Raw genomic sequence first — 72,089 nt, forward strand, 5'->3', positions numbered from 1 at the left:
GAAAAGGGAAGGGAAGGAAGAAGAAGGGGAGGAGAGAGGAGGAAAAAGGAGGGGAGGGGAGGCGGGGGGGAGGGAATGGGGAAGTCAGTCTATGACTTTACATCCTAGAGCAAAACTGAAAGAAAAGGAGGAAAGGAGAGGCAAAGCTGGTCATATTCTAATGTCAGGCTAATACAGAAGCAAAGGAGAATGTAGCCGATATGTAGAAATGTTGGTTTATGGAACAAGAAAGTAAACAAAAATGTGTGAAGAAACTATAGGATGGCAGTATGGATGAATAGACAAGGTGTTAGGCAGTTGTTAGACAGAGACAGGATGTCAAATGCAAGGTAACATAGACAGGACCAAATGAGTTTTCTAAAGAGATCATAAATTACTTTGCAAAACCATTTTTGTGGGGAGAGGGGTTGACAGATAACAGAAGGAAAGTCCTCAGCACAAAGTACCCCATCATCTGACTCTCATAAGTACAGCAGCCACATCTGCTAATTGGGTGGATGAGCTCCAGTTGCAAAAGGTTCTATATAAAATGACTATGACATTCAGAGTCAGCCTATAGATAGAGGTGGAGTCAGGATCCTTTTCTATGCAAGGAGTCAAAAGAAGTCCCTCAGAGATCCCAGCAAGCCTCCTTCCATCCCGATGTCAGCGAGGAAGTATGGACCAGAGCCCTGCCCTACAGGACAGAATGCACCCTCGGCTACCTGGACCTTCTGGAGCATGTCTTGGTGATTCTTTAGAAACCAACCCCAGAACTCAAGCATCAGCTGGCTGCTTTCTCCAAACAAGTCGCCGGTGCAGTCACAGAACTCATCCAGGCAGCAGAAGCCATGAAAGGAACAGAGTGGGTAGATCCAGAAGACCCAACAGTCATTGCAGAAACAGAATTACTGGGGGCCGCAGCATCTATTGAGGCTGCTGCTAAGAAGCTAGAGCAACTGAAGCCAAGAGCAAAGCCAAAACAAGCAGATGAGACCTTGGATTTTGAAGAAAAGATCTTAGAAGCTGCTAAATCCATTGCTGCTGCCACAAGTGCCCTGGTCAAGTCAGCCTCAGCAGCCCAGAGGGAGCTGGTGGCCCAAGGCAAGGTGGGCTCCATCCCAGCCAATGCTGCAGACGATGGCCAGTGGTCCCAGGGGCTGATTTCTGCCGCCCTGATGGTGGCAGCTGCAACCAGCAGCCTCTGTGAGGCCGCCAATGCCTCAGTACAGGGACACGCCAGCGAAGATAAACTCATCTCATCCGCCCAGCAGGTGGCCGCATCCACGGTTCAGCTACTGGTGGCCTGCAAGGTGAAAGCCGACCAGGATTCAGAGGCCATGGGGCGACTACAGGCGGCAGATAATGCTGTGAAGAGAGCCTCAGACAATCTCCTCCGTGCAGCCCAGAAGGCAGCATTTGGCAAAGCTGATGATGATGATGTCATAGTGAAAACAAAATTTATGGGAGGCATTGCTCAGATCATCGAAGCCCAGGAGGAAATGTTAAAGAAAGAACGACAACTGGAAGAAGCAAGGAAAAAGCTGGCGCAGATCCGCCAGCAGCAGTATAAATTCCTACCCACTGAGCTGAGGGAAGATGAAGGCTAAGACCAGGCTGGGATGGCCAGCCCCAGGAATGGCCCCACAAGCACTGGACAGATGGTATTCCTGAGAGCTGGGCACTTAACCTGGGAGCAGCTGCCTGCCTCCCTCTGGGGGTGGAGCCCAGAGCCTCTGATTCTCCTTCTAGCTCCTGTCCTGTGGGCACGGGCTGCATAATCATGAAGTCACACGGTACACGCCTCCCCTCAAACCTCACTATATCTCAAGAGAGAGGCGCGCACATTTTTTGTGGACTGTTATCCAAAACAAGAAGTCAGTATTATGACTCTCTCAGAAACCTTTTCTTTTGTTCATCGTCCTTTAGGCCAGCTCTGGGGCCTCTGTGAAATAATCTTTGGGGGTTAAAAAACATACAGTGGCCCTGAGGACCACAGGTACCACGGACACCCAAAGACATCCTTCTCCCTCGCAAGAGAAGATGGACGTTAAGAGTTGGACATGGTGAATCAAAGCCAGGAAACACAAACCTAGGTGAACTCTGGGAGGGGCCCTGAGGTCCTCCCTTCCATGTCTCGAGCACTGGCTCACCCAAGGGGTAAAGAATCTTATCTGTTTGCACGCCTTCTTGCTTCCTTGTGTAAGCTCCTTGTACAATCACTACCCATCTTGTATTGTGTGGCACAGAAAAATCAAGTAGTTCTTTTTATTTGTTCCTCCATCCTCCAAAAGGGCAGAGTTGCGGGAAGCTGGCAGGGCTCGGCGGGCAAGAGCTGGAATAAAACACATGGGCTCCTTAAAAAAAATAAATAAAATGACTATGAATTTTGTGTTAAGATTTTCCTTATGGAGACAATACTTCACTATATATCAAGAATTCTCTTCCAAAAGGAGATACAGAATTGTGAGAGCCTGAAAATCCAAGCTGTGAGACCCTGAAAGGATTGATTGGGAATTTGGAATGCCTTCTCCCTACAAACTCGCAAGACACTGAGAATTTTCTGGAAAGGTTAGTCAGTCCTGGCTTAACAGGAATTCAGATTTCTATCCTGGGTGTGGGGGCAATTTCACCCTAAACTGTGTGGGAGCCTGAGAGTAGACTTAGCAAGTTGGAAGCTATTTACCGTTTAGCTCCCCTTCCCAGAATAAGGAGGTTATCTACCACCTTTATACCAAATATTGTCACATGTTGATGTTTGTACTTTACTTTCTGCTTCACTTTACAAGACTAATAAAAACCTTTGTGAATGGAATCTTGGGGTCTGAAGCTGATGGAAGGCTACAGGTCCCCTAGAACCCCAAACCTCAATTCTGTGAAAATCAAGGAAGAGTGTAACACACACACACACACACACACACACACACACACACACACACACACATCCCGAGCTCCTAGAAACAATAGGGCTTGTAAAATTTCACTGTCTTAGAATTTACTCTTAGCTTCTATAACTCCATTTTGGTGACTCTATGCTAGAGGACTGCATACCCACTGACAATACTAGTTCCTTGAAGTTTGACATTTAAAAATGTATGTAGCCTTTGTTCCTCTCTGTATCTAGGTAGCAACCACAGTAACAATTGTAAAAATGATCATAGTAATCGATTATAGAAATAATCATAGTAGTAGTTACAGAAATGCCATGGCAACTGTCAGGTTGGTTTACTTATGATTGAGTACTGGATTGTTTTAGCCCACTTATGCTTGCTTAGTTGATATTAGGGGAACATGGTTACAATTGTTCAAATAACGTTAATATTAGATCAGCCTGACCACAAAATTCTGCTTCTGTAAACAGCTTGCTTAACCTGTTTATGACTTGTTCTACCTCCTGCCTTGACCCCTGCATCTGTGCTACCCTGACTGCCTGCTGTAGAATGCATACCTTCTACCTGTAAAAACCCAGCTAGCTTGTGAAGGAAAGTCCCTTAGGCACTTCTCTTCAATTAATCAGTAAAAGCCAAAAATGGAGGTATGGCTCCAGTGATGGAGTACCAAGCCTTGAGCCAAAAAGCTAAGCAAGAGTGAAGCCCCAGTTCAAGCCATAGTAGTGGTCCACGTGCATGCGTGTGCATGCATGCTCACACATACATTTATACAAAGACACAGACAGAGAAATAAAATAAAAACATACATGGAGAAATTTGGAGAAAGGTAGGGGATGCTGCAATTGCACTTAAAAATTTCAGTACACCTCCAAAGCTGGATAAGTGAGCAAAAGCCAAGGAAGAGTTGAGTTTCTGGGATGTAAACATGCCATAATAGAGTATAGGAGAAGATTCCCCCTTCCAATGATTGACAGCAAAAATGTCTAAATCTAGATGACTGCAGAGGAAATGTGGACTGCTCATATTAGACTTGGCAAGCTATACTCTAGAAAGGAATGCTGAAAGCGTATTTTAGTTTCTTTTGACATAGCAGAATACCTGAGACTGAGTAATTTATTAAAAATTTAAAAAAATGATCTCAAATTTATGATCTGAACTTGGGGTATACAGGAAATAAATTATGCCTTAGTTCTCATGTTTAATGGTATTGGGGAGCCTCTCATTACTTAAGGCAGCTAAAGGGCAAAGTGGGTCAATAGACAAAAGATTTCCAAAAATAGTAAGAACAGAGCCAGGAAGGTAAATATTACAATTTATATGGGTTCTCCCAAGTAGAAACCACTTTCAAATGTGCTTCCCAGATCCTAAAGTTCTTTTAGCATAAATAGGAAGGCCAGCTAAACTCAAATGGTGACAAAGACACCATTAATGGCAATTCTGGATTAGGTTAACACTGTAAGTGCTCAATGATGAACGAGTCATATGCCAGGCTGTGACAAAGGGTTCACTCTTTTAAGCAAGAGTTGTCTGGTTCTGGCTTAGTATTGATGTCTGAAGCTTACATCCAGGGAAGCTAGATATAGAAGGTTAATCTTTATCTTACTGTAATTTCATCAAAATAGATTTTTGCTGTTTTCCCTCACGTTCATGTATCTGATACTCTTTAAAAGAATACACAAGAAATCCTTTCAACTTTGGTTAGTCAGGAGAAATCTCAGCAAGAAGAATCTCGGCCCTAAGACCTGGAACTATGGTAAGAGAATGAGGGGAGTGCTAGGGGAATCCAAGTTCTGGGAGCTGCCTGCATGCCTCCCTGCCTGCCTGCCTATCTGGAAGAAATGGGTTCTAAAATGCCATGCTGAACTTTTGACGGCCCTCAGTTTTACCTCATGCATGGGTTCTACCAAATCTAAGGGAGGGATTATGGCATAAGATAAATATGGGTGGGAACTTGTTTTAGTCTTGTTCTCTGTCTTGTACTGTACATTCCATTCCTTTACTCCCCACTTTATTTTGTCATCCTTCCACCTCCCACCTTCAGTGATGGTGACAGCTATCATGATGCCATTAACAAAGCCTTACTGGATTCTACTTGTCCTTTGGTATTCTCCAACCTTGAACTTGGCTCTGAAAGTGCTAGGACGGAGGCACTTAAACACTGGTTTCTGTGACCTTGGCTTTTACCCACCCTCACTCTGAGCTCTGTCTCTTTCCTCCTAAATTTTCAGGATAATCAGGAAATTTTTGTTCATTTTTGGACTGGTGATTGCTTTTTTCCCCTTCATTGTTCTTTGGTGAGTCTCCAAAAGCCTTTACTCATGGGTGTTCTTAGCTTCATCCAATGTGATCTTAAAGTGGATCCAGGAGTGGAATAAGGGAGGGACCATAGTAAAACAAAGGGAGAATGGAGCCCATCTTGCCACATTTATCTACAGGAATAGTATCATCAGTTTCCAGTATCCTGGAAAAATGATTATTCTTATAGTATCATTATTATTATTTGTGCCAGTCCTAGGGCTTGAACCCAGAGACTGGGCACTGTCCCTGAGTATCTTTGGCTCAAAGCTACCACTTGAGCCACAGTGTCACTTCTAGCCTTTTTCTGAGTAGTTTACTGGAGATAAGAGGCTCACAGACTTTCCTGAAGGGCTGCTTTGATCTCAGATCTCATCTTTCTGAGCAGCTAGGATTACAGACATGAGCCAACATTGCCTGCTTTACAAAAATTATTTTAAGCTAGGATCATTAACACCAAGAAGGGAAGTCCATCGTATTACTCATCTTCAAGGCTGTTCCATATGGAAATTATGATTTTTAAACTAAACTTCTGGGAAATATAACAAAACCAGCAGGGGAGTCTAGGGGAATATATTTCTCACTGAGTGTTCCAAAAAGAAAGATTTTTCTTACAGTGATGTCCTTGTCACAGGCCCTTCATAGCTCCCTCCTAATTCCATGGTATGAGTCATTAATTAGAAAAACAACTTTTTTCCAACTTTGCTGTGATAAAAGCCATAATAAATAATTTTACTCTTTTAGATAGGCAGTTCCAGTGGCTTGTTCCTGTACTCCTACCTGCCTATAATCCTAGCTACTCAGGAGGCCAAGATCTGAGGATCTAGGTTCAAAGTCAGCCAAGGCAGATGAATTTGTAAAACTCTTACCTTCAAAGAACTGGCAAGAAGCTGGAGTAGAAATACGGCTCAGGTGGTAGAGTGCCAGCTTTTAGCAAAAAGCCAAGTGAGAATGTGAAGCCTGGAGTTCAAGCCCAGTACTGGCACAATAAGTTAAGTACATAAATAAGCAAATAGATAGCTTTGATAAATATGTATACTTTGGTAAAACTGAAGATACCACATTGTCATGTAACTATCACTGCCATCCACTGCCACTAGTCTTGATACACTGAAACTCCTATAGCTATCAAACACTAACTCCCTGTTCTTCCTCCTACAGCCCTGACAACCTTCTTTCTCTATGATTTTGGCTATTTAAAGGACCTCTTATGAATGGAGCCATATGTTTCTGACTTTTGATGGCTGTCTTTTTTCACTCAGTTTAACCCTCAAGGTCTCTGATTGTGTCAAATTTTCCCTTTTTTTCTAAGGTTGAATAATATTCTATTGTATGTATGTGCAGCATTCATCTTACCACCTATCTGTTGATGGACACTTGGGTTCCTTCTATGTTTTAACTTTTGTGACTAATTCTGGTATAATGTAAGTTTACAGATAACTCTTTTTTTTTTTTTGCCAGTCCTGGGGCTTGGACTCAGGGCCTGAGCGCTGTCCCTGGCTTCTTCTTGCTCAAGGCTAGCACTCTGCCACTTGATCCACAGCACCACTTCTGGCCATTTTCTGTATATGTGGTGCTGGGGAATCAAACCTAGGGCCTCATGTATGCGAGGCAAGCACTCTTGCCACTAGGCCATATCCCCAGGCCTACAGATAACTCTTAAGACTGTGCTTTCAACTAAGTCAAAGCCTAACACAATGCGTACTAGGAAATGGGTACTTGCAGAGCATTGATCACAAGGAGGGGAGTAGAAAAACAAATATGAAATGAGTAGAATGCAGACAAGAATGCATTTTATATACCACAGAACTGAGGAAATAAAGGGAAGGGGTAGGTGGAAGAGGGTGAAGATGTTGAAGGGATGACACAGATCAAGATGCATTGAATAAATTGCTTTGTTAAGTGGCAAAAAATCAACATAGAACCTCAAAATTAAGAAAAATTAGGGAAGGGGTAGAGTGGGAGAGGTAGGTGAGAATGATAAAAGGAGTGACACTGATCAAGAGGGCTACATTCATAAACTGGTTTATGGTGAATGACAACTCCTTAGAACAACTACATAAAGAAAACAAAAATATATTAAAAAAAACTGCTTTCAGTTCTTTTGTTTATAACCAGAAACAGCATTAGTGATCATCTTACTTTAAAATTTTTATTTGAAGGGATAGCACCCAGGCTCAGAGTTCAAGCCCTACAAACAACCAAAAATTTAAAAAATCATCCTTAAAACAGGATCTCACTATGTTCCTAAGCTGGCCTCAAACTTGTGATATTTTTGTTTCAGCCTTCCAAGTGCTAGATTTTTTTCCCCTTCCCTCTTTCCTTCCTTCCTTCTTTCCTTCCTTCCTTCCTCCTTCCTTCCTTCCTTCCTTCCTTCCTTCCATTGTCTCTCTTTCTCTCCCTCTTTTCTCTTTCTTTCTTCCTTTTTTCTCAGTACTGGCAATTGAACTCTATTTAATGCTGGCTAAGCAAGTACTCTACCACTTTAGACATGCTCTTGGTTTGGTTTGGCTTTGTGTTTTTTGTTTTTGTTTTCCCTGTCCTGGGGCTTGAACTTGGGGCTTAGGCACTGTCCCTGAGCTACTTTTGCTCAAGGATAGGACTCTCCCACTTGAACCACAGCACCACTTCTGTTGATGTGGTACTGAGGAATTGAACCCAGGGCTTAATGATTGTTAGGCAAGCACTCTACCACTAAGCCACATTCCCAGCCCATGTTCTTGGTTTTTAACTTTGGGGGAGGGGCTAAAATAACTTTTTTCTATACCAGCTGCACCATTTTACAATCGTACCAACAAATCACAAGGAATTTAATTGCTTCTCTTCTCACTAGTTCTTGCTAGGTCCTGTTTTTTTTTTCCTTTAAATAATAACTTTACTAAGGAGTTGAAGGTGGAATCTTATAATTTGGATCTGCATTTCCTTAATGTGCAGTTACACTAAATTTCTTTTCATGTATTTATTGGCTGTTCACATACCCTTTTTGGAGAAGTGTCTCCTCAAGTCTTTTGTCTATATTAGAAATGGGTTGTTTGTATTTTTAAAAATTATCTTTAAGTAGTTGTACAAAGGAGTTGCCATTCAGTAAAGCAGTTTATTAAGGCAATGCATCTTGATCAGTGTCACCCTTTCATCATTCTCCCCCATTCCTGGCTGTTTGGATTTTGGGTAGTGAGCCTCCAAGCTGGACAAATACGACTGTTCACCACTAGGTGACTGCAATGGTGCATCAAGACTGCCATTTCCTGAGGGGGGAAAGCATTGCCCTCACACTGTTCAGGGTCGAGTCCTCTGAGGAGGGTCTCAGGATTGGGGTGTGGAAAGTGTTTCTGCCCTGAGAGAACCAAGGCATTTCTGTACCAGAGAGGGTGGGCTGGCCTGAGTGAAAATTAAGAGAGCTGATGATCTGATGTGAGTCAGGGTTCTGTCTTCAGCCCTAGTTTCTGTCCCCTTACAAGACTTGCAAAAACATGTATGCATACTCAGGCCTGTGCACTACTCTACAGTGTCTCCATATGTCCTAACCTTACCACAAACCCCTTCACTTGCACTAAGCATCCTTCTGTCGCTCACCTCTATCCTTGAGCTGTCAGGATGATGCCAGTGACAAATTTTGCAATCACAGTTCCCCTCCTTACTGTAATACTAAAGCATGGGTGTTCATGAATGAATGGTAGGGGAACTAACTAGGCAGGAACTGTGGGATATATGGGATCTTAAGAAAAAAAATCTGTTGTTTCTTTTTAACTCCAAGACCTAAAAAAGAATGGTGTTGTGTTTGTTCTCTTCCAAAACTCAGTATCACCATTACTGAGACCATCCTAAAGAGATGTCCTGGACACCTACTATATACCCAACCCTTTCCTAATTCTTTCTGGTGCATGAACAGATATGTATGTTATAACGTTTCTGGCAAAGCCTTATTTTATCTAACTTTAATGTTTTACTGTCTCTCACTAGTCATTTCCTATGATGTGCAAGAAAAATAATATCAGCTAGGAAAACCATACTGAAAGATTTCCTGCTCTTGTGACCTATCTGTTCATCCACCTCTTTCCCCTCAGCTCCTTCTGTGGCTCATTTTACTTGACTTCAAGAGAACTAGGAAAGAGAATTTTTTTTCCTTAACATGCATTGATGCTGAGAATTCACAAGAGTGGCTGGAAGAGGATGATATGGGGAAGAGAAACAACAATGGAAGCAGGGGATGGAGAAGCAACTAACAGGAAGCAAGTACCAAGAAATTATCAGATCTTAGGAGAGGTGCAAAGCAGTCAACATCACCGTTTTCCATGCTCTTTTGCACCCAAGCGCTGACTACTAACAGAGTGTAGCCCGGCTGCTTCACTGGTTCCCAGAGCTCTATGTCTCATTTCTCTTGCTCTTGTCCTGTTCTACCTTGTAGCAGCAGGTGGAGGATGGGTCAGAGAAGGAATCCTTCTCCATGCAGCCAGCCTTTCTCTGCCTTCCTCAACTTAGCATTTCTCTATGTTCTTGGTGGTAATGTTAATCTTAAAATACCACAAGCCATAACTTGAGCCCGAGTTTTGAATAATACAAGTGTTAAATATTCTCCAAAACAATAGATTCCTTCTTTAGGAAGCCCACACTAGTGACAAGAGACTGTTTTGAAGGAACAATCCACCTGTGGCCTAAATGGGCCTGCAAAATTAACTGGCAAAACAATTTGGAGTGGAGACAAAAATCTTTGATCACTGGAGCAGAGCCAATGGCTTCTTCATACTTTAGAGTCACTCTGGCATATAATTGTCCTTAAGAAAGAACAGAATGGCTACCATTGCATTCAAGTGGCACAGGCACTTTTAAAATGTTGCTCTTGCTCTTGTTTCTCAGATAAAAGCATGTACATGAACAGGAGGAGTAAGGGAAGTGGGGGAGTGAGGTGCTTATAATAAAATTCAGACACAGATTTTAAATTTCACTATTGACAAGTTTTGTGTGTGTGTGTGTGTGTGTCTGTGTGTGTGTGCCTGTGTCTGTGTTTAGTGCTGGGTATTATTAAATCCAATGCCTTGGGAAGCCAGACAAATGTCCTCGCACTAAGCTAGATTGAATTCTCCTTTTTCTCTTCATTTGTCTGTATCCACTCCCACTTCCCCTCACCTTCATTTCAAAGACAACATGGACCTACATGTACAGAAGGGACAGAGTGACAAGTGGAACTCTGGGAAGGATGTAGAAATATAACAGTTTTGCAGGGTGGTACATGCTGTTTCTAGGAATCACTTTTGTTAATCCATATTCAATAAGTCTGAGATATGCTGACGTAAGCCAGGCTAACCAGATCTCATTATTGTGGGCTTCCTCAGAATATTTACCCAAAATATTAGTGTAATTTGTGAATGTTATACACATAATTGCCCAAATAGAGCTGACTTTGAAAAACAATTTATTTTTTTGCTCAGTACATCTTACAGTGTTTGGAGGAAATACTGCTTTAGGCACATAGAATAAATCTAAAAGAAAGTAACTTGAAAATTTTGACTCAGGATATAAAACATAGAATACAAGTGGTATAACATAAATAAGTAAAGAAATTATAAATAAAACAGATAAGTACTTTAAAAGCCAGATTGTGATTAGCACTGTAGAAAGTACAAGCCATTGAACAACTACTAAAGGATAATAAAAAAAATTAAAGAAACTGTAAGCAAGTAGAACATAAAATATTTAAATATTTCTAAGTGATCTCTATATCTTTAAGCACTATAATCTTAAACTCCGTCAAAAAGGTTTGTTTAACTTTTTCCCCCATTTTCTTTTATTTATTTATTTATTTATTTATTTATTTATTTATTTATTTATTTATTTATTTATTTATGCCAGTCCTGGGGCTTGGACTCTGGGCCTGAGCACTGTCCCTGGCTTCTTTTTGCTCAAGGCTAGGACTCTGCCACTTGAGCCACAGCGCCACTTCTGGCCATTTTCTGTATATGTGGTGCTGGGGAATCGAACCCAGGGCCTCATGTATACAAGGCAAGCACTCTTGCCACTAGGCCATATCCCAGGCCCCCGATTTTCTTTAGATCAATGACATGACAAAGGTTTTATGTGTCCATCTAGGTCTAATATTAGGGTGAGAGTTTTAAAAGATTCATTGGAGATCGGAAGTTTGGTACAAGTGGTAGAGCACCTACCTAGAAATCACAAAGACCTGAATTCAAATCTCAAGCTGCCACTAAACAAATTAACTGAAGATGCCTTGGTAGAGTTACATCTCCAATATGTCTACACAGTAAGTAACATTAGCAGTTGAAAAGCAGTGCTAATTTTCCTCATTGGTACTCTCTTACATAATCATTAATATATAGAAGTTGTGGGGGTTTGGGGGGGATTATTTTTGTTTGTTTTTTTGGCCAGTCCTGGGCCTTGAACTCAGTGCCTTAGCACTGTCCCTGGCTTCTTTTTGCTCAAGGCTAGCACTTCTGCTACTTGAGCCACAGTGCCACTTCTGGCCATTTTCTATATATGTGGTGCTGAGGAATTAAACCCAGGGCTTCATGTATATGAGGGGAGCACTCTTTCACCTAGGCCATATTCCCGGCACATTGATGGTGGTGGGTGGCAGTTAACTGGTCCTGGGGCTTGAACTCAGGGCCTGGGCTCTGTCCCTGAGACTCTCTGAGCTCATGGCAAATGTAAGGTGATGTAAGGCTGGCCAGAAAGAAAACCCACCATATGGTTCAGGCAGAGAAGAGTTTATGGGTGGGGTGGGGGGAGAGCAAACTGCCAGCCCACACAAGATGGAGGCATGGGGAGACAGAGAGGAAAGAAGAAGAAAAAGAGAGCAAGAGAGAGTAAGAGAGAAAAGGAAAGAGAGTGAATGAGAAAAGAGAGCAGGGACTGTGTTGAGACGGATTATATAGGAAAGGTGGGAGATATGGCCAGGTGGATTGGCTGTGACCTCAGAGAAGGAGGAGGTAACTGCCTCCAGGTGTTTCAGTTACCTAGGTAACCCAGGTGCAGACTTAAATAGGTCTGGGTGTCTGTGTGGACCCCTCCCTGGGGTAGACCTTACAACTAGCTTTCTATCACTTGAGCCAAGCACCACTTCCTGCTTTTTCTGTTTATGGGGAACTGAGGAATCAAACCCAGGGCTTCATGCATGCTAGGCAAGCTCTCTATCACTAAGCCACATTCCCAGACCAGACATTGTGTTTTACGTATATATTTTCCCCCATGAGATTCAAACTACTTGGACTGAAAAGTAAATATAGCATGCATACATTTTTAATTTTCTTGAACTGACATTAAGAAAAAGAAGTTGGGCTAGAATTCAAATGGTGTAATTCTTTAGAAAGGCTAACTCACAGTGCACCTAAATATACACCAGGAAACTAGTATTCTAAAGTGGAAGTGGAAATGGATGTAGACAAATGACAAAAAGGGAAGGGAAAATGCAATCCTAAGTCAGTGCACATCCTACAAAATTAAGAAAACTGTGGGAAGGGAATGGTCAGAGGGATGAGGGAGAATGATAAAAAGGGAAACACTAATCAAGATGTGTTGTATTTATAAACTACTTTGTTGAATGGCAAATCCTTTGTACAACTACTTAAAGATATATATATATATATATATATATATATATATATATATATATTTTAAGGTTGGGCTAGAGGCATAGCTCACACAGTAGAGTTCCTGACTAGCAAGTGTGAGACCCTGAGTTCAAACTCCAAACCACCAAAACTAGAAATACCAATTATTGTTAATATACACCAAAGTTGTTAATCTCGTCAGATAAAAAATCCTATCTTTATAGAGAAAAACTTTTGAAAAATTTTGGGGAATAACTAAGAGTGGTCAAAGTCTGTACTGACTTGTTTTTCTGGAAAGTTCTATTCAGACTGGTTTTCTTGGCTTTGTGAGATCCTCCTGTCTTCTATATTATAGCCTGATGGATGCTTGGTCCATAGTTGAAAATTCTGTGGAGAATTATCCACACATATCTCACCAGGAAAGATGATAGAAATACTATATAGTAATTCCAAACTGCCATTCTGGAAGGATTAAAATATCAAGGTCTACTTATTGACATGTTGCTAAATATTTTAGCTGAGTGGATTTAGGTTCTGTCAGGTGAACGAGACAGCTGGAATTAAAACATGGAAATGACAATGTTGTCAAAACATCCAGTTTGTGTAAGAAAGGAACAAGATGAAGCTGTGGTATTAGGCTAGGTCAGATCATGGAAGGCCTCATATGCTAAGGTTTGGTGTTATTCAATGGCCCAATGTTTCCCAAACTGGAATAAGATTCAGATCAGTTCTCTCAGACCTGTCTTAACCTCAACGCCTCAAGCATGTGGGACAAGCACTCTACCATTTGAGGTACAACTCTAGCTGTTTTGTTTTATGTTTTACCTTGGAGATAGGATCTCATTAACTTTGCAGGTACTAGCCTTGTAATTTGAGATCTTTCTGCTTCCATCTCCTGAGTAATTCCATTAAAGACATATACCACAATGGCTAGTTCTAACCTTTGAAGCTAAGATACTTACATTTTAATATTTATATATGTACATTTATGAAACTATGTATAGGGTCCTTAAGCTAACAGACCAAGAACTACAAAATTAAAAAAAATCAACAAATTAGTTATAAATAAGACAACACAATCAATGTAATACTAATCCAAAGCACAATTTTGTTGTTGTTGAAACAATATCATTGTTAATTTGTGTGTGTGTGTGTGTGTGAGAGAGAGAGAGAGAGAGAGAGAGAGAGAGAGAGAGAGAGAGAACGTACACATGCATGCAAGTACCTCAATTCTTGAACTCAGGGCTTGAACTCAGGGGCTGGCATTATTTCAACTCAATGTGAGACCACAGCATACACAGCTTCTTCTCTCTTTTTTTTTTCTTTTGTGTCGGTCATGGGCATGAGCTCTGGGCCTGGCTGCTGTCCCTGAGCTCTTCAACTCTACCACTTTGAGCCACAGCTCCACTTCCAGTTTTCTGGTAGTTAATTGGAGATAAGAGTCTCACGGACATTCTTGCCTAGGCTAGCTTTGAACTATGATCCTCAGATCTCAGCCTCCTGAGTAGCTAAGATTACAGGTATAAGCCACTGGCACCTGGCCCACAGCTTCTTTTCTTACAGCATGTTTCTTTTCTGGTGGTGGAGGGGGGTGAATGTGGTCCTAGGACTTGAACTCAGGGCCTGGGCATTGGCCCTGAGCTTCTTTTGTTCAAGACAAACACACTACCACTTGAGCCACAGCTTCTCTTCCAGCTTTTTTGGTGGAGATAAGAGCCTCACATCTCACAGATTTTGCTTCCCAGGCTGGCTTCCAACAGAGATTCTCAGATCTCAGCCTTGAGGTAGCTAGGATTACAGGCAGCGTTTTTACTCATGCCCTACTGTAATACTGACCTCCAGCCCCCCACCCCCCCCCACCCACGATTGTTTTTTGTTTGTTTGTTTGTTTGTTTTTGCCAGTCCTGGGACCTGAGCACTGTCCCTGCCTTTTTGCTTAAGACTAGCACTCTACCACTTGAACCACAGCACCATTTCTGCCTTTTTCTATATATATGCTGTTGAGGAATCGAATCCAGGGTTTCATGTATAAGTGACAAGTACTCTACCACTAGGTAATATTCTCAGTCCCCTGGTTTTTTTTTTGTTGTTAATTTTTTAAAGATTATTATTTTTTTTGTCATCTGGGCCTCAGTGCCATACCTGAGCTCTTGTGCTCAAGGCTAGAGCTCTACCACTTGAGCCACAGTGCCACTTTAAGTTTTCTGGTGGTTAATTGGAGCTAGGAGTCCTAGACTTTCCTGCCCAGGCTGGCTTTGAAACATGATCCTCAGATCTCAGCCTACAGAGTAGCTAGAATTACAGCCATGTGTCACTGGCACCCAGCACTGTTCATTTTTTAATTTGGCACTCTGTAAGGGACATAGTGCAGAACAAAATGATCTGGTTCAACTAAGGACTGATGCTAGACTTGCCTGCCTTCCACCCTGGCTTAAACTCACAGACATGCACTTGAATTACAGCAATTTAGGTGCTGTGGAAAATAACAAGATTCCTTTGTCTCAGGCAAGGCTTCAGGAGGCCATTTAGCTGGAGGCCATTTAAGGAATAGGTAGGATTTGGAGAAACGAAGAACATTCTAGGTAAAACCAAGAGTTGTGCATAGGGATGCTGAAGCCCTAATGGCTTTAGGCATAAAGTACATGAAGTCACAGACACAGAGGTGTTGTGGGCGTTCTTCAATAAGTCAGTACTTAGGCAAAAGCAAGACAGACTATCAGAAATCTTTGGGGTTGTGTGGTGGTTCTTTTTCTTAATGATAGTATGCCAAAGCTAAGAGTAACTTGTTTTTCACTGATTTAGAAAAGGAAGAGGCATGGAAAATAAGCAGAAGTCAACTGAAATTTAATGTCATTATGACTGTATTGTTTTTTTTTTTTCTTCTTCCAAATTATTACTGGTAGAATTTTCCTCCAAGTTAGAACATTCTGTATCTAAGAAAGGCAAAAAAAATAGTATTCATAAATCCAGTGATCTTTACTTAACATTTTTTTAGTTCTCTCTTAGACTGGCTCTTTAGCCTTAGTTGGAAATTTCATAATTATCTATTTGAAATATTCTGGTGAGCTCAAGTTTTATTTTAAGGATTAAGGATATGGTTTTAGGGATTAAGGATGTAGTTATAATCTCTTACCAGAAACGACTTAAAGATGTATTCTGGGACTTAAGCTCATTATAGAAATTGTGCAATGTATCTCAGATCAGTGTGAGAAAAGCCTCTTTTCTGTCAAAGTAGTTTACTTTCTTTCTGTGAATCTTGTGAGAATTGTTTTTCTGAAAAGTTTCTGCTTTGGCACCTGTTTTTTTTTTGTTGTTGTTTGTTTGTTTGCTTGTTTTTTTATTGGTCATGGGTCTTGAACTCTGGGCATGGGTGCTGTCCCTGAGCTCTTCAGCTCAAGGTTAGCGCTCTACCACTTGAGCCACAGCACCACATAGGAGTCTCTTGGACTTTCTTGCTTGGGCTGGCTTTGAACTGAGATTCTTAGATCTCAGACTTCTGAGTAGCTAGGATTACAGGCATGAGCCACTGGTGCCTAGCATTATTCATTTTTTAATTTAATTTTTCATTGTTATTATAGAGGTAATGTTCAAAAGGGATAGTCACCCCTTCACTGTTCTCTCCGAGATTTTCCTTCCCATCCCCACCCACATGCTCATTTTCAACATAGTGTCTAGTGAGTACCACTGTTTCATTTGTTCATCCATTGCATTGGCCCTTGCTCATTACATTTTAGTTTCATCTATTTCATGCAGCACTTTAGAACTCTTATTATGGCTGGGAATGTAGCTTACTCGTAGAGTGTGTGCCTAGCATGCATGAAACCCTGGGTTCGATTCCTCAGTACCACATAAAGAAAAAACTCCAGAAGTGGGGTTGGGAATATGGCCTAGTGGCAAGAGTGCTTGCCTCATATACATGAAGCCCTGTGTTTGATTCCTCAGCAACACATATATAGAAAAAGGCCAGAAGTGGCACTGTGGCTCAAGTTGGCAGAGTGCTCGCCTTGAGCATAAAGAAGCCAGGGACAGTGCTCAGGCCCTGAGTTCAAGCCCCAGGACTGGCAAAAAAAAAAAAAAAAGAAAGAAAAGAAAAGGCCAGAAGTGGTTCTGTGGCTCAAGTGGTAGAGTGCTAGCTTTGAGCAAAAGAAGCTCAGAGCCAGTGCCCAGGCACAGATTTCAAGCTCCAGGACTGGCAAAAAAAAAATCCTAATAGAAGTTCCGTAAGTATTAATTAAATTATATCCCATTAATTAAGCAACATCATTGTGCAGGTTGTGAATATGAGCAGAGGGACAGAGCCTGCTGGATTAAGGGTGAAAGTGAGCAGCCTGCCTGTTCTGCTCTGCTTGCCAGATTTTTGGCTCTGGAGCACCCTTCTGCAGAGTTTCTTGCCTTGAGTTCCTTTTGAGTAGGTGTCCTTATTCCTATGTGACACATAGGAGGATGTGTTACCCAGAGCCATTTCTAACAATAGCAAAAAATGAAAAAAATCCTTACTGCTTTTACCTATTTTGTTTAGTAACTCTACTTTTAGGGTATTAGGCCCTGAAGCTTTTCAGACAAAAGTTATATGAATTTGTTTATGCTTTCTTTTTCATGCAGAGTATTGCCTGTAAATCTGCTTGCTGTTAGGAAAGAGGGCAGGATGAAGATTATTTTGTTGTTTGCCTTATTTTTTTTCCTGCACAGTTACCCAGTGACTCTGTAAGAAGGCATCATTAGAGCTTCGTAAAGCTCAGTGGTCTAGGCACTGGGTATGATAGGGTTTCTGACCTGAACCAGTTCTTGGTCTCCAGTGGCAACCCAGAGCTCCGTGGTGTAGATGACAGCAGTGCAGTTATTGATATAGAGTCCAGGTGTCTCTGCTGCAGCCATGTGATTGTATCTATATTTGAAGTGTATTAGAGATTGAGGTTGGCCTGCTGCCTTGTCGTGAGCTCACCATACCATTACTGCAGCAGGACTGCCACTGCCTACAAGGAAACCCTACTGAAGTGAAATATATACAGCCTGCTGGCATGTGTTAAAGAGCTGTCTTGTCAAGAGAGAAAAAATCTGTTGGAACTAGCTACCTTTTCAGAGCAGTTTTAAGTGCCCAAGCCTATTCTGTTTAGAAACTTGAATGTTCCAAATGGCCATCGAAAAAACTTTTTCAATGAAACTGCTTTCTCTTTTCAGGTAAACTTCTGCTGATACTTTCTTTCATGTCTTAGCCATGTTTCCATCTCTTCTAATTAAAAGTAATAAGGCTAAGGACAAGAAATAGGGTCTCTGAAAATCTTTGTTGTGGTCTAGCTGGTTAGTTTCACACTTTCCTACTAATGTGAAGTTCATTTTGTAGACTGTTCTACTACTTAGTAGAGTTAAACTTGCCTGGCATTTTCCTTCTTGCTTTCCTTGAAGGGCTTACATATGATTAAATTATTAAAGATTATTTTCTGAGTTAAGATTATGTTCTGAATTAGTTCAAAAATCAATTTAATTCTGGTAGTAGATATCAAATGAAAACTTTCTCTGACAAAGCCTGCATGTGGAGGCAGACAGCAAGACTCATTTATGAATTTATGTACTTTAAAAGGTGGATAGTATGATTGTAAAGGGTATCCTACCAGTTCTTCCATAGCTTCACCTACCAGTGCTGTTATTTCTGGAGGTAGATAATTCAGAACAGAGTTCTTGGCTTCCCTTCAAAGCATTAATTGCCCACTCTTCTGGTGCAGTGTTGGTTGTAGGATGGAATAGCTAGACACTGCTAACAATCTTGACAACTGTACTTAACATGGAGTTCAAGATATGTTTGTCTTCTAAAGCCAATCTTGCCAAGGGGAATTCATGTGTGTTCTGCTTCATGGACATAGATACATTCAGACTTTGAGAGTAAGCTACAGAAAGGATTGCAATAAATGGTTGTAGTTGTAGGAGTTTTAAGAATCCCATACACTTTACAACCTTCTGTGTACTCTTAGTATTGTAGAGAGCTATCAAGTAGTCCTTTAGTTTTCTTTTTCTTTTTAAATAATTACTTCTTTATTGTCAAAGATATATAAAGAGGGGTTACAGTGTCATACGTAAGGCTGTGGGTACACCTTAGTTTTCTTAAATGTTGTGTCTCATAGTAGAAAACATCTCAGTTGCCCAGTAAGAGTTAGAAACATTGAGGTTGATATAGCCTAAGATATCATGTTGACAGAGTTTGGTTGAGTCCAAGAGAACAACATGCACAAGTTCCACTTCTAAATCAATAGTTTTTGGCCAGACTGCATACTTAAGTTGCTTAAAGAATGTTTTGAGATAATTCCCAGGGGGCAGACCCTACCCTGACAAAATAAATTAGTCTCTGAGTAGAATATGGACATTGGTGCTATTTTAAAGCCCCTTTGGTAGTTCTAATATGTAGCTATTGCTGGTCACTTCTGCCTTAGGTCTCTGTTCCCTCAACCATTGTTCTCTTAACAAATATTTCCCCACCCTGTGTTTCATTGTAAATTTAATTCTTTGAAACCTTACCACATTATTTAAATTAATCTCAAACCACCAGTATAAGAGGAACTTTGAATGTGATGCTTGGAATTAAATCTATGAAACAATTGAACGTCCTCAAATTCCTTCTGATTATGGGATAAATAATAGACATGATATACAGAAAAATTCCTCTTTTACTACAGTGATGTTCTTGTTGTACCCATTGGTTTTATGTCTTTGTTCTTGTGAATTGAATTAAGTGATGGTCATCAATATGAGAATAGAACAGCACAATTATAGACCAGTGAGCTGTTACCTACAGTAGTTCTTTTTCCAAGCATGGAAATGCCAAATGGTAGGGCCAAGATTAATGGGTCCCCTAATTCTCTTCAAATGTTTTGTGTTAAACCTATTTTTTCTGTGACAAAAGGGTAAGAAAAGCACTTTAAAGAAGTAAGCTTCTTTTGGCTCATGTTTCACTTCATAGTTGTCTGATTCCATTGCTTTGGGCCTGTGGAAAGGCAGAACATCATGGTGGAGATGGTATAGTAGAAGAGGCTTGCTCAACTGACAGCTGCCAAGAACTGCATAAGAAGGAGCATAAGACAGGAAATGGCGCCTAAGAACATGCCCCTAGGGAACTATTCTATTCAGCTGTATTCCTTAAACTTTCTACCACTTCCTAGTATTTTACTCAGAGCATGAACTCCCTTGAGTGCCAGTGGCTCATGCCTGTAATATAGCTTCTCAGAATCAGAGATCTGAAGACTGTAGTTCATGAAGCCAGGCTGGGCAGTAAAGTATGTAAAACTTTTATCTCCAATTAAGCACCAAGACAAGCAGAAAAAACATTATGAATGCAACAGATTAATCTATTAAGTCAGAGCCCTTTAGATCTACCAGCTATGGACCAAGCCTTTTAAAACATGAGCATTTGTTTGGGGGTGGGGGATTGAGGGTGTCAGGAAGGAAGGAAACATGCTTTACATCTAAACCATACCAAGCTTGGTTTGCTGACCTCCTTGACTCTAGTGGCAGATATTTGGAAGTTCTTAAGGGCAAAGTTTGACATGGTCAGGATCATGTTCACACACAGTGAGGGAGGAAAGTTGGGAATGATTGGGAGAGAAAATGGTTTCTTTAACCCAGTGGAGGTAGTTGATGGAGGAAAACCTGAAATTAGCTGATCCTAGGAGAACTTTGGATGTTTAAAAAACTGAGTTTTTACTTATAAGCAAATTTTAATTTTCCCCTCCCTAATTAAACATTTTTAAATTTTATTTTCAAGGTGATGTACAGAGGGGTTACAGTTACGTATGTTAAGTAGTGAGTACGAGTACATTTCTTGTCATACTTTTTACACCCTTTAAATTGAACTTTTAATACAGTCTTGAGTACTGTCTCTGGTACAAGAGGTTTTCCTTGGAAGTCTGTCTTTCCAGATGTTTGTTGTAAAGGAAGCAATGGGCTGGGACCTCTACACAAAAGCTTTTCTTGGGCTGGAAGATTGTGTAAGAACAAGTTGCTTGTTTTGTGTTTGTCCTAGGATCTTGTGAATTATGAAGATGAGTCCATGCTCCAGAACCACTGTTGGGGGCAGAAGGGGGAAGGGGCATGGGGGGGGACAGCAGGCAGTATTGAAACCCTTCATTCCCCACCCCTACCCCGAAGCCAAATGGTGCTTCTATACTGTCAGTCTGTTGCCATTTCTGCATTCAGGAACAACTTGGATGCCCCCTCAGCCCCAGAGCTTAGGAGCGCTCCCCTGTTGTTATGCTGCTGTCAGGAAGGGATTGGATTGTTCAGCCTGGGGAGTGATTTCTAGGCCCAGATACCTTGTCCAAGGGCCTTAGTGCAAAGGGAAAACCCATGATTACCCTGTCAGCAGATATTCCACTCTGGCAGCCTAAAATGAAATGGGAACTTGGATAAGCAGTAGCCATGTGATGTGATAGGTGCATTAATTATTACAGACACAAAGATATGGATGGCATCAGTGCCCACAGAGGATGGGGAGTCTCTTGTGCAAGTGGCTGTCTTTGCTTGTGTATTAATCCTCCTCAGATGACTGTATGCATGTGTTTCTGACTTTTGTTTGGGCCTTGGCTGAATTAATGTCTCATGATTCCTTTTAGGCTCTCTAGTGCCCCTACTCCTTCTTCATCACCACCATCTTGGTAGGTGGAAAAAAAAATAGCTCAGTATCTTCTAGCCACATAGTCAGTGGGAGGATAAAAGTGATAGTATTTTCTTGTTCAAATTTTTTTTCTCACCTCTGGACCAAGCAGGACTTTTCCCTTGGAACAAGACTGCTTCCATGCCTCTCTTTTTGTTGAGCCATCTGGCTACTGAGGCAGGCCTTTCATATAGTTGTGCTCCTTAAAAGACTTAAAGAACCATGGGTGCCCTTTTCTCATCCCCGGAGAAGCCTTAACAAGTTACTTCTGGAAAAAAATTTAAAGTATCATAAAGTAAAAATCAGATGGCCTCATACAGTACATTTCCCTAGAACAGCATAATCAAGTACTGAAGCAGCTGTTTAAATAGGCTAGGTTACCTTAGCATTACAGATGTTTGGGGCCAGATAATTTTATGTTGTAAGGCTCTTCATTTGTAGGTCCTGAGCATTGTCTCTAGAGCTGCTAGCACACCTCCAGTGGTGACAAACAAAAGTGTTTCCAAGTGCCTCCTGGCAAGTAAGCTATCCCTCACCTGGAAATCGCCAGGTAGACTGCCAGACCCGGCTATTGACTATTGAGCACTTGAACTGTAGCTAGTCTGAATTGAAATTATCCTTAATTCATAAAACACATGTTAGATTTCAAAGACTAAATGTAAACCAAATACTTCATTTCTTAAATATCTCAATAATCCGCCAGGCAGCAATGGCTCATGCCTATAATCCTAGCTACTTAGGAGGCTGAGATCTGAGGATCAAGGTTCAAAGCCAGCCTGAGCAGGAAACTCTGTGAAACTCTTATCTCCAATTAACCACCAGAAAAATAAACCAGAAGTGGGGCTGTGGCTCAAATGGTAGAGTGCTAGCCTTGAGCTGAAAAGAGCTGAGGGACAGTGCCCAGTTCAAGCCCCATGACCCAGAAAACAAAATACAAAAAACAAAAAACAACCCATCTCAATAATCTTATAATGATTATGAGGTTAAAATGGTACTTTTTGCTCAGAGTTAAGGGTGCCAACTTTTACTTTTTTTTTTTTTTTTTGGCCAGTCGTGGGGCTTGAACTCAGGGCCTGAGCACTGTCTTGGCTTCTTTTTGCTCAAGGCTAGCACTCTACCACTTGAGCCCCAGTGCCATCTTCTGGCTTTTTCTACATATGTGGTACTGAGGAATCAACCCTAGCACTTCATGTATACAAGGCGAGCACTTTACCACCAGCCATATTCCCAGCACCCAATTTTTATTTTAATAAATACTTTCTGCGCTGAAAATGCATGCACACGTATGCACAATGGCACAATGGCCCGGGAGCTTGAACTCAGGGAATGGGTGCTGCCCCTGAGATTCTTTTACTCAAAGAAAGCTAGCACTTCCGGTTTTTTTTTTTTCTAAATAATTTATTGGGAATAAGACTCCCATGCACTTTGTTGCCTAGACTGGCTTCAAACTGCAGTCCTCAGATCTCAGCCTCCTGTGTAGCTAGGGCTATTGGCATGGGCTACCAGTGCTTAATGAGAAATATAACTTTTGCAGGACTGGAGTTGTAGCTCAGTGGTAGAGGTTTTGCCTAGCTCATGAAAGACCCAGTGTAACAAACACACAAAAAACAACAAAAAAACCAACTTTTAATGTAAAAGTGTTTTAGTGTTAAACTGAAATCCTAACTTTTATTTTAAAATGTAGATCCTAGAAAATTTTAAATTATTTGTATAGCTTTCATTATTTCTTTGCTTTGGTTAGTTGATTGATCTGGTGCTGGGGTCTAACCCAGAGCTTTGTGTATCCTAGATGGGTAGACAGATACACTATCATCAAGCTTCATCCCTAGCCCCTTACATTACATTTCAATGGGCTGACACTGAATTAGAGTTGATATCAGTATGTAATGCATCCATTGCTCCTGTATTAGGCCATTTAGAGCCCTTTGAGCCAATGTTGGTTGTTTCTGAGTTCTCACCGTATAGACCACTCTTCTTGCCTCAGTTTCTTGAGTGCTGAGATTATAGGTGCAGACCCCATGCCTGGCTAACAATTGGGTATAGATAATTCTTTTTTTTTTGGTAATATTTTCCTTTTTCAATACAGGAAAATTAGAGACATGGTATGCATATGATGTTAGCTATTCCCATTTTTTTTTCCTACTGATGGTACAGAATCAGTTTGGTGTTCTTACAGTGTATATTTATTTACATTTCCTTCTTTCCCATATTGGATTTTGTCTCTCTTTACTGAAGTATATAATTATATCTTAATATTGAAGTTATGCTTTTTGATTGTTGATATTATATGTTTGTTTCCTGCTGTACTATGGACAGTGTCTGTACATCATAGACCTTCAGTGAATGGATTAAGAAATATTATCTCACTAAAAGCATAAGGTTTGAAATATATGAGATACCTAATTAATTCTTTAACTTTATCCTCTTCTTTAACACTAATTTCATTATGCAATACATTTTCCTTTTCTATTTGTAACCATTTGTCTTTGATAAGTTTTTGCCTTTTGGAGGAAATGGAAGCTAGCTCCTTTCCCTAATTGTGCTATTCAGTATTTTTCTACTTATTTCATCACTTATGTCATTTTTTTGTTCTGTTTTGTTTTTTTGGCCAGTCCTGGGGCTTGGACTCAGGGTCTGAGCACTGTCCCTGGCTTCTTTTTGCTCAAGGCTAGCACTCTGCCACTTGAGCCACAGCGCCACTTCTGGCCATTTTCTGTATATGTGGTGCTGGGGAATTGAACCCAGGGCCTCATGTATATGAGGCAGGCACTCTTGCCACTAAGCCATATCCCCAGCCCCTGACATTTTTTTTTTGTAAACTTAATTTTAATTATACATTCATGCTGTGGTGACAACAACTTTCACATTATTTGTAGGACTAATTTTCTCAATTTAAAGGGCACAGTCAAGAAGACACATTAACATTTACATCAACAAACAAATGTAGAAATAGGACCCATCTGAAATCTTAAACAGAAAACATTTGAATATGGATGACTCAGAACATATTTTTGTCCTGACAAGTACTTTCACTTTTCAATAACTGTCTCACTATGATGGCACTTTTAGGGTCTCAGTGAATTCTTAATATCTATTCAATCTGTAACAAATGAAATCAAGCATTCACATAACTGCAAAACTGAACATCTCAGGTTTTTACAAACATTTTAGATTTTAAAAGTAAATTCTATTATAAGTCCTACCTTAGTATTTCAGTTAGTCCTGTGAAAATCACAGCCTTTTCTTCCTTCTCATTGACCATTCAGTAATTCAGCTATTTTATATGAGATACATGGGAATTTAACCAACTATTATTAAATTGAGCAAAAGCCAGCCAATCATAGTGCTAAAATATTACCAAAGTGACTGGTTTCTGCAATGGGAGTTTTTAGTTTTAAAAAAAAGAGCGCATATATAAATAAAATGGAGCGATGTAAAATTGCTTTGCCTTTAAAAGTTTACTCTTGTAGATTTGTGCACTTATTTTTAAGCATCTGGTCTGCAAGGATCCTTTATTCTGAATATGAATATTTGGAATGTTTATATTCATCAAAATATAATTCTGGGAAGAAACCAACACATTTGCATTTTCTGTATTGTTTTATAAATTTAGGTCCTTGGTCTTAAGACATCTTATTTTTTCATTCCTAAGGCAGCACATTACTTCCTAGCTTATTTCATGACCTTCAAAGCTAATTATTAATTAGCCAAAAAAGCAACTGATCCCTGTTTATACTCCCACAGTTATGTTTCAAGGTTGGTTGGAATCCATTAGATCTTGGTTTCTCAAAATGTACTTATCTAGGTCAAGAAAAAAAGGGGCAGAAGGCAACTTCAGCCAAATCATGTAGCAGTGTTAAACAAATTCAGCCTTTGAGCCAACATTAAATCATTTGTGTCTCCAAACTTTCCCTTTGTAACTTTTCTTATAGTTATGTCACTTTGCATTTTGGCCAAAGAGAGCTATTTTCTTTTAGCAGACAAAGATCATCTTCTGAAGAAACACTATTTTATATCTGTGGAGTTGTCTCCATTTCAGTAGAGCACTAACAAATCATTATGTATTTATTTTGCCTATGTTGGCCTCTTAAAGGCAACTACATTGTTCTGAGTATGTTTTTATTCACCATATATAATTATAGTCAACTAATTGTTTTTAAACTGGTTTATGCCCACGATTCAAGAAGCCTAACAACAATCAATTAACTGACAAAAATGAAGCCATAGTTCTTAAGTGTAATGTTTTAAAACCAACTTTATATTATTACTTGTTCTTGAGCATATGTAAGTAAAATACCTTGACTAGGAAAAAAAACAGTTGGTAACACATCAAGAATAGATCCATGAATGTCAAAGTAACTAAATACTGTTAAGCCATCAAAATTAGTTTAGATTGTTACTCAAAAAGTTAGCTATTTCCAACAATTTTATTTTCCCTTTAAAGACTATATTATTTTTTTTTCATTTTTAAGGGTCATATTTTCTCTTAGGATTATCATAAACCATTCTTATAGCTCTCAAGTGAATCCTAACCTAGCCCAATGCTCATATTCACAAGAAAGGGATACACATTAGGTTGTTTTAGGAATGTGCGCTTCTCCCACCCCAAACTGACAATGCACTACAAATTATACCACACATTTTGTTATATGAATTTGTAACAAAGTGCTCATGCTTTCCCATTAAACAAAGTACAGTAATATGCTGTAGTCTTAAAATACTTCATGAACCCTGAAGTGATTCTCTATGGAAGGAGCTTTCTTTGCAAAGTGAATCTGGCTAGTCACCTGCACACCAAAATCTCTAAGTATCTGAACAAATTTCTTATGCTCTTTTCCAATCCAAGATCTCATTGGATCACTTACTTGGTAAGATCTTACATGGGTGTGAACAGTAATTCCAGTTTGTGCAAGTTCTTTTAAGACTTCTGGATATGTAACCCAAGTATTGCTTCCTCCAGAATGACCACCATCCAACCAATACATTGTTTTTATGCTTTTGATGAAAGCATCTATGTTCTTGTCTTTCTTGGCTTCTTTTAATTAAAAAAGTAACTGATTCAAAACAACACAACCTTTATTGAATCCAATCAGAGTGAAAGATGCACCTCTTAGTGATGGTGTAGAACCACTATCACTTATGGTTGATTCATCAAATCTTTTACAGGTCTTCTCTTTTTCTACCTGGCAACCATTACTAGAAGAATTTGATCTATAGTCAGATGCTTTGGAGTCCTTATTCCAAACATTCGCATTCTTCAGCAAACCATTCTGACTTGTTAAAAGCATTAACTAACAACATATAAAGGTGCTTAAAAGCTCCAAAGTCAGTATTATGTTCTGGGGCACCAAACATGTTGCTTTTCACAAAGTTGTCATAGCAGCTGAATTTGTGCAAATGCATCTGGGAGCACTTTATCACCCAAATATAACTATTGGGGAACCGATGAGCTAAAATGGTGGCAACGTTTTCTAGACTCCAACTTTCCCACTGATAATTCTCAGGATGACGAGTCATAATTTCATTGTAATTCTGCACATCCCCGGGGAAATAGAGGACTTGATGCCGGGGCTCCTGGGCGGCCAGGTCCACGGGGAGGCCCCGGGGCTCCAGTCTCTGCCCCGCCGCCGGCGGAAGCAGCAGCAGGTCGTTGCCGCGCTGCGGGTCAGATCCGAACACCAAAGACAGCCGCAGGCACCGCGGGCGGAGTTCCACATCCGTCAGGGCGCACCCCGCCCCGCCGCTGCCCCCGGGTTCATGGGTTGGGCTTGCCGGCAGAACAAGGTGTTTCCGGTCCCAAACCGGTGCAGCAGGAGCACCAGCGGCGGGGACCGCAGGAGACGGAAGCCACACAAGGGTGTCCGCAGCCAGAGCGGCTCGGAGAGGATAGGGGCGGAGGGCTAAAGGCCCGCGGAAATGGCCAGGGCGGTAGCGGCGCCTGGGTACTGCCGCACCACGGACCAACGTCTTCGCGCCACTTACATCATTTTTTAAGGGTTAGTTTCAGATGGATTTTTTTTACAATATGAAATGTGGGTCTCAGTTCATTCATAAGCTGGTATTGATTTTCTCACAGTGCTCACTGACTCACATATCTAAACACTGCCATGTTATGTATGTGCGCACGTAGTACCTCAACTAGCTTGGATATATTAAATTTTTTTCAGTTGGTTCATTTCCAGTGTTTATAACTCACCTTGTAGAGTGTTGATTTTGGTAGTATATAAGTATTTTTACCTTTAAGCAGGCTCTTTTTTTTCCTCCTGATGTGCTGGGTCTTAAAAGCCCTTTTAGGGAGGCTAGAAGGAAAGAGAAGTTAAAGTTAGGAAGCACATAGTTACAAATACAAGACATATGTGCAGTTACTGGCAGGTTGATAGATGCTTTAATGTTATGTTTAAACATGAGTCTTTAATACATCTCTAGCGTCTGCTCATCTTTGGTTTACAAACAATTTAGGATGGGCATTTTTGCAATTAAGTAAAATGCTTTTACATTCTACTGTGTTAAGTGCAGAACTGTGGTAGATTTTGCAAATTTCCATTTGCTTATAATGAGGCGAGTTAGGAAAATCAGTTAAAATTTATTTTATTCCAGTACTTCCTCTGGTGAAGAGAAGGAAGCTCTTTATGAAGGTATATGTTGGATAATTAGAATTTATTTGCTTTTTTTTTTTTTTTTTGGTCAGTTGTGGGGCCTGGGTGGCCTGGGCGTAGCTACCCCTGAGCTCTTCAGCTCAAAGCTAGCACTCTACCACTTGAGACACAGTGCCACTTTTGGTTTTTTTTTTGGTGATAAATTGGAGATAGAAGTTTCATGGACTTTCCTGCCAATGCTGGCTTTGAACTGCAATCCTCAGATCTCAGCCTCCAGAGCAGCAAGGACAACAGGCATGAGCCACAGTGCCCAGCTTTCCTTCTTTTTTGAAAAGCATATGCATAGTAATTTAGAGCAACTTAAGCATGGACTCAAATATGTACTTCCATCTAATACCTATTTGACTCCATTTCTTCCAGCTGTAAAAGAGGAGTAATATACAGGGTTGGTACAAGGGTCACCAAGTTAATGTCTATAAAGCAGTTAAGACAGTGTCGGATACAGTAACTGCTATGTTGGTTTGTTTTGAAGTAATAGCTGCAAAACCAGGTGTGATGGTCGACTCAGGAAGCTGAGACAGAAAGTTCAAGGACAGCCTAGGGTAAGTAGATTCTTTGTTGTTTTTTTTCCCTTCAGTCATGTGGCTTGAACTTTGAGCCTGAGTGCTGTCCCTGAGCTCTTTGGCTCAAGGCTAGTGCTCTTTCATTTGAGCCACAGTGCCACTTCTGGTTTTCTCATAGTTAATTGGAGATAAGAGTCTCACAGACTTTCGTGCCCAGGCTGGCTTTGAACTGCAATCCTCAGATATAAGCTATGTGAGTAGCTAGGATTACAGGCATGAGCCATCAGCACCCAGCTGTTTGTTTGTTTTTTAAAGAAACTGGCACAAATTTTCTTCTCATATTCAAATAAACAGTTTGCTATTATACATACATGCTAGTCATGAGCTTTGACTATGAAATTGCCCTTGCTTCCTCTCTTTCTGTCCAGTGTCCCAGGGAAAGTTGGATAGAGGCAGCCTCAGGTCAACAAAGTAGAACTGAAACACCAAAGCTAAATAGCAGTTCATTTTGCAATAATACTAGAATACATATTCTAATATTTTATAATAAAGCTATTGGGGAAAACTTGGTAAGTTTCTAGTAGGTGTTGTTTTTTCCATTCCCCTTGTAGTATTGGTGTTTCAACCCAATTGACTCACACATGTTAGGCAAGTGCTCTAAGTTACACCCCTGCCCCAGTTCATGCTCTAGGAACCATAGTCCTAATCTTATTCTTGTTATGGGGCTAAGGAATATTACAGAGTTTGAAGGAGGGGATTCCCTGTCCCTCAAAGAGTTCACTGTTCAGAGACAGTCTCAAGCAAAAAGATGGATTTATTGGGGAAGCATAAAGCGAACTAACCAGCCAGGGACGCAGCACAGACTTGGGAGATGCCACCGTGACCCCGAGCAGTCCTCTAATTGGTGTTTGTAAAGGTAAAAGCGTAGCGCAGATGTAGGGGCTTGATGCAGGGTTACAGCAAACTACAAGTGAAGCTCGCATGGCATAGATGTAGGAGCTTGATGCAGGGTGTAGAGCAAATAACAAGCAAGCCATTTGCAGAAGCAGAATTTGGGGTCAGGTTGACCTAATAAGATGGAGTCAGGTCTATTCCCCCCAACATTCCCTACCATGTTTCCCTAATCATGATGGAGTCAGCTCTACAATTCTTTTACTAGTGGAGGAGTGTATCCATGTAATCCAGAAAGAGAAAAATGAACTAATTATTTATTATACTCAATAAGAAAAAAACAAACTAGAATGTCTTAACAGAAGTGAATGGTTAAGATCGTGATTAGTGATTCAGTATTAAAATGCTAACTACACATACATAGTATGCAGAGGAACATAAAATTATTTCCATTGACTCTGTACTGTGCAAGGAGTCAGGGATGCAGATGAGTAGGACAGCTTTCCCTCCAAGTGTTCTTGCTGGAAGTATCCTGTTGCAGAGATATAGGGGTGAGAAGACCCAATGGGAAGGGGAACGAGGTGACCCTAGAGATGGGCCAGTTAGATGAAAGAGGAAGTAGTTGAGATGGGCTGTACGGTTTATCAGGGCAGCTCAGGGTAGTATTGTTAGTATGTATGAAGTGTTTTCACAGTATTTTTCATTATCCCTTTAATTCTTTTCAATACTGTGTGCCAGGTACATGCACCAAGTAGTTGTGAATGAACTGAAGCTTCAGTAGCTGAAGGCTGATGGCAGAATGAGCATTCAGACCCTGTCTATCTTTTGAAATCTGCACACTTCACTTTTGTCTCCAGCTAAGGGAGAATTCTACCTACAGACATAGTACTATGTAGTTTAATCCAAAGAGATAATGGGTTTTTGAAGTATAAGAATTCTTTTGAATTTTTGTCTATTTATTTTGTTATCTAATATTTGCATTTGAGAGTTTGTACTAGCAGCGAAATATATGGTGGGTTGTTGTTATTTTGTGCCAGTTCTGGGGCTTGAACTCAAGGCTCTGGCCACTGTCCCTGAGCTTTTGTGCTCAAGACTAGCATTTTGCCACTTAAGCCACAACTCCACTTCTGGCCTTTTTGGTGGTTAATTGGAGGTAGAAATCTAATTGGAGATAGGAACTTTCCTGCCTGTGTTGGCTTTGAACTGCAATCCTGACTCCTGACTAGCTAGGATTACAGGTATGAGCCACCAGCACTTAACTATCTGGTGATTATTGAGAAATCTGTGTTTGAAGGACCTGGGAGCAGAAATGGAACAGGACTGTTCGCTTTAAAGAAAGGATCTTGTATCAGATGCTCACTTCTTCATCAAGGATTGCATTTTCCTGAAGCAGGCAAGACTGATGATTTGGGACACTATGGGAAATAATTACAGAAACATGGTATGACTTGCAAATGGGATGTTCTTGCCTATTATGGGTGTTACATTCCAGAGCACCAAAAAATCTGCGAAGTAGCAATAAATGGACTGCAATATAGCAAGGGACAACTATCTAACACTGCTGCTTTGCAGCTTTTCACCTATCGTGGGGATCTCTGGAACATAGCTCCCATGGTAGGTGAGAGATCACTATTTACCTACTTAAAAATAAAGCCACAATACAATGAAGCTGCTGTAAGTGAACTGTGATATATATAGTAAGGAAAAACTGTGTTAAGTCCATTAGTAAACTTTTTGCGAACGTTTACTGGGCATTTTGGAGATGACAAAAATGAAATTAGTGGCCAAGCACCAGTGGCTCATGCCTATAATATTAGCTACCCAGAAGGCTGAGAAGAGGATCGCAGTTTGAAGCCAGTCCAGGCAAGAAAGTCTGTGAGACTCTTTATTTTCAAATAACCACCAAAAAGCCAGAAAGTGGAGTTGTGGTAGAGCACAGCTTTGAGGGAAAAAAAAGAGAGAAAAGCTGAGGACAGTTTCTCGGAGTATCACATGCTGGTGCACGCATGCACATTCGCTTTGGCACCCACCCCTCCCCCCACCACAGAAATTAGTGTGCTATCTCTGTCTTGTTCTTATTCCCATTATTGGGAACAGTCTTGCACATAGAAGGTGCTCTGTACATTGTTTTGAGAATGAAACTTGTAAAGACTCCTCCCATTACCAATATGTCACTTTTATGTAAGCATACTAATTAATGGGTGGCATACCAGGTTTTCCTTTTCTGATGCCCTAATGGCACAGAATGTTGATAAAAAACTATCTAACTTTTGAGCTTTGTTCACTAGGAAGGAAAAAAAAACTAGTACAACTAAATCACTTTTGAAAAAAAATAAAATTCCAAGTATCATACTACCCGATTTTGAGATTTAATTTATAGCTTGGGAACTAAGTCAGCAGTGCCAGTATACTCATGGAGAGATCAATGGAGTAGACTCTAGACACAGACTCACACAGGTTTGGCCAACTTTTTCACATATACACAAAAGCAATTTGATGGAAAATTGAGGCATTTTATTATTATTTTTTTTTTTTGCAGTACTAGAGTTTGAACTCAAAGCCTTGAGCTTGTGAGGCAAACCCTGTTCCACTGGAACTGTGCCTCCATGCCAATGTCTTCTTAATAAATTAGGTTAGGACAATTGGATAAGCATAAGCAATGAAACAAAACTTTTACCTAAACTTCACTCCTAATTTTTCTGGGTTACAGAAAAATTAACTGGAAATTTATGATAGATGTAAATGTAAACTGTCAAACTATAAAACTTTTGGAAGAAAACATGTAAGGAAAACCTTCTTGATGTAGGTATAGAGAAGCACTCTTAGACAGGATGCTTATCACATAATCCATAAAACGAACAAAATAAATAAATTAGACTTCATCAGAATTACAATCTTTTCCAGGCATGGTGACAATCCCAGCTATGCAGGAAGGAAAGATGGATTGATCATGGTTCAAGATCAACTCAGACAAAAATATCAATAAGCCTTGTCTCAAATAGAAGACTGGGTGTAGTAGCACATGCCTGTAATCCCAACTGTGAATGAGGCATAAATAAGAGAATCAAAAAGTTGAGGCTGGTGCTTGGAGAAAAACCTTGTCTAAAAATATCTATTAAAGAAAAAGGGGTGGGTTCATGGTCAAGTGTTAAAGCATCTGTCTAGAAAGCTCAAGCAAATTCAAACCCCTGTAACACACACACACACACACACACACACACAGAGAGAGAGAGAGAGAGTAAAAATAAAATAAATCGCTATAAACTTTTACTCTATCAGTGGCTCTATTAAGAGAGCAAAAACTTGGAAGAAAATATTTGCAAATCTCTTAGCTTATAAATGACTTGAATCCAGTAGACATAAAGGACTATGTGAATTCAATGCTGAAAATCCTGTTAGGAAATATATAAAAGACTCAAAAGTTGCACGTAGTGGGTTACTCTTGCATCCTAGCTACTTGGAAGGTAGAGAGGCTAGAGTTGAGGCAAACCTGAACAAAAAATTGTGGAGACCCCTTTCAACCAGCGGGGCTTGGGTGGAGCATGCCTGTCATCCCAACTATGTGAGAGGCCTTGGGTAGGAAGGTATGGTCTGATCCTGAAGTCAGCCTGGGGTAGGAAGGTATGGTCTGATCCTGAAGCCAGCCCAGGGAAGAAACGTGAGATTTTAACCATAAAATAACTAAAGCAAAAATATATAGAGAAGAAGATTTGCCAAAAAGAGTGTGTGAAAGAAAGGAACCACAGAAGTCAAATAGCATTCCATTAGAGCAGCACAAATACACCAGTCCTGTTAAAAAGAAATTAAAAGAAAACTGATGTCACAACCAAGTGCTGACAAGGATATAGAAAAACTACGTTCATTCCTAGTAGTATATAAAATGATACTATGGGAAAGTAATTTTATTACAACTAATGTTTGAATCATAAAAAATATTAAACTACTTTCTAAACTTCTGTGCTGTCAAAAGTTAAAACTCTTCCAATATACGTTTGTAGTGGATGTATTTTCTGATTCAGATAATGGCTCTAACAGTGCTTTTTGAATCTCATTGATGTACAGAGCAGATTTCTACATTTTAAAATCCACTAGGGGACTGGGGATATGGCCTAGTGGCAAGAGTGCTTGCCTCCCATACATGAAGCCCTGGGTTCGATTCCCCAGCACCACATATAAAGAAAATGGCCAGAAGTGGTGCTGTGAGTCAAGTGTCAGAGTGCTAGCCTTGAGCACAAAGAAGCCAGGGACAGTGCTCAGGCCCTGAGACCAAACCCCATGACTGGCAAAAAAAAAAAGAAAAAAGATAAATAAAATAAAATCCACTGGGCTGGGTTAGTAGCCTAGTGTAAAGTGATTGTATACTAAATGCAAAGGTCTGGTTCAATCCCTAGTTGTGAATGAAGAAAGGGGAAGGAAAGAGAGAGGGAGAGATGGAGAGATGGAGAGACAGAGAGAGAGAGAAAGAGAGAGAGAGAGAGAGAGAGAGAGAGAGAGAGAGAGAGAACGAACCAATAAAGCAGGAGAGAAAGCAGTAGAATCCACCATGCCTTCTGAGAGATGAGTATGGCCAGTTCAGACCACAGGCTCCTGGATCAACTTAAATATTTGAGCAGTAGCTTTCTTTGTGAAGATATTCTCAAAATGAAGTTGTGGACTTTTATTCAAATCAACATTGGTGCATGAAGATTTGCAAGATTTAGTGAAAGGGGAAAATATTTTAAACCTTAATTAAGTGAAATATTTCCTCATTAGTAGACCTATATTACAAAAAGCAAACTATTGCTATAACCTGAATTTTATGAAATGTTTCATAGTGATCTATTTTACTTTATCATCAATATACCTGTATAATATCCTTGATTTTTTGGTGTCTTGGTCCACAAAAGAATAGTTTATAAAAATAGAGACTCAGCTGAGCACAAGTGGCTCAGGCCTGTAATTCTAGCTATTAAAGTGGCTGAGATGTGAAGATTGTGGTTCAAAGCCAGCCTGGTTTCCAGTTAACCACCAAAAAGCCAGAAGTGTGCTATGGCTCAAGTTCTTGCCTTGAGCAAAAGGAGCTCAGCAACAGCACCCCTGCCCAGAGTTCAAGCCACAGGACTGGCAAAAGCAAACAAACAAACATTAGGTTATGCAACACCAAGAGAGAACCTAATGGCCTCCTGACCATTGTTGGGATTTCTCAGTTTGGGTGAGGTAATGTGTGGTTGTGCTGTTGTCACTTGGACTTGCTCTTCTGTATATGTAATATTTGTTAAGTGCTCATGTCTCTTTCCCTTTCTCTGGAGAAGCTGGATTGCCAGGGATGCCTTGGAAACAGCAGCCCGAGCTGAGGGTATTTCCCTGGATGTGTCTATACATTCTCAGCTCAGAATTCTGGATGATGAACATCCCAAGGGGAAGTACTTTGAAGCCAATCTGGACCACTTCCAAGTAAGAAGCTATAAAGGTTAATGAGTCATCAGCCAAGCACCAAAAGCATTTTTGAAAATTTGAACTAAGATGAGGCAGTTGGGGAGATGTACTTTTAATCAAGAGAACTGTTTACTGAAGTGTATTTTAAATATTGTCTTCTTGGTGTATGTTGAAGCTTTGTGACTTGTTTTCTCTTTACAGACACCAACACCTGGTGGACAACGCTGGCCTCTTTTCCTGTATGACATTTTCATGGCTTTCTCCTCTGTCCTGGGTGGCTCACAAGAACAGGGAGCTCTTAATGGAAGATGTATGTCCTTTGTCCAAATATGAGTCTTCTGATGTGAACTGCAGAAGGTAGGCATCTCTGGTCCATCATGGTTTCCACATACTGGATGCTAGGCCTAAGATAGGAGGGGTGTGACTTCTGCAGCTGTCCTTGGGTGGGGCGGTCTCCTAGGGGTGGCTTCCCATTTGCTCTTCTGCTTTATTTCCTATTTCACTCTAATCCAATTTTTTTTTTTTTCTTTTGGCCAGTCCTGGGGCTTGGATTCAGGGCCTGAGCACTGTCCCTGGCTTCTTCCCGCTCAAGGCTACCACTCTACCACTTGAGCCACAGCGCCACTTCTGGCCATTTTCTGTACATGTGGTGCTGGGGAATCGAACCCAGGGCCTCATGTATATGAGGCAGGCACTCTTGCCACTAGGCCATATCGCCAGCCCCTCACTCTAATCCTATTTTAAGCATGGGTTTTCTCTCTCTCTCTCTCTCTCTCTCTCTCTCTCTCTCTCTCTCTCTCTCTCTCTCTCTCTCTCTCTCTCTCTTTCAGCCCTGCTTCTCTTCCTGAGTCTGAAGGGAGATTATGTGGCTGCCTTTAAAATCTAGTTTGCTACTTTGCTTTTTACCACAGGATCCTTCAGAAAGGCTGGTGGCCCTGACAAAGGAAGTTATCCCTAGACTTTATTCAGGGGTAGGCCTTTTGGGAGTGGAAGGAAGGGCTCTTGTTCTCATCATTTTCTGTACCTTGGAATGCTCCCTATCTGGAATAAATAGGCACATACACAGGAAGGGACTTTTTCTCTAGAAGGTAAATACTATGTTTATAATTTTAAAGGAGAGACTTGTATGTGCTATTTCAGAGCCTGCAGACAAAGAAAGTATGGGAGGGAAGCTAGGATGTGTCTTTTTCTCTGAGAAGATGTGTAACAGGAAGATATATGCCTCTCAGCTACATCCTGCTCTTCTCCTTTATCTTCTGCTTTCTCAGTTCCTTGCTCTTTATTGGATGTCCCAACACAGTCACCAGCATTCTACAGAAAACCATTTTTGGAGTTGCATTCACTGTTACTGTTTGCACTGTTTTGGCAAAAACTGTAACTGTGGTTCTGGCCTTCAAAGTCACTTCTCCAGGGGGAAGGATGAGGTGGCTGCTGGTATCAGGGGATCCTAACTTCATCATTCCCATCTGCATCCTGATCCAGGTGATGCTCTGTGGACTCTGGCTGGAAGCCTCTCCTCCCTTCATTGACACAGATGCACACTGAATATGGCCACCTCATCATCCTGTAATCCAATAATGTGGTCCAACTTAATGGGTAGCGGCTTATCAGGACCCAGGCCACATACCCCATAGAGACTCAGCTATGGGTACTCCATTATTTGTTCAACATTGTGCCTCTGACTGAAGTCCACAGTCAGCAATTGGGAAAGTAGGTGAAGTCCTTTTGCAGATAGGTATAGTGGAGAGCTGTACTTGGCCTCTATGACTAGGACCTATATGTCAGCAAACTTCCTCCCCTCAAATGGGAACTTTCCTGTTGCCATCACATACAAAATGATGCATAAGTTCCAAATGTCCATCTTGTAGGCATAATACATTTGGTGTAGGAACATTTCTGGGGGTCAGAATATCAAGGCTCCACAAGCTCCCTTTATCAACTGCCCCCAGGTCATCCTGACACTCTCCCTGAAATCATTGACCTTGGCATCCAACAGGATGTTTTGGGGCTTGAGGTCTTGGTGTGCAATTCTGTTCTTGTGAAGGCAGGGCATGGCACTCATGATCTGAACAGCCTCCTGGTTTCATGCTCGATTATGCAGCTGCAGCAGGCTTTGTGGCTCCACCCCATGAGGTATCCCCTCATGGCCAGCTCCCTGATGAGATATAGACAGTTTTTATCCTCCATGATCTTGAAAAATCGGATGATGTGTGGCTGATGTATGCTCTTCACAATGTCCACATCGTTTTCTATGGCATGGCTCTTCAGGTCTTTCTCCAGGAGAACTTTCATGGCCAGCCTTGTGTCTGTGAGGCGGTGATGGGAAACCTTCACATATCCAAAGCTACCATGGCCGATGGTCTCCTTCAGTTGATATGATCCGAGGATGGTGATCTCCTTCTCCCCTTCCAAGGAAGAAATAAAGGAAACTTTATTGTATTTTGACATCTTTCCAATGGGATAGCAAGTATGCAATCTTAAAATTATCTCGAATGTTCTAAATGAAGATGACACATAGGAAATCTTAACCCAAATGAGCTAAACTAAAAAACAAATAATTAAATGCAAACACCAGAATCATGAAAAGAAATACGCAAACACAAACCACACCAATACAGCTCCTCCCACACCACCACCCCACACACAAAGAAAGCCTTAGAGTCATTCGAAGTTAGTCCAGCGGACACCAAGAAAAGCTCCCAGTGCTGTAACTGACAAAAGTGGAGAGTAGCTTCTTATATACTCTACTGGGGATGCTTCACAAAGCCTGAGGACATCAGGGAGCAAATGGACCAATCACAAGTGGGACCAGTGACCTTAGTGAGGAATGGACCAATTGGGCTCAGCAGGCACCCTCTGATAGGTATGCTCTTGAGCCTGGAGGACTGCTTCCCAGAAAGACTGGTACATGGAAGATGCTACTGCTCCCATGGCATCCATGTGGGAACCATAAGAGGAGGACATTGGGCAGTGGCCGCTGACATTTGTGGGGTGGGGGTACGGAGGGCAGGGTACCTTAAGTTTGCTTCTTGGGGAACATCAGCCAGTGTACTTTATTCTTGTACAGAAATTACAACACTGTTCTTGTCCCATAGCATCATCTATGTCTAATTGCAAAGGATCCCGAGAAATGGAGACTTTGCAATGATATGACTCAAATATTCTGTTTCTACTTGAAAAGGGAGAGCAGACCTCCAAGATTAAGTCATAGTTTTGTCCACATCTGCCATTCTAGTTTGTGTTCCTGTTTTTACCATTTTCTCTGGTTCTTTGTCTTGTTTTGCTTTTGATTAGTTTAATCATTTTTTCTTTTTTATAAATTTAATTTATTGTGAAGGTGCTGTTTAGAGGGGTCAGTTACATATGTAAGGTAGTAAGTACATTTCTTGTCATACTTTTGACCACCTCCCTCATTCTTCTGCCATCTTCTCTCCTCTAAAATTTTCCCCTGCTTGAATGTACTGTTAATTTGCGATGTTTTCTTGTACCACTGTTGCATTGGTTTTTCCTTTATCTTTTGTCTCACCATTTTGATGTTTCCCCTTCCCTTCTCTAATTCAGACAAACATATATACAATAACCAGGGCACTGAAATAAAATGTGGTGACAACATGGACCTGATGCTTATTCTACTTGAGAGGCCTTTTTTGTTGTTGCTATTGAACTCTGGGTCTGGATACTGTCCCCTGAGCTCTTCAGCTCAAGACTAGCTCTCTATCACTTGAGCCACATTGCCACTTCTGTTTTTTTTGGTGGTGTGAGCCACCAGTGTCCACTTTAAGAGGACTTTTAAGTAAAATAAATAATGGGGGGGGGGGGGCAGTGGTGGCTCATACCTGCAATTCTAGCTACTCAGGAGGCTGAGATCTGAGAATCTCATTCAAAGCCTGCATGGGCAGGAAAGTCCATGAGACGTTTCTCAGCAATTAATAACCAGAAAACAGCAAGTGGCCCTGTGGCCTCAAGTACGCTGGAGGTACTCTTAACCACAAATGCTGAGGGACAGTGCCCAGGCCCTCTGTTCCAGCCCTAGGTCTGACAACAACACAGTATTAAACATGAGCTGGGCATAATGCCGCCATTGTCACAAACACAGAAGGCAGAAAAAAGCTGAAGCAGGAGGTTTGGGTGCTTGAGGCCAGCGTGGGCTGTATAATGATTTCCAGTTCAACCTACTATTGCAAGACTTAATTCCAAGAACCCTAACAGAAAGTTCACTCACAAAACAATCTCAGAGAGCCGTACTTCCATAACCCTATTTCATTTTGTCAATTGTTGTGACCTATTACTTTATTCTTCCTCCTTTCAAAAGTCTCCATAATTACTTTCTGTCATTTATCATTGTTGGTTTACCCCTGAGGGTTATTTACACATCCCAACTTATACTTTTCCCTTGTAACACTGGTTCTTCTAATTCTCTCCCTCCCTTCTTTCCTTTATTTAAACCTCCATCTTCTTTACCATCTCCTCCCTTTCACTTCTTTTCCTTTATTACATTTTTCCTCCCTTTGTCTCTTCTCTTACTTTTCTTCTGATATAGAAGAGGATGATGTAAGCCAAGATAAACTTGATTCATGATCTTCGTGCCTCAGTGTTCTGAATGGCAGGACTACAGGAGTACATGGCCATGACTGGCATGGCCATTATCTTTTATCATAGAGTGCTCTCCTATTCCCTAGACTTTTCACACACATTACACTGTTTCATGTCCTAGATGTCTCTTAGACTATTTTCTGAATTTCCTTTCTTTTCTGTCCCATTCAGGAGCCCATAGTCTTGGGGAATTGCCAGCCAGTGCCAGGCATACCCAAAACTGTCCAAGACCAGGAATCTTGGGCACAGACCCTTTCAAGCACTGGATTTGACAGAGCATAAATGAGGTGTAGATTGACCTTTCAATTCAGGACTGCAAGTAATTAGCTAAGGAGGTCCCTTTAACAGAAAGCACTCTAAACAGAAGTCCCCAGTTCAAAACTACACCAATTCTGACAATCACCTGCCTCATTTTTGAGACATGGGCAGATCTATTCATTGTCTAATGAATAGAAAGAGACAGAAATGATAAAGTATCACTTCTGATATTAATAAATGGCTGTTACTCTCACTGTGACATCTCTATATATCTCTATCTCTCTTTAACTTTTTTTTATTATTAATCATTAAAATATTTTAATTTCATAATGAATTTATACTCTAATATATTTGGCTTAATTAAACATATTGCTAAATTTTTATTTATTTATTTATTTATTTTTAATTTTTTTAATTTTTTATTTTTTCAAATTTTTATTGTCATACTGATGTACAGAGAGGTTACAGTTTCATACTTTAGGCATTGGATACATTTCTTGTACTGTTTGTTACCTTGTCCCTCATACCCTCTTCCCTCCTCCCTCTTTCCTTCCTCCCCCCACGGAGGTGTTCAGTTTCACTTACACCAAACAGTTTTGCAAGCATTGTTTTTGTAATTGTTTGTCTTTTTTTACCCTGTGTCTTCTCTTTAACTTTTTTTTTTTTTTTTTTTTTTTTTTGGCCAGTCCTGGGCCTTGGGACTCAGGGCCTGAGCACTGTCCCTGGCTTCCTTTTGCTCAAGGCTAGCACTCTGCCACTTGAGCCACAGCGCCACTTCTGGCCATTTTCTGTATATGTGGTGCTGGGGAATCGAACCCAGGGTCTCATGTATACGAGGCAAGCTCTCTTGCCACTAGGCCATATCCCAAGCCCCCCTTCTCTTTAACTTTTGATCCTGGTGAAACAACTGATGTGTGAGTAGTCTAGAGAGAAGGCTCCATGACAACGAGCTGAAGCATCCAGCTGGAGGACATGAGATGGGAAGGAGTCATGCCTGGAGATGACCATGGCCCAAGGGAAATTTTCACAGTTGTCTCCTGAGCTCCTCACTTACAACCCTCCTGCAAAGCTTCTCCTGGATGCCTGACTCCTAGAAACTGAATGAGAATAGATGCTTGAAGTTCAACAATATTTGCTACACAGGCAAGCCACTGAAATGGTGAGAAATATGAAACAGGTCATGTGAATCACCCTCTCTACATCAAAGATTCATGGCCTACAGTACACTTGTAGTCTATAGATTATTAAATTCACTGTTTAGTTCCCAAATATGTGTGCCCTTGTTACTTAACTTACTTGCACCTGTTATACTTAGGTGTATACAATATGTATTTTATGAAATTGTCAGTTTTGATGACACAGCTTACATTCAAGAATATTCATCTGAAAATAGGCTTCAATAGTCCTTGGGGGCAAAGACTATAGCTATTACATTATATGAGGAATACTTGATTTTTGAAAAATCAAGTGAATGTCCCAGAATTTTCAGAGAGGCTGATGAAATCCCCACAGTCAGGGATAAGATGCCTTATGCTGACTTGTGCAGTTCTCAAAGAATAATCTGAACCCTGTAGTTCTTGTCATAAAGCTGGGCAATTCTGCTACCTAGTGGACTTTGAATCAACTTCAATTCAATGCCTTCTGTATTTCAGTGAATCCAATTTAGAATGACAAGGGAAGGCTGGAGGTGAGGGCTCTCCCCTGTAATCCCAGCTACTCAGGAGTCTCAGAACTGAATATTGTTGTTCACAGCCAACCCTACCTCCAATGAACTATGAGAAAACTGGAAATTGACCTAAGGCTCAAAGTGGTAGAGAGCTAGCCCCATGACAACAAAAGAAAATGGCCATGATAATATAATTGATTAACACACAGAGAAATACAGTTCAGGTCACAGTAATAGTCCAATTGACATTCAAGTTGTCAAATATCACAGAGGACTGAGGAACATCTTATGAGTTTAAACTCAGGCTGTTAGTACTAAAAACAACATGAGATGAAACCTCCATCTTCTTTTTCTCTTTGCAGCTCAGGGCTGTTAGCACTGTTAAGGGTCTCCTGGACATGATGACTTGAACTCAGAGAACCTGAGTGACCTTCTCTCCTGGACTCAAGCAGGAAATTGCCTTTAATTACCCAAAAGATAAAAGGAACATAATTCCAAGTTATGCACACATCCTCTATTTAACCACTTGAGACTGGAAGGAAGATGCAGAGTTAACCATCAATGGTCTGAGGAGCAGACAATCTGTACCACTTCCTCCAATCCTCCATCCATCAGTATTTTTCTTAGAGCCATATGTGTGCCCACCTTCAGTGATTTGTGAAACACACATGTTGCCTTGGAAGAGTGCATTGTGGAGTGCTACTGTAATTCCACTGACTTCTATGCTGCTCTGATCCTACTATTAACATTTGACATGTTTCTATGTTTTCTGTAAGTATAAGTAAATGGAGAGAGAAATGATGGCAAGTTTTACCAACTGTTTCCAAACACTGGTGGCTCACACCTCTAATCCTAGCTCCTCAGAAAAGGCTGAGATCTGAGGATTGAGGTTTGAAGCTGGCTCAGGCAATCCATGAAATTCTTATCTCCAAAAAAGCCATAGGCCCCGAGATCAAATCCAAGGACTTGTACACACACGGAAAGTTGTACCATTTGTAACCTTGCGTTCACATATTCAGAGATATTGGCATTATATAATTCTAATTCAACTTCATGTTCAGAGCACAAATGTGAAAGTGCAGCTTTTATCTGTTAGGGAAACTAAGACAGAGATATAACAGAGGCTTCTGTAGCTAAAGTCTCTTTCTTTTTCTCTTCCTACTTTACTCTTCTTTCCTCTGGGAAGAAAGTTTTCTTTTTTTTAATTTATAATGTGAATGTCCAGTACATATGGACTGTACTGTCAGCATGATGTTGCAGGCGTTCTCATGTATTCCTCCCAATGTTTTAACATAAAACCTAAGCTTATGCTAAGGGGAGGGGAAATGTGGAAACATGAAATGTGCCAAATTTTCAAAAAGAACACAAAAGAACAACATGAAAAGGAAGTCACAGTTCTGTGTGTTCTGTAGCAGTGCGAAGATCACGTTTTATGCTTTTTCAGATTTAAAAAGAGAAGCAGAGGTATAAGGAGCGGTAGATTATCGGACAAAACCCCATTAACACCTCTGAATGACCCCCCCACCTTCCCTTGCTGACCTGAAACAAGCCTCCAAGCCACATACAAATCCACATATTCCTTTTTTTCCTCCCCCCCCCCCCCCGACCCCAGTACTAGGGTTTGAACTTATGGCTTCACAGATGCTTATCTGGTTTGCTAACTTGAGTCATGACTCCATTCTAGCTTTTTGCTGGTTAGTTTGGAGATGGAGTTTCTTAGACTAATCTTCCCAGGCTGGCTTTAAGACACTGTCAGTTGGGGGCTGGGAATATTGGCAAGAGTGCTTGCCTTACATACATGAAGCCCTGGGTTCGATTCCCCAGCACCACATATATAGAAAACGGCCAGAAGTGGCGCTGTGGCTCAAGTGACAGAGTGCTATCCATGAGCAAAAAGAAGCCAGGGAAAGTGCTCAGTCCCTGAGTCCAAGCCCCAGGAATGGCCAAAAAAAAAAAAAAAAAAAAAAAAAAAAAAAAAAAAAAGACACTGTCAATTGGATCTGAACCTCATGACTAGCTATGATTACAGGGATAAGCCACAGCACCAGGATCTCCCATTACTTTGACAATATCCATTATGAGGAGCACTAGAGATCAAATGATCTGCATCAATGGCAGAGAGAGAAGGTGGGTCATCCTTACACTGGGATACCTTTCTGTCACCTCTAAAATAAAGTATTTCATTCCATGACCTTTGGGACTCTGGTTTGGTGAATAAAGCTAATGCAGTACTTAACATGCAGAAACATGGCTTGTGTTTTCATTGCTACCAGACTTGTTCTGAAAACTAAGAGAATGGTTTGTCAACCTTTAAAAAAATGTTAAAAAGAAATGTAACCCTGGAGATTTGAAGCAAATGGACTTGCAGGGCACCTGCAATTGTCAATATTCCTTCCATCACACAGCAGACAATTGCCTAGTAACATAAGTTACAATTCCAACCCTGCTATTACTTGCCTTCTTTGAAGCTCACAGGCTGTGAAAGAGAAAATCATGCTTGTCTAAGAAATTTAAGTGGTTTGAAGCTGTATTACAAAGCTATCATTTAAACTAAGTTGGCAACTTCATCTAAAGCATCTAGCCCTCCAGGATGGACAGAAACACAGGCTCCCTTAAACCAATTTGTCAACAGAAAGCAACATGAACATCCAATGATTCTGACCTTGTGTCCTGCAGAGGAGGCAACTGAGGCTCTAGTAGGAAAGGGGACAGGTTCCTTATGGACAAAAGACACGTGTTGGTGGCCATGCTGTGGAAATGGTCCCTTGTCATTCTAGGGTCACCTCTCTGTTCAAAAGCAGATGTCGTGAGCTCCTTGGGAATGTTCTGTGCAAAGAGAAAATGAGATTGTTTGGTCAAAGTTTCTCAGGACATGCTAAGATCCACGTAAGGAAGAGTGACATTCTTTTTCTATCGTTGGCCTTCTCTCAATTTTCAAAAGGCCACTGTGCCCGGTCAATCTCCAAGTGGACATCTATTTGGAAGGGTGAAAGAGCATGATTTTCTCTGTTTTACTTTGGCATTCGACACTTCTCCTTGTGCTCTTGAATAGCATCTTTTTGTACTGATCATTCATGAGAAATCCACTTTGAGATTAGGTACGAGACAGCTATGTCTTATGTTCTTAGAGCTGACCAAATCTACCTGCAGTTCACTTTTGGATTATTAGAGTTCTAAGGACCCAATCTAGCAGGTTCTGTGATTAAATTCTTTTTTTTTTTTTTTTTTTTTTTTTTTTTGGCCAGTCCTGGGCCTTGGACTCAGGGCCTGAGCACTGTCCCTGGCTTCTTCCCACTCAAGGCTAGCACTCTGCCACTTGAGCCACAGCGCCGCTTCTGGCCGTTTTCTGTATATGTGGTGCTGGGGAATCGAACCTAGGGCCTCGTGTATCCAAGGCAGGCACTCTTGCCACTAGGCTATATCCCCAGCCCCGTGATTAAATTCTTGAAGCAGTTGGTAGAAGTGAACCCTATGTACGTGACAGGACTTCTCCATTCCCAATGGGACCTCTTTTCTCCAATTCCCCATCTTTTCCTGATAAAAACAGGAATGTGAGGTCTGCCCTCACTGGCTTTGGTCCCACTCAGGCCCCTACCATGTTGAAACCCAAGAGTCCTAGCACCACATCACTGTAGCAGGTGAGTGCCAGTTCAGAGAAAGCACCAGCAAACATGGCTCCAGCCCCATGACCACCGGAGGACTTGGTGGCATGGTGCAACCCTGGGCCGTACTGGGGAAGGGGAGACAGGGCGGCTTCTGAGTCCCCTGGCGTTCCTTCTCCATGGGCCTCTAGAACACCCACGTGGCTCTGCAAGTGCATGTGAGTGTCCTCTCACCCTGCTTCCGGTTCCTTCACCCAAGCTTCCTGTCCTGTCACCTGTATTTCCAGTCCCTTCACACACACTTTGGGTCCCTTCCTCCGTGCTTCCAGTCCCATGGGTTGGGGTAGGAGTGACAAGTTCCACTTACCTCAAATCCCGGGCTGGAGAGCATAGCACTCATGTGCGGTCCCATGCCTAAACAGACTGCGACCATGGAGGTTCAGGCAGAGAAGCCGAAGAGTACCCGGGAATCCATGTCTCAGCAGCAGTTGCAGCACCAGTTGTGGGAGGATGGCAATGAACACAGCTTGGTTTCTATGGCTGCCTGTGGAATCGAGTAACCTCAGGCAGTCGCCAGCCAAGGATTCAGGGCAGACTCCGTGCCTCCACCTGTAATCTTGACCTGAAGCTGTGGTGGCACATGTCAAGCTCATCTGGGGCTGTAGGTGTTTGTGTGTGCTTACATAGGCTCATGTCCACACCCACATGCGTGCACATCTGCATTCTTCACCTACACTTGTGACTCTGCTTCTTTATCCAATGAGAGGCTGGAGAACCCATAATGGCTGGAACCCAGGCCTGAATGCGTTTGCATCGGTATCAGCTCCTTGTTTGTCTTTGGGGACCAGAAATCTAGGCATAACAAATACAATATGCTTTTCCTGTGTGAAGTACTGCTCTTTTTCACATCCTCTGTCTTCCTAGTCAGAAGGACTATTTTAATAGCATAGATAAGGCATGAGGCCGGCTCTAATAGCATATCTAAGGCTTGAGGCCTACTCTAATGCTGTAGATAATAAGGCTTGTGGCCTAGTCTAATGGTGTAGATAAGGCTTGGTGCCTACTCTTATGGGGTAGATAAGGCTTGGGGCTTACTCTAATAACTATCTAATTAGATGAGGCTTGAGGGCTACTCTAATGGAATAACTAAGGCTTGAGGCCTACTCTAATAGCTAGCTGAGTAGATAAGATTTCTGGCCTACTCTAAAAGCATAGGTAAGGCTTGATGGCTACTCTAATAGCTATCTAAGTAGCTAAGGCTTGAGCTCTACTCTAATAGTATAGCTAAGGCTTGAGGCCTACTCTAGTGTAACTAGGTAGATAAGTCTAGAGGCCTACTCTAATGGCATAGCTAAGGCCTGAGAACATTACCTTTCCAAAATTTCAACTGCACCAAGTTTTGCTCTTCTACAAAATCTTACAATTTACCAATAATTTTCTTGTTCTCAAAAGTCATCTAGATTGTTATCTCAAATGTCCCTTGAGTAGAAATTCGGAAGCTGGCTTTGATAACTCTTTGGGGTTTATGAAATTGATATCTTGTTGTTGTTGCTTTGTCTATTTTTGTGGGTATGTGACAGTTCTAGGACTACAACTCAGGTCTGGGGAGCTGTCCCTAGCATTTTTGCTGAAGGCAAACACTGTACCACTTGAGCCACAGATCCATTTTGACTTTTTTTGTTGGTGAATTGGACTGTCCTACATGGGATGGTTTTGAACTGCATTCCTTGTTCTCAGCCTCTTGAGTAGGTTGTGGTGGTCTTTGCATCAGAGAAGCCATGATACCTGGGTCCTGGCAATCACCACCACCATGAATCAATAACTCTTAACCCTCTCTCCCCACTTCCGCCTAACCAGAATTCATCTTGGGGAAGAAGCAGGGAGATGCCATCTGAAAAATTAAAGCCATTAGCCTGGCACTGGTGGCTCACATCTATCATCCTAGCTACTCAGGAACCTGAGATCTGAGGATAGCTGTTCAAAGCCAGCAGGGCAAGAAAGTCCATGAGACTGTTGGCTCTAATAAACTACTCAGAAAAAGCCAGAAGTGGTGCTGTGGTTCAAAGTGGTAGAGTGCTGGCCTTGAGCAAAAGAAGCTCTGTCTTTGTCTACCTGTGAGTCTGTCTCCTTGTCTGTCTTCCTTTCTATGCCGGTGTCTCTGTGTCTCTCTGTATGTCTTCCAATGTATGTGTCTGCCTGTGTGTCTGTCTCCTCATCTGTCTGTCTCTGTGTTCTTCTATGTGTGCCTATCTGTTGCTGTGTGTTTGTGTGTCTCTGGGCCTCCTCTCTACGCCTACCTGTCTATGTGTCTGTCTTCCAATGTATGTGTGTGTCTGTCTGCCTGTGAGTCTGTCTCCTTGTCTGTATTCCTGTCTATTGCTCCTGTCTGTCTGTGTCTGTGTCTGTGTCTGTCTGTGGTCCAATGTATGTGTCTGCCTTTCTGTCTGTCTCCTCACCTATCTATGTGTCTGTCTGTGTGTTGCCTGCCTGCCTGTCTGTGTGTCTCTGGGCTTCCTCTCTGCATCTGCCTGTCTGTGAGTCTCAGTCTCTATGTCTGTCTGTCCACCTATGACTGTCTCTGTCTGTTTTTACCTGGGAGTCTGTCTTTCTGATTCCTTGTCTGTCTCCGGGTCTATGCCTGTGTCTGTCTGTCTTTGTGTCTGTCTTCCAATGTATGTGTCTATCTCTTTCTGCCTGTGAGTCTGTCTCCCTGTCTGTCTGTCTCTGTGTGTGTCTATGTGTCTGTCTCTCTGTCTCCTTGTCTGTCTCTGTCTTCCAATGTATGTGTCTGCCTGTCTGTCTTTCTGTATCTGTTTCTTTCAGTATGTCTGTCTGTCTCTGTGTGTCTGTCTGTCTCCCAGTGAATGTGTGTGTCTGTCTCTGTCTGTCTGTCTCTGTGTCTGTCTTCCAATGTGTGTGTCTGTCTGTCTTTCTGTGTGTCAGTCTACCTGTGAGACTGTCTCCTTGTCTATCTATCTGTCCCTGTGTCTGTCTGTGTGCCTCTGGGCCTCCTCTCTGCGCCTGCCTGTTTGTGAGTCTCTCTGCCGGTGTGTCTGTCTATCTGCCTGTCTGTCTTCCACTGTGTGCATCTGTCTGTCTTTTCTATGTTGGTCTGTGAGTCTGTCTCCCTGTCTGTCTGTCTAGCTGCGAGTCTGTCTTTCTGTCTCTTGTCTATGTGTCTGTCTACCTGTGAGTCAGTCTGTCTATGCCTATATGTGTGTGTGTCTATGTGTAAGTCTCTGTGTCTGTCTTTCTCCATTTCTGTCTCTGTTTGTGTGTCTGTCTTCCAATGTATGCAGGTCTGTCTTTTCTGTCCATCTGTAAGTCTGTCTCCCTGTCTGTCTGTGTCTAGCTGTGAGTTTGTCTTTCTGTCTCCTTGTCTACCGGTGTGTCTCTGAGTCTGTCTGTGTATATGTCTATGTGTCTGTCTCTCTACCTGTGAGTCTATCTGTATCCTTGTCTTTCTCTCTGTTGCCAGACATTTCATGACACGATGATCTCAGAGGCTGGAGAAATAAATAGAAATAGAGGGGGGAAAAAAGGAAATGAGGACCACATTCAGCTGAGTTCTGGTTGTCTATTCTTCATGTTTTCCAAAGTCTTCCAGAACTTTACAACTCCTAAAAAATAAATAAAAAATAATGTCACAATATTAAAATCAATTATCAATAAATAAAAATATTATAAATGATAAACACTGTAGATGATGAATACTATAAATCATAAGTGAATCATAAATAAGTGTTATAATAAATAAGCTATAAATAAATACAAATATGTAAATAAAAATAAATATTATAAACAGTAAACACTGTAAATGATAAATACTATAAATCATAAATGATAAATAAGTATTATAAGTTATAAATAAATAAATACGAATATAAATGAAATATGAATCAGTAAACTCTAATAAGCAATAAGTGATAAATATTATAAATGATAAACACTTTAAATGATAATTACTATAAATTACAAGTAAATAAAAAATGGCATAATAAATAACAAATATTATGAATAATAAGTATTATAAACGGTAAGCACTGTAAATGAAAAATAATATAAATCATAAGTAACTGATAAATGTTATAATAAATAAGTTATAAATGAATAAATACGAATGTAAATAGGATAGCAGTCAATAAACAATACAACAGGGCAGTCCCCCTCAGAGTGTACATATGCCAGGCCACGCCCCCTGACGCCAGGCCATGCCCCTGACGCCAGGCCACGCCCCCACATTGCAACGCATGCAAAGCCACGCCCCTGAGGAGCCAACAGACTCCATGCTGATGAGGAGCAAGGGAAAACCAGGCCACGCCCTCAACAAGCACAGGGAGGCCAAGCCATGCCCACCAAAAGCACAGGATAGCAGGACACGCCGCTGGACGTCAGACCATGCCCATGGAACCAGGCCATGCTCCTGACAAGCACAGGGACGCCAGGCCACACCCCCAACGCCACATTCACCATATCTGCCAGGCCAAGCCCCAGTGACACCATTTCCTCCACCCAGGCCACACCCCGAAGGCCTCACTCCTGCCAGGCCACTCCCCCTAGGCTTCACCTCCAACTAGGCCACGCCCCCAAGCCCTCATACCAGCCAGGCCACGCCCCCAGCATCACAGCCTCCTCACTCCATTCAGGTCGTGGCCCCAAGGGCCTCCCCTTGTAGGCCATACCCCCAAGGTCTCACCTCTGTCCAGGCCAAGCGCCCTACATCCCACTTCCTACCAGGCCATGACCCCTAGGCTCAGGCAGGCCAGGCCACCCATTCCGCCAATGGCAGTCCAGCTCTATGGCCATGCCCACCCGACACCACGTCCAGGCAGACCACGCCCCCAGCACCTCCATTCCCGTTAAGCCCGGCCCACCACGTCACAATGATGCCCCCCCGGGCCTGCCACCAGCATCATTTCCCCTAGGCCCTGCCCCCAAGTCGTTAATGCCCACCAGACCCTGCCTGCCATGTCAGGCTGTCCCTTGGGGCTCGGCCCCGAGCCTCACTTCCCCTAGGCCCTACCTCTGAGTCGCGAATACCCGCCTGACCCCGCCCACAAAATCACAACGATGTCCACCAGGCCTTGCCCCCATTCCGATGCCCTGTCCCTAGGCCACGCCCTCAAGCGCCTCGCCACCCCCTAGGCCCCGCGCACCAGAGGCTTCACATCCTCCTGCCCTGGCTCCCCCATGCACTCAAAGGCTGCTGGGCTTCCTGGCTTGTAGGCCCCACTGCTTAAAGGCCCCAGCCTGGGCGCCCACATCCAGGTATCTGGGGATAGGAAGGGGGCGTCGTCATGGCAGCAGCATAGTCCACTTCCTCTGTGGAACCCTATGCCACCAGCTGCCACTGCACCCACAGCTCCAGCTGCTTCACTTCCGGGCTGTGTCGCCACAGCCAACATTGCCCCGCTTGTGGCGTCCTCAGGCGGTGACCACCCCGCTCCCTGCCAGCCTGCTGTGCATGGGGCAGCAGGGCAGGGCACGCCACACAGCCAAGGAGGCCTCACTGCGCGTGCCCAGCAGGAGTGGACCGAGTTTCACCGCACATGCACAGCAGGCTGGACCACCGTATGGGGAGCTTCTGGGCGCCAGTGCGCATGCGCATCAGCCTACACCGTGTAGCTGGGAGCAACCAGGTGTTAGTGCGCCATGGTAGGCTGCACTGCCAAGCGGGGAGCATCCGGACGCCACTGTACGCGGGCAGCAAGTGGGCAGCAAGCTGGACCGCCCAGCAGGGAGCGAACAGGCAAACTACGCATGCACAGCAGGCTGACCTGCCAAGCAGAGAGGGATGGGGTGCCATTGCAAGTGTGCAGCAGGTTGAACCGCTAGATGGAGGGCGACCGGATGCTTCAGCGCATGCAAAGCAAGCTGGCCTGCCTAGCAGGAGCCTCTAGGTGCCAGTGGGCATGTTCAATAGGCTACACCACTAGACGAGGGACAACCTGGCGCCACTGTGGTTGCACAGAATGGCGGTGCAGGCAGCAATCCAGCGCTACTGCACATGCGCTGGCTGGACCGCCAGGTGGGGCTGAGGAAGCAAATGTGCTTGTGTTCAGTAGGCTGGACAACAGAGCTGGGAAGCGCCAGTGCACATGAGCAATAAGGCATGTGAAATGGGGGGGATGGATTACCCACAATTCTGGGTGGTGACGTCATCGTCCTCCATCCTGTGGTTCATCTTTTCTATGTAATTCATAAGGGTAATTGTTTGTAATTATGATTTATAATCATTAATCATTTATCTATAATTATATAATTTATATGTGCTATGTTTATAATTATATAATATATCATAATTATTCACAGTCATTATAATTATTAATGTCTAATTAGTTATAATTTGTATATAATTTATTATTACTGTAATTATTTACAATTTATATATAATTTATTATTGTAATTATATATAATCAATATACAGTGTAGGATAATAATTATTTATAATTTATAACATAATTGTTATTTGTCATCATAATGATTATTATGATCAGTTATAATTTGCATAAAATTTTAATGGGTATAATCATAATTATTCATCAATGATACTTAATTTATGATGATCATTATTTATGGTGTGTATATAATTTATGATTATTCATTATGATGTGTACATATTGTACAATTACATTTATGTATAATTTTAATGTCATTTAGAATCATGATTGTAAGTATTAATAAAATACAAATTATACATAATTTATAATCATAATTATTTATTATTAATGTATAATTTTATTATAATGATTTACAGTGTATAATATATCCTTGTAATTATTTATAGTTATCATAATTATCAAGAGTGTATAATTATATATAATTATTTGTAACTTTTATATAATTTGTAATTATTTCTTGTTATTCTAAGTATAATTTATAGTAATGTATAATTATAATTATATATACTTTACTGTGATGTGTAATTATAATTTTATTTTTAAAAATTTATAATTATAATTTATATAATTTATTATTACAATATATAATTTCATGTAATTTAGAAATTAATTCTTTAAAATTATTATAATTACTCATACTTTATAATTATCTATTATCAATAGTAATCATTTGTAATTATTATAATTATTTACAATTTGTATATAACACAATTATTATAAATAGAACAATTTATAATTTATATATAATTTATAATTGTTATAAATATGTATAATATATATATGTTGTCATTATAATTTTCCTAAATATATTAGTATAATTATTATGCCCAGTGATTGATGATGTATCATTATTCAGTATTATTTATTTTATTTTTAATTATGCATTTCATATGATGTACATCATCTATTAATTATATAGATTTATTCTGTCCTACATTGCACGTGGTTTATTATGTATTTATGTACATCTTAGTTTCATGTATATTTATATGTAATATCTCTTATTTGTACATTGTTTCATATCTATTACATATATAACCATATATAATTAATTCATGTTATTTTATACCTTTTATGTATATATTATCACACATTGTATATGTATGAACTATAAATGATAGATATATTTTATATAATTCATGATTATTACTACTATTTGTAATTTACATATAATTTATAAGTCTATTTATTTATAATTTTAATGTAATTTAGAATTATTACATTATTCTTATTATTATTATTGCATAATATTTCTCCTTTCTTTTTGTTTCCTCTTTTCTACATTTTTCAGTCAGTGAATCAGCCTTCAAACCCTGGGGGTGTCCATTTCCAACCATTTGCATTGATCTATTGATTGGATTCAGATATCAATACCCATGGACAGGAGGGTTTTCTATCTCCATCTTGATTGGAATTCATATTAAAATTATTGATGAAAACCAAGATGATTGAGATTATAATCACCACACAGGATGATGGATGGTAATTAACAGTATTTTCATTTTAATCTAAGTTCTGTCCCTCAGGAAATACTGGAAAAAAATATGGTTAGGAAAAAAAAATAAAATCCACGTGTCCACAAGAATCAATCACTATAAATAAATTAAATAAACAAATGATGGAATCTTCAGATGCTGGCCCTACAGCAACCTCAAAGCTGAAGGAGCAGGAAGCACAGACTATAAGTCAGACTCTGCAGTGGCCTTGTGGAGCTGTGCTTCTTTCTCTGTGTCAGAGGCAGAATTCAGGCTTCTTAGACCCTGCTACTCCAACCTACTCCAAAGTATGGAATGAAAAAGCAGGGTCAACCAATAATAACTAACAGGAAATGCAAATACGAAGCAAAAAGAACAAACTGATTTTATCATAATATTTTCTTTTGGAATTTCTCTGAAAGACACTCTTCAAAAGCTAAACATAAGGACTGATAAGTCATCTGTTTAGACTCATCCTTTATTTAAAAAAATGGAAAAAGAAAAGAACACATCAGCATTTCCAATTCCAGGATCTATTAACCATATATTTTTGACACGGCGTTCTCTGTTTGTTTCACACACACACACACTCACACACACACACACACACACACACACACATAATTTCTAAGAACACAGATTTACTTTTAGGCTACAGATTAGGCATTCCAAATCAGGGCTCTCTGTTCCTACCAGACATTCTAAAAAACCTCACTGCCAAATATAAAAAGGCCACTGTATAATTTATTAGAGGAACATTCAAAAGCTCTGATTACTTTTTAACCACAGGGGGAAACAAAATCACAAGCATCCTGATAAGCTCCAACCCTGCACTGGACACTTGTGAATGTTTAGGAGCTACACAGTCTTAGCTCCTCAACTCTTCTGCCTCCTCCTTTGCAGCATGCCTTGAAGGAGGATTCAAATTCCCTGACATTCAGCCTTGTCTCTCCCCTTCAAATGTGCAATTCAATTTTCCTAAATAATGGGAGAGACAGAGCCAATAAAAACTCAAAACAACCTCAAACAAAGAATTAGCTAACAGGATCCAAGATCTGATCAAGAAAATCATACATTATGATAAAGTAGGCTTCACCTCACAGACACAAGAATGGTTCAACATCTGAAAATCAATAAATGTAATTCACCACAACAACAGAGCTAAGACCAAGAACCACATCATCATCTCAGCTGATGCCCAAAAAGCCCTTGACAAAATACAGCACCCATACATAATAAAAGCCCTGGAGAGAATAGGAATAGAGGGTACATTCTTTAAAACAATAAAAGCCACATATAATAGACCAACTTCTAGTATCATATTAAATGAGGAGAAACTAAAACCATTTCCTCTGAGCTCAGGAACAAGACAAGGATGCCCACTCTCCCCGCTTCTATTCAACATAGTGATGGAATCCCTAGCCATAGCAATAAGACAAGAGGAAGGCATCAAAGGTATCCACATTGGTAAAGAAGAAATCAAACTATCCCTATTCGCAGATGACATGATCTTATATCAGTAGGACCCAAAAAAAATCAGTCCCCAAACTTCTACTCCTAATAAGGTATCTTGGTAAAGTAGCAGGATACAAAATCAACCCACAAAGATCAGCAGCTTTTCTTTACACCAGCAATGCACAAGCAGAAAAGGAAATTATGGAAATAATACCGTTTACAATAGCTAAAAAAGAATAAATTCCCTATGGATTAACCTAACTAAAGACGTGAATGACCTATTTAATGAGAACTATAAAAATCTAAAAAGGGAAATCAAAGAGGATACAAGAGATGGAAAGACCTCCTATGCTCATGTGTATGCAGAATCAAAATAGTGAAAACGGCCATAATGCCCAAAATGTTATACAAATTCAATGCAATCCCCATTAAGATCCCAGCTACATTCTTCACTGAAATAGAGAAAGCAACCCATAAGTTCATATGGAACAGCAAAAAATCGAAAATAGCCAAAGAAATTCTAGGCAAAAGAATCAGTGCAGGAGGTAACACAATAGCAGTTTTCAAGCTCTATTATAGAGCCATCATAACAAAAACATCCTGGTATTGATATAAAAACAGACTGAAGACCAATAGAATAGAATTGAAGACCCAGAAATAAAGCCACACTCTTAAAATCAGCTTATATTTGACAAAGACATACAATGGAAAAACATAGCCTCTTCAACTACTGGTGCTGGGAAAACTGGGCAGCCACATGCAGAAAACTCAATGTAGACCCTAGACTATCACCATGCACCAAGATTAACTCAAAATGGATCCAGGACTTCAACATCAGATCTGAATCTTTGAAACTGCTGAAGGACAGAGTAGGAAAGACGCTAGAACTTAAAGGCACAGGAAGGAACTTCTTGAATAGAGTCTCAGGGGCACAACAGATAGGTGAGAGACTCGACAAATGGGACTACTACAAAATAAAAAGGTCTGCACAGCTAAAGACATAGCCACCAAATGAGAACGACAGCCAGCCATATGGGAAAGATTCTTCACGAGCAGAGCAACAGACAAAGGCCTAATATTTGTCATTTACAGGGAACTCATAAAACTAACCCCCTCCAAACCCAGTAAACCAATTATTAAATTGACAAAGGAGCTAAAGAGAGACTTCACAGGAGAAGAGATAAAAATGACAAAGAAACATATGAGGAAATCTTCAACATCCCTGGCAGTAAAGGAAATGCAAATTAAAACAACCCTGAGATACCACCTCACTCCAGTTAGAATGGCCTATACTCTGAACTCAGGCAACAACAAACGCTGGAGGGGATGCGGGGAAAGAGAAAACCTTCTCCACTGTTGGGGGGAGTGCAAATTAGTACAATCACTTTGGAGAACAGTATGGAGGTTTCTCAAAAAGCTCAACATAGATATACCCTCTGACCCAGCCATACCACTCCTAGACATCTATCCTGAACAACAGGTCTCAGGATATCAAAAATACATCTGCACATCCATGTTTATTACTGCACAATTCACAATAGCTAAAATGTGGATACAACCCAGATTCCCCTCTACAGACGAATGGCTCCAAAAATGTGGTACCTATATGCAATGGAATACTACATAGCTCTTTGAAATGATAAAATATTGGTATTCACAGGGAAATGGTCAGAACTTGAATAAATAATGTGGAGTGATAAAAGCCTAGAATACAGAGAACAAAGGGGCATGGGACACTAGAGACCAGGTCTGCGAAACAAAAAACTTCTTGTCAAATGGTATTTACCACAGGTCTGGGTCAGCTACCTTACATTTGTATCTAAAACCAAACAACTACTAAACCTAAAAAGGTCTAAAATAGACCTCTTAGTGGATCCCAATAGCACAAAAGCTATATACGTATGAACATATAAGACAAGGGTAAGCAAACTCTATTGCTGACATTATATTTAAAGTTGTAGGTGAATTTACTTTGGCATATGCCACATGGCTACTGTATATGATTTTGGTACACTGGGTATTGTACATATGCCTACCTGATCTAGGGAAGGGAAAGAAAAATGAGGGTGTAAGATAACACAAGAAATGTTCACACTGCCCTATTGTATAACTGTACACCAGTAGGACCTTGCCCACTATGACATTCGCCACTGCCATTAAGACCACAAAATTCATTGGGATCTCAAATTCATTAGAAAATCACTCATAGTGACTTTATGCCCATTATGGGTTCTTACATCTGTGACTCATGACCTATGTAACCTCCCCCATTGTGACTTCATACACCCCTTCCAGAATTCATGGACATTAGACCCCGTAGTCATTGCCTTACAGCATTAGGCCCTAGTACCCATGTGACCCCTCACTTATTGTGACCACTCCCTTCTTAACTTATACTCTCATTAGAACTTCATACTCATTTTGAACCCATGCTCATGTTGATCTCACACCCACTGTAATCTGTGTCTTAACATTTACAAGACGCTCATATGCATTATGATTTCATCCCCATTAGGACTTTACGAGCATAATGATCTCACACTCCTAAATACAGTTGCGTTATACCCCTATTAGAAGCTCATGCCCATTTTGTCCTCACACCCATTGCTACCTTTCAGACTTTGGACCTCAGAAACATGGGCTTTTCACACACTGGTTCACACCCTTTGAGATCTCAAAATGTGTACCTCACAGCCATTGTGACTGCACACTCTCATTACAACTTCACAATTACTTTACCTAATGTGAATTCATCACAACTGGGAAGTTTCTCCTTGTGATAAGTTCATTATAACCTAAGACAAACTGTGTTTTCATAGCTCTATTATGTACTCAAATCCATTGTGACCTCACACTCATTACAAATTCGTGCCCATTTGGCTTCACATTAATTGTGTCCTCATATCAGTTAGGACATTGGCCTACTGTGAAAAAAACTCATTATGGCCTCACATTCACTCTTCCCTCACACACATTAGACATGTATTCACTGTCACATCACAATGATTTCAATGCATTGTGAACTCACACACACTATGATCTCACATCTGTCAGGAGGTAGGGATGCTGAGTTTAAGTTACTTCTTTCAGCCCTCCTAGTGCCCCTTGCTGGGTGGAGATAATTCTCCACTCCTTGATGAATAGCCGAAAGGTGAGAGAGGCAATTCATTGAATGCAGGTACATTCGACATCATGCCCATTGGCCCTTCACTCTTGTCATTAAGACCTCAAATCCATTTAACTTTATACCCATGGTGTGTGGGGGGGGCACTCCTACTCATTGTGACCTCAGCTCATTTGTATTTAACAGCCATTAGAACTTCATGCCATTATTAAGACCTCATGTCCCCTCTGACCTCACACCTACCTGCCGAGCAAGCCGGCAGTGAACGGGAATTCTGACTGAGGGCGGCAAGGATTAAGGAAAAGGAAAAATACAAGACAAGAGAAAAAAGACAAGAGGCAAAGATGGCATACGGGGGGTCTGCATCTCCAGATTGAGACTCAAGACTGCAGCAACAGTTTATTTTCAACTCCCAGCTTATATGCAGTTTTGGAACCAGGGAATAGCATAGGGTTGTTAAAATTCCAGAACACAAAGAGGCTTAGAAGTTTACAACTTTTGATTACAGTAAACACAAGGTAACAAAGCAATTCTGGACAGAGGCTGTGGACAAATATCTTTGCCTTTAGCATATCCTGGCGGTAACAGCACAGCCAGAGGTGATAATGAGCCTAGCTGCAGGTTTGGCTCCCAACATCTTGGTGACATCGGCACAGCCAGAGGTCAGGATGAGCTTAGCAGCTAACTTGGCCCCGGACAAGGGCGAGAATGAATTTAGCTGCAAGTTTGGCTCCAGACATCTTGGCGACATTGGCACAGCCAGCGGTCAGGATGAGCTTACCTGCTAGCTGGGCTCCTGACCATTCCCCTGTCTTTTTATTAAAAGAAGCGAACCCGCCTGTCTTAGGTGGGGTGGGTACCCCAGCCTGCCTTACCCGTCTTAGGGAACAACTTCAGAGCAGTGCTGAAGCCCCATGTCTTAGGTCGGTTAAGGCTGGTACCGCCTCATACCCGTCTCTGGCTGGGGTTCCTCTCAGGGGAAATTCATTTACTTGGAGCTTGACCTTATGCAGCTGGCTGGCTAAACTCATGAAAGAGTTTTGCAATACGCGTACAATGCAAGGAAGGCATAGGAAAGCCATCAACAAAAGTATCTCTGGGCCGAGCAATGTCATTAGCAGCCCCTTAACATTAGTTAAGGAAGGGACATACTGTTGAAGTTGTTCAAACAGTTCTTTTGCTGTTTCTGCCACTTTAGAGTCCAAAGGCTTGCTTGTTCTAGTCTGGCTATTTGTCTATGGAGTTGAAAGAGATCTAAGGACAAGTTATTATGGTGCCAAATACCATTTAGATGTGCTACAACTTGTTCCCAAGAGTAGCTCGACCCATTATACTTATGGAGGGTCACACAAATAAAGTCAAACCCAGCATGACAGCGCACCCATTGCAAAGTTTGTAAGGCACAAATTTGTTCTCCCAGTGACAACACAGATTCACACAATGCTTCTAATTTTTGTTCTACCTTATCATCAATCCTGCCTTGAAAGTGCAGGGCTTGCGTGGTATTATGAGCAAGCTGATTAACATAGTGAGCTGTCTGCACATTTTGTGTTAAAGCCACAGTAGCCGCTGCAGCAGAGGCAGCTAAGGAAATAAAGGCTACAATGCCTGCTATTAATAGCCCTACAAATCGTCTAGGGAGCATAAGCTCTTTTAAATGTTTTAACACTTGAATACCTGTTTCTTCATACCAAGCTACAGATAAGTTTACAGAAAGCATAACAAATGGTGGTTGCATATTAATAACTACAGAATCAGTAGGAACACTATACAAGCAATTTGTAAAAGAACAGTTAGTGCAGGTAACATTGCAATACATGGCTCCTATAGAAATATTAAAAGGTCCATACATAATAGCATAAGGGGGTGTTACACAACTCACATTTTTTAAAGAAGTAGAAGTGGGCCAGGAGATATTGTTTAGGGAAGCCACTAACATCCAGACATGACGGTGACGGTGTCCATAAATCCACCACAGACCTGGGTTGTACTTGTTCAGATTCGCTCCGGACCAGTCCATTAGCTGAGAATTAGTTCCTGAAATATTGGTTATAAAAGGGTGATCATGTCAACACTTTATGCGGTGCAGTTCTCCCGTGGATTCTACAATTTGAGAGGAGTTGATGCAGCGAGGTATCATGAAGGATGAGGTAGATTGGCATGTAAAGGAAACCCAGTAGGCAATGAAGTCATTTGTGTATTATATACTTGACTATTATCAGGAATCCAAATTCTATGGTTTATGGATTGCATTACAGTACAGCCTGGAATATAACTGTTGGAGTCAGTTGTAAAGCATAAAGGGGTTCCAGTGACAGAAGCTGCAAAATCTCCCATCTTAACATGCTGGACAAAAGGGTCTGGAGCTGTACTATACACTGATCTGTTGACATGGACGAACACCTCAGCTCCCTCCCAGGTTGCACGGTGCACAATCAGTGGATCTGGCACTTAAGCCCAGTGGGTCAGCGGTTGTGCCGTTCTGATGAGTTTCCATAATCCGTACACAACGCTCAGGTAGCCAGTGGGCATCATTTTCATCCTATGAAAAAACACAGACATGTCCTTGACCCCATGTCAATACCGGATCGGGCCTGTGCCAAGCACTTGTTAAAGGATCTTTCCACTTAACTTGGGCAAAAGCTCTTTGCTCTCTCTTTTCCCAGAACCGCTGTGCTGCAGAGTGGCCATTGCAGTCCAAATTTTAAAAATGTAGTATGAATAAAGTATGAGAAAGTATATTAACAGGAGAGAAGGGGTATAATTCCCCCCTTTTAATTTAGAAATTTGGTGTTTTAACAAACCTTTGGCCCGTTCGACAATTCCTTGATCATGAGGATTATAGGGAATTCCTGTAGAGTGAACAATTTGGTAAGATTTGTAAAAAGTTTGAAAAGCTCATCCAACATATACCGGACCATTATCAGTTTTAATTTGTTTAAGTAGCAAAGCAGCGTAAGGCATGGGAGATACAATGTTTGCCGGCTTCCTCGCTAACAGGAATAGCCATAATAAAATTAGAGTAAGTGTCTATTGTAACATGGACAAAGCGGAGCCGTCCAAAAGAGGGGATGTGGGTAACATCCATTTGCCAAACATGGTTGGCCACTAAGCCTCGGGGGTTAATGCCATTGGAGGGCACAGGCAGGAAAGTAACACAGTTGGGACAAGTTTTTACAATTTAACGAGCAGCCTCACATGTGATAAGAAATTGCTGACGTAAGGCACGACTGTTATGATGGTGGGCAGCATGTGATTGCTTTTCCAAGTCAATTTGAGAGAAAAATTTGGGTAGCCTCATCCGTAATAGCATTGTCCTCACTTAATGGTAAGAAGAGGCAAAGTGAAGTAATTTGTTGGAGGGACAATGATGTGAAATTGTGCCCACAAAATTGGCCCAAGCAATGGCTCAGGAATCACAATGAGTATAAAGCCATTCTTGCTGTTATAAAGTATAGGGGATATAAAAAACCTGTGGATCTCATCCAAGATACTTACAAGATTCCACACGGCACACATGGACTAAGATGACTACCAATTCATAATAAGGAGTTAACACTTTTGAAGGAGTGGCAGGCAAGGAAAGCCACAAAAAGGGGTCCCTTTGGCCAAAGGACTGCTGTTAGAGAATGAGGTGTAGTTAAAATATAAGCTTCCCAAGGGGCTGAGTAATCTATATAATTTACATGTTGGGAAGAAATGGCAGAATTTACCAAGCTCAAGGCTTTGGCTGCTTTAGTTGTCATTCTTTGGGGAGATGTAGGGTCAGGGTCCCCCTTTAATAGATCAAACAAGGGTTTTAATTCAGCTGTGCACAAATTAAGATAAGGGCAAAGCCAATTAATATCTCCCAGAAATTTTTGAAAATCATGCAAAGTACGCAAATGAGAAGTCTTAACCTGTAATTTCTGACTAGTAAAATAATAAGGACCCAAACTATGACCAAGAGGGATTTTTATTTTCCTCTGCCTGGGCTGGCTTTGAACTATCCAAAGAGTCTTAGCCATAAAAGCCCTTTTTATTTCCAATTAAAGCAACAGGAGAACAAAAGGAGTAGAGTTTACCTGTAAATTGCTAAGAATTGACCACGAAGTAGTTGCCAGAGTTTTGCTGTAACACTTAAAGAACAGCAGACTGAATGGGATCCATGTGCCATTAAATCAAATCATATTATTTAACCTTACCTTACTGGCACGTGAAAGAGAAAACAAATGAATAACAATAAAAGTCTCAGCTTCAGTCGATCTGAAGTGGCTGTGTCTTCCATCTCAAATTAGCAGGCCAGCAGAAGAGATGGCTTGCATCTGCATAAGGCTGTAGTAGAGTTCCCTGGATAGGCTGTCACATTTCCTACTTGTTGCCTGTAAATTTCTACACAGACTTGTTAAGGGCATTTTTAAACAGATTTTTGAAGGCTTGGGCCTTTAACCACCGTTCTAGTCACAAAATCCACACAGATTGAAGGCCAACCAAGTCTGCTCTCTGTAGCAGCCAGGGCAGTTTCTGAGTCACAAACAACTCCCAGTTTGGGAGCCGACTGTGGAGGCAGCTTTCTGTAGCCACAGATTGCCATGGTCCTCTCCGCTAGCACACATGTCAACCTGTATCCTATAAAGCAAAATGTTAATTTTGGGTCTGGAAAATTTAGGTTAATATTCACATCTGTGCAGTTATTTAAAAATGGCTCTGGTCCCTTGATCTTAAAGAGTTTATGAGAGCACAGCGAAAGAAGAAAAAAAATGGAGAAGCAAAATCTTATTCTATACCAAAGAATTGTCAGGATTAGATGTACACTTGACTCTTTAGATAGACATAAAGAATAACACTGGTTGTACATCATTGTACTTATATCACATGCTGTATATTAAAACCTTTTGGAGTTTTTCTTAGACACATTTGTTTGCTCCCAAACATGATCAATTTGGGTTTGAAACCTGGTTTTTGTTTTGTTTTTAAGTTTTACCAACACATAGACATAGACAGACATACATACACATACAGACAATGTACACACCTTTTGGGGTGCGCTTAGAATTGTTCTTTAATTGGCCATGTAAGTTTTTCTGGAATTCCAGTGGCAAATGATATTATTTTGCCTATGTTCTAGAACCACGTGGTTAGATAGTAAACAAACAAAAAAAACCTTTTCAGCAAACCAAAATTTTCAGATCATCTGAGAAGCCACATTTTGAGAAACCAGTTTATCTCCCAAGGGGAGCTTATGGGAGACAGGACCTGAACACAGACAGTGAGCTCACAGTAAGACACCTTCATCTTGCAGCATTTGAATTGTAAGGCACCTTTGAAGCAAGGCCACAGGACTCCAAGTCCCTGCACAGCCTCCAGGAATTTGGCATGCTTGTCACCTGGGGGATGGGCAGGCTTTCACTCCAACCAGTCCTATTGTCTACCATGTGCTCAATGCTAGAGAAAGCTTATGATTTAGCCAAACAAGCAGAATTTAACTGAGTCTCGAAAACTTAAACATCAATAACAAGAATAGAAAACCTTTCTTTGAGTCTTTTAAAGCAGATGTTAAACAAATATCGATACCCATCCTATGTCACAGGCAGGCAGGCAGAGTTTAGAGGGAGGCAGAAAAAGAGACAGAGAGAACTTCATCTGCCTGAGCGCTCATAGAAGTTAGGTAAGTCTTGCAAAATATTCCAAATATATAAGATTGGGCTCAAACTTGAGCAGCTTTCCTGAAGCAATTTAGACTTGACAAGCAACCAGCTGAGCTGAACTAGAGATCAGTTGTCTGCAAACACCCACAATTACTGATCACCTTGACCTAGCCCAGTGGCTCTATGGAAAATGTAAGCTCCAGTCTAATGGTCACTCACCCTGGTTGGGGTTTCAAATCTGTCCTGGTGGATGGAAATAGAGCGCTCGGTCAGGAGAAGTTGCCTGGGTGGTGTTAGCATTGCCCTAGCCTCAGGTTCCTCCCCCATGCTAGCAGCCTGCACTAGGAGAGCTGTAAGTCTGCCAGGACTCCCTTTAAAGGAGTTTATTTTTCTGGATGAAGCTGTGACAATAAAGCTATAACTGATTTCAACATATTCTAAACATAGGTCAATCTATCATTAGTAGGCCCATTGCATAATTTCTCCTCAGTGTCTGAGCCATCTGAGTCTTCCTTAATGTCTAGCTCAGTGGGTTCAGGTCTTGTTAATTTTCTCAGCTCTTCCTGAGCAGCAGCATATGCTCCCGGAGCTGGGCAACACTCATCAGGTCCCTGTTCAGTTTCTCCAATCGACTGATCGAATTTAATCTGTTCATTTCTAGGATCTAAGCAATCTCGGACCAGATACCAAAGAATAATAGCATTCCCGAATATCTCTCTCTCTCTCCCTCTCTCTCTCTTTTTTTTTTTTTTTAGTTTCTAAGTTATTGGTTCCTTCCTCCAGGAACTGGGGGCATGCTTCCTCAATAAAGTAAAAGAAAAGTTCTAAGTTACTTTGGCCAACTTTCACTGCCCGGGCATTAAGCATGCCTTTGGGGGCCTGCACGTATAGCATGCAGCCTATACTTTATCCCATAATTTCTTACTCCCGACAACACTCTCTCCTCCCGCTCTCCTTCCCAAGTAATAGGATGTCTTTACCTGAGCGGGGGTCCTCTGCCATCATCCCAGGCTTCAGGTCCCTCTTCCAAGGTGCCACACTTGCCGAGCCAGCCGGCAGTGAACCGGAATCCTGACTGAGGGCGGCAAGGATTAAGGAAAAGGAAAAATAGAAGACAAGGGAAAAAAGACAAGAGGCAAAGATGGCATACGCGGGGTCTGCATCTCCAGATTGAGACTCAAGACTGCAGCAACAGTTTATTTTCAACTCCCAGCTTACATGCAGATTTGGAACCAGGGAATAGCATAGGGTTGTTAAAATTCCAGAACACAAAGAGGCTTAGAAGTTTGCAACTTTTGATTACAGTAAACACAAGGTAACAAAGCAATTCTGGACAGAAGCTGTGGACAAATATCTTTGCCTTTAGCATATCCTGGCGGTAACAGCACAGCCAGAGGTGATAATGAGCCTAGCTGCAGGTTTGGCTCCCAACATCTTGGCGACATCGGCACAGCCAGAGGTCAGGATGAGCTTAGCAGCTAACTCGGCCCCGGACAAGGGCGAGAATGAATTTAGCTGCAGGTTTGGCTCCAGTCATCTTGGCGACATTGGCACAGCCAGCGGTCAGGATGAGCTTACCTGCTAAGCTGGGCTCCCGACACACCTACAAGGACCTAATATATTCTGGGCACTTCCCATTTTGACCTTCTGCCTATTAGACCCAATCTCACTTCATACCAATAAGACCTCAGATCCATTGTGACCTCATGACCTTGTGACCACATAGCTCCAATTGGGACCTTGTTGTGATGATTGTGACCCCACCCATATTTTGACCTCATATCCCATTAGGTTTTCACATGCATATGGTCCTCATGCTCATTGTGACCACAAACACATTTTGACACTACAAACAATAGGACCTTAGTATAATTAGGTCTTACACTCTCCGCCTCTCACACTGATTTTGTCATATTTCCCAGTTTGAACTACATATCCATTAGGTATACATCTATTGTGAAGCACAAGTTTTGACATCACACACACTATGAACTCACAATTATTTCTATGTTCTATCCATTATGACCTCACACCCACAATTACTTATAAAATCTGAGGATCTCACATCTATTATGTCTTCATGCCCATGTGGTATCATGCCCACTTTGACCACATTCCACACTCATGCTTCACTCCCATGGTGACCCTGCATTCACTGTGAATTCATGACTACTAGAACCTCACACCCCTTAGGATATCATCCCCATCGTGACCTTGTGCCCATTGTGGCTTCACATCAACTAATACCTAACACCCATTGTGACCTCACACTCATTGTGGCTTTACACACATAAGAGAATCACTCATTAGGATATCATACCCATCCCTTCAATTGGACCTGACACCCACAGTGATATTACCTATTAAGATTCATGCCAGTTGTGACCATATACCAAATACCTATTAGGACCTAATACCCATTGGGACTACAAACCCATTGGGACCACATGCACATTAAAATCTCACACCCATTGGGACCCTTGGCCATTTAAATTTCAACACCCATTTTGACCTCATGTCCAGTGGGACCTCAAACACTTGATAGGACCTCATGCCTATTGACCTACACCCACCAGAGCCTCATGGCCATTATGACAGCAAGTATGACCTTACATCCACTGGTACACTGTCACACACATTGTCATTTCAAATCAGTAATGACCACAAGCCTGTTGGGATCACACACCCATGCAACCTTATGCCAATTATGACTTAAGATACCTACTTATTGTGACCTCACCCCCTTTCAGACCTCACACTCATTAGGACTAATTGCCTCTGTGAACTGAAAAATATTAAGACCTGACATCCATTTTGTTACTTCAAACTTCTCATCAGAAATATACACATTTTTTACTTCATACCCATTAGGATCACATGCTCATAAGGCTCTAACACTCATTGTGACTTCATACCCATGTGACTTCACAACCAGTAGCAGCAAAGGCTATTTCATCTCACTCACAGTGATCTCATATCCATTAGGACTATAACCCCATTGACCTCAGTCCTATTAAGATCTTATTCTCACTGTGAATTTACAAACACTATTGAGACCTGACAGCCATTGTGACCTCACAACTATTGTCACAGCATATTCAGTGTAACCTTAATAGATCCTCACATCCCTGTGTGTGAGGAATCACACCAATAAGAACCTTATACAACTTTTGACCTCATATTCAATATGATCCCATACTCATTAGATGTTACTAATATAAGGATCTTACACACCCATTGAGATCTCGTGCCCATCATAACCTCATACCCAGTGTGTTATCATGAAGATGTGGACCTCACACCCATTGTGACCTCACACACACTACATCCTCACACTCACTATATACCCTCTATGACTGAACATCATATAATCTAAGATCTAAGCCCTCTGAATCCTCGGGTTCTATTAGTAACTCACCTGCATTATGTATTCACATCTATTATGACCTCATTCAGCTGTGGCTTCACATCTTTGTGACTCCACATTCGCTATGATATCAAAGCCAATATGACCACATTCTCATTGTCACCTCACAACCATTATCATCTCACATACATTATACCTCATATACAATGTGATTTCATAACATTATAATCTCTCATCCATTAGGGCTACACACCATTTGACCTAAAGCCATCTAGTACTTTACTACAGTGGTGAACTTACCCTACTAAAACTTAACCCTCATTTTTTAACTCACACCCATTATTATTAAATTCCCAGTATGAACCCAACTCCATTATGACCTATGACCATTCTGATCTCATCCCTACTGTGATCTCTCCTCAATAAGGATTGTGATCAGTTGTGATCTCTCATTTATTGGGACCTCATCATTATTAATAACTCATGCCCATTAATAGTTTGACCATAAACATTTCTTTGGACCTGATATTCATTTTGATCTAGTACCTCCATTAGAAGCTCACACCTTGTGACCTCATGCCCATTGTGATCGTGAAACTTCCACTAGGTTCTCATGTCCAATGACCTCCTACCCACTGTAACCTCACATTCCGCATTAAGACATCTCATCCATGAAAATCTTATGATATTTATGACCTCATATAAATTTTGACCTCACATACATTAGGCTCGCACACCAGTTGTGACCTAACTCACTTTGTGCCTTTAATCTCACTGTGCCCTCACATTCAGTATTCATATTCATTGTACCCTCATACCCCATTTGAACCCTACACCCATTTTCACTCACGCTCATTATGACCCAATACCAATTGTTACTTCACACTCATTGTGCCTTCAATCTCACTGTGTACTCATATTCCATATTTGTATAGTGATCTCTCACCTCTATTAGGATGTCATATCTACTGTAACATCATGCTCATTAGAATCTCATACTCACTGTTACCTCAGTGCTTTGAGACCTGACATCTACTATAACTTCATGCTCATTAGGACTCATACCATTGTGACCTCACAAACATTAGGATCTGATTTCCAACGTGTCGACACACCAATTATGGCTTTACATCTATTAGGATTTCATGCCCATTGTGATCTCACATCTATTGTGAGCCCATTAAGTTTCTGCACATTGTAACCTTATACAATTTTTGAACTCACTGTCATTATAACTTCACACAAATTAGAATCTCACACCCATTGTGACCACAAATCAATTGTGATTTCATATCTGTTACGACCTCATGCCCATTGAGAACTAACACTTGGTAGTACCTTTGACAATATGGACCTCATAAATGTTGTGACCTCACACATACTATGACCTAACACTCATTGTAGCCTAACACACATTAGGACCTCACACCTGCTATTATACCTCAGGCCCATGTTACCTCACACTGTTTAGGACCTCATACCACTTGTAATCTCACACCCATTGTGATATCACACCCCCATTAGCATTTTTTCCTTACTCTGTATAGGACCTCGAAAACAATGTGCCTTAATGGCAATGTGATGTCACACCTCATACACACCCTCAATTAATAACAGAGGGCCATTTTGGACTAAAACAAATTAGGAACTCACACTCATTGTGATCTCATATCCACTGTGACTTCATGCATATTACCCATTTGGACCTCATATGTAGAGTGACCTTTTGCATATCAGGAGCATACACAGTCCTTTGTGACCTTACTCCCAACCATGGTCTCATACCCTGTAACAATTTAGGACCTGAGACCCAATGACACAACCCCATTTGGGATATTATGAACTTCTTGAGTTACACTCATTGTACTCTCACACTCCCTAGTAGGAACTAATATTCATTGGCACCTCATACCAATTAAACCTCACACCTCATCCCATTATGACTCTACTCTCACTGACACTTCATGTCCATTAGGACTTCATGCCCACTATAACATCATACCATTTAAAACTTATTAGGACCTCATGTTATTGTACCTCACATACAAACTAGTAGTTTATACTCTTTGCATACCCACATCAATTATGACAACACTCATTAGGTCTTTATACTCTTTGGACCCCACACCAATTTGAAATCCACACTTATTGTATCCTCATGCCTTTTATGACCTCACAACTGTCAGGACCTCTGCTTATTCAAATCTCACACCTATTTTCATGACCATTATAATCTCTTGCGAAACATGTTCTGACACCAGTAGGACCTTGCCCACTATGACAATCGCCACTCCCATTAAGGTCTCAAAATTCATTGGACTCTCACACTCATTGAACCTCACTCATGGTGACCATTATGGGTTTATACCTCTGTGACTCATGACTAATGTAACCTTCCCCATTGTTACTTCACACACTCCTTGAGAATTCACAGACATTAGACCCCATCGTCATTGCAACTTACACCATTAGGCCTTAGTACCCATTGTTACCTCTCACTTATTGTGATTCTCCCCTCTGGACTTATACTCCTATTAGAAATTCATACTCCTTTGGTACTCATGCTCATGTTGATCTACCACCTATTGTAATCTTTGTCTTAACATTTACTAGACCCTCACATGCATTATGACTTCATACCCATTAGGACTTTAGAAGCATAGTGATCTCATACCCCTAAAAACTGTCACTTTATACAAACTATTAGAAGCTCATTCCCCTTGTGAACTCACACACATTGATACCTCACAGCCATTAGGACCTCAGAAACTTGAGCCCTGCACAAACTGTGGCTCACAACCTTTGAGATCTCAAAGTGTGTCCCTCACAGCCATTATGATTGCACACTCTCATTAGAACTTCATAATTAATATATCTAATGTTACCTCATCACGACTGGGAACAGTTTCTCATTGTGACATGTTCATTATAACCTAACAATTACTATGATTTCATAGCTCTTTTATGTACTCATACCCATTGTGACCTCGCACTCATTATAACTTTGTGCCCATTTGGCTTCACATCAATTGTGACCTCATATCAGCTAGGCCATTGGCCTACTGTGAATTAAAACTCACTATGTCCTCACATTCACTGTCCACTCACCAATTAGACACGTATTCACTGTCACATCACAATGATTAGGACCTCAATGCATTGTAAACTCACACCCATTGTGACCTCACATCTGTCAGGACCTCCTAATGTTGTAGGGAGGCTGAGTCTAAATCACTTCTTTCAGCCATCCTAGTGCTTCTTACTGCATGGAGTGAATTCTCCCCTAAGTGATGAAAAGCCTAGAGGTGAGACAGGCAGTTCACTGAATGCAGGTGCCCAGCTCATGGTGAGCTAGTAGGCCTCTGCTTCAGAGAACTGCAGATGCCATAGTGTTAGGAAAGCTTTTTTTTTTTTTTTTTTGGCCAGTCCTGGGGCTTGGACTTAGCTAGGCTAAGCACTCTGCCACTTGAGCCAAAGTGCCAATTCTGGCCATTTTCTGTATATGTGGTGCTGGGGAATTGAACCTAGGGCCTCATGTATATGAGGCAAGCACTCTTGCCACTAGGCCATATCCCCAGCCCTAGGAAAGCTTTGCATGTACAGCATGCTCTGATTCTGCCTTAACTTCCTAAATGGCTTGACTCACCAACCTCTGTGTGGTCTGACTTGGAATAAGGCAGAGGACCCCTCTGAGGTAAGAGGACGTCCGATCACTTAGGAAAGGGAGCAGGAGAGAGTACGGAAAGTATCCTTGGAAGTAAAATTTTATGTGACAAGGTAACAGCCGCACGCTATACGTGCAGGCCCTCAAAGGATGCTTCATGCCCAGGGAGTGAAAGTTGGCATTGAGGAAACATGCCCCTGGTTCCGATAGTAAGGAACCATTAACTTAGAAGTTTGGCAAAAAAAAATAAGAAAAAGGAGGCTGTGGATATGGCCTATTGGCAAGAGTTCTTACCTCCTCTATATGAAGCCCTGGGTTCAATAGTTCAGCACCATATATACAGAAAATGACTAGAAGTGGCCCTGTGTTTCAAGTGGTAGTGTGCTACCCATGAGCAAAAAGAAGCCAGGGACAGTGCTTAGGCCCTGAGTCTAACCCCCAGGAGTGACCAAAAAAAAAAAATAGGAAAAATGAGTCAGGGACATTATAACACAAATGGCCCTGAAAAAACCCCAGTGGGTGTGGTTATACTTTGGAATCTGTTCCGAGATTGTTTGGATCCTAGACATGAACAGATTAAATTCAATCAGCTCTCCTTGGTGCAGGCTGCTCACTGTGAGTCTCTAGAAGCCTGAAAAATGTTATCAGATCCCAGTGCATTTTAGATCTAACTTCTGCATTTCATAGAGAATATGCACTGTGTGTCTCTCAGAGCTTGGCTTACCTTACTTAATGATTTGTTCTAGTTCCAAAAGACACCCACACACCCATGTTCATGTCCACACTATTCACAATAGCCAAGATACAGAAACAGCCTAGAGGCCTCACAATAGATGAGTGGATCAAAAAAAATGTGGTACCTAAACAGAATGGAATTTTTCACAGCGATTTGGAAGGTAGAGATTGTTTTTTGTTTGTAACCAGTCCTGTGAAAGAACCATCTGGATGTCCTAATAAAACTTGTCCTCAATCTGTGTTAGATTTAGGCTAGAAAAGGAACAATGTTTACCATTTAAGAGAATCCTTTTTAGGCAAATATTCTTGTTGGCTTTCTTGCTCCCAACTTGAAAAGCCAAGTACTGGTGGTTTGGGATTACATACAATATGTAAGAATATAATTTTCTTTGGCTCTTGATGATGTGTCATTAATCACGTTTGTTACTAAGAACTGTCATGGTGTGTGTGTGTGTGTGTGTGTGTGTGTGTGTGTGTGTGTGTGTGTGTGTGACTGTGAATGGATCTGGGGCTTGAACTCAGGCCTGGGTGCTGGCCCTGAGCTTTTTTATTGCTCAAGGCTAGCATTCTACCACTTGATCCACAGGGCCACTTCCTGCTTTTTGGTGTTAAATTAGAGGGAAGACTCTCATTGGGGTCTTTTCTGCCCAGGCTGTCTTTGAACCACAATCGTCAGATCTCAGCTTGCTGAGTAGCTAGGATTATGACCATAATCCACTGGCATCTGTCTCCAAGATATTCTGACTTTAGAAATCACTTATTTGCTCTTCTACAATTAAGTCCAGGGAGGGGCAGAGAGGCCAGGAGGGAGCAGCAGAACTGGGACTAGAAACTGGTCTTACAATTGGCTTAGAAATTGGAATAAACCTCAAGGAAAGATTGGAGGACAACTCACTCGGTATTGAAAACTGGAGTTCTGAGGATTAGACACTTAATAGTACTCTCATTGCTAGGCCTCTGGGAAACTGAGAGAAGGCAAGAAATACCTTGGAACATTTCTCAGAGACTAAGAAGGCTCCCTAATGAGACCAATGGCTTCCTTACAAGGGAAGTAGATTGAGAAGGATAGATCCAAATCTTCTCTTCATTACCTTAATCGAATGCACCTGGGAATTCATTGAATGACTGAGTGATGACAGGTGTTTCCTTTCTCTCCAACCAGGGATGAGAACAAGTAGCAGCTGACAGGAGATAAGCCAGGTGCAGGAGGTCTATATGTATATTATATGTGCATGTGTATACATACTGACTAACTGAGATTATAGACATGAGGTACCTTTAGGGAAGGAGTT

General features: G+C 41.2%; 1 pseudogene; it reads right to left on the reverse strand.

Moving 5' to 3' along the window:
* Window positions 1-26,060: 26,060 nt before the first annotated feature.
* LOC125366973 lies at window positions 26,061-45,349 on the reverse strand (annotated as a pseudogene).
* Window positions 45,350-72,089: the final 26,740 nt, after the last annotated feature.

This window comes from Perognathus longimembris, chromosome 18 (genome assembly GCF_023159225.1).
Source record: "Perognathus longimembris pacificus isolate PPM17 chromosome 18, ASM2315922v1, whole genome shotgun sequence".
NCBI lineage: Eukaryota > Metazoa > Chordata > Mammalia > Rodentia > Heteromyidae > Perognathus > Perognathus longimembris.